General features: G+C 37.2%; 1 protein-coding gene across 2 annotated transcripts; it reads left to right on the forward strand.

The window, feature by feature from the left end:
* Nucleotides 1–632: 632 nt before the first annotated feature.
* Tsc22d2 (TSC22 domain family member 2) lies at nucleotides 633–46535 on the forward strand. Of its 2 annotated transcripts, XM_028763650.1 has the most exons (4): nucleotides 633–2770; nucleotides 13089–13160; nucleotides 44100–44151; nucleotides 44804–46535. In XM_028763650.1, the coding sequence occupies exons 1-4, from the start codon at nucleotides 849–851 to the stop codon at nucleotides 45062–45064; spliced, it is 2307 nt and encodes a 768-aa protein (XP_028619483.1). In that variant the 5' UTR covers nucleotides 633–848; the 3' UTR covers nucleotides 45065–46535. The 2 variants fall into 2 exon arrangements, with proteins under 2 accessions (XP_028619483.1, XP_028619484.1); XM_028763651.1 differs by lacking the exon at nucleotides 13089–13160.
* Nucleotides 46536–72089: the final 25554 nt, after the last annotated feature.

Genomic DNA, 72089 nt, shown 5'->3' on the forward strand with positions numbered 1-72089 from the left:
CTCCTCCCAGCATCCCTGGCGCGGCCATTTCAGCCCCATCTTGGCCGAGTGGAGGGAGCTGCAGCCGCTGCTTCAGCAGTTTGAATTTCAGTTTTTCCGGAGTCTCCGAGCCGGCCGCGCCGAGGACGAGCGGAAGACGCCGCCACCGGTCTCCTCACGCCGCCGAGCGCTTCTGCTCGCTTGCCGTTCCTTCAGCCGCCGCCGCCCCTCACGCGCCTCAGAGTCGCGAGGAGGCCGGGCCCGCCGCCGCGGGTGGCTCCCTGAGGGAGGCCAGACCGCCGGCCTTCCCCGCCCCCGAGCGGGCTTCCGCCGGCATGGCCCCCGGACTGCGCTCGGGCTAGAGCCCGGGACGGAGGGCTGCCTCACGCCGCGGACCTCCAGCCCCGTCAGGAAGCGCCGGTCCCGGCCTCGCCGCTCCGCCTTCTTCCTCCGCGTCGCCGCGCGGGAGCAGCCGCGGGACCCGGCCAGAAGAGCCCGAGCGGGGCAGAACCGCCCCTCACGCCGCCGCCGCCGCCGCCTCCTGCGCCCTGCGCTCCACCCCCAGCCGGGCCTGCTGACCGCGCCGAGCGCCGGGCTGGACTGACCGCGGCGGCTGAACTGTGCGAGCAGCCGGCCCGCCCCTGAACCACGCTCGGGCCGTCACTGACGGCTTGAATTGAGGCACCACTGCCGCGGGAGGTGAGGAGGATGTCGCGCCGAGACGCCGGCGCCCAGAGTAGCCCGTGACTTGCGGCGTGGGCCGTACACCCAGGCGCGAACTCGGACTTTGTCTTTGGGGGCCCGTGCTCGGCCCTCTTCGGTTTCCGGTGGGGTCCCAGAGGAGCCTCTGCCCTCCAGCCTTTTCCACCATGTCCAAGATGCCGGCCAAGAAGAAGAGCTGCTTCCAGATCACCAGTGTCACCACGGCCCAGGTGGCCACTAGCATCACCGAGGACACCGAGAGCCTGGACGACCCGGACGAATCGCGCACGGAGGACGTGTCCTCCGAGATCTTCGACGTTTCTCGGGCCACGGATTACGGCCCCGAGGAGGTGTGCGAGCGCAGCTCCTCGGAAGAGACGCTCAACAATGTCGGGGATGCGGAAACTCCCGGGACCGTGTCCCCGAACCTCATCCTAGATGGGCAGCTGGCAGCCGCCTCAGCTGCGCCCGCCAACGGAGGCGGCGGGGTGTCGGCCCGGAGCGTGGCGGGGGCACTCGCCCAGACCCTGGCGGCGGCCGCCACTTCGGTGCCCGCTCCTGGGCCGAGTAGTGCAACTCCATCTCAGCCCCCTGCCACTTGTAGTTCTCGTTTCCGCGTGATCAAACTAGACCACGGGAGCGGAGAGCCGTATCGGCGCGGCCGATGGACGTGTATGGAATACTACGAGCGGGATTCGGATAGCAGCGTCCTCACTAGGTCCGGGGATTGCATTAGACACAGCAGTACTTTGGAGCAGACTGCGGAGCGGGACAGCGGCTTGGGCGCCACTGGAGGGTCGGTGGTGGTGGTGGTGGCCTCCATGCAGGGGGCGCACGGGCTGGACTCGGGAACTGACAGCTCCTTGACTGCTGTGTCACAGCTACCCCCGTCGGAGAAAATGAGCCAGCCCACTCTCGCCCAGCCGCAGAGTTTCAGCGTCGGGCAGCCACAGCCTCCACCGCCCGTAGGTGGGGCTGTGGCTCCAAGTTCTGCGTCGCTACCGCCGTTCCCGGGAGCGCCGACCGGGCCGCAGCCAATGACGGCAGCCGCTCAGCCAACCCAGCTCCAGGGAGCCGTGGCCGGCGGTGCCTTCCCCGGGCCCATCGGCCAGGGGCTGCCGCCGCCGCCGAACGTCAACCTGGCGCAGCCTGTGGCCCTGGCAGCTCAGCCCGGCCCGGCGGTCGGCTCTTCGTTGTCGCAGCAGTTCGCCTATCCCCAGCCTCAGATACCACCCGGGCATTTGTTACCAGTCCAGCCATCGGGCCAGAGTGAGTACCTGCCGCCGCACGTGGGCCTGCAGCCGCCAAGCCCTGCGCAGCCCTTGTCGACCAGCGCTAGCGCGACCTCTGCTTCAGCGGCCAGCTTTCCTCTAGGGTCTGGCCAGAGCGTTTCCTCCTTGGGTGCCCAGATGATGGGCGCCTCTGCCCAGCCCAGTGAAGCTGTGGCCCCGGGTCCGGTTCCTGTGGGCCAGGTCGCTCCGTGTCAGCCGGCCGGAGTGGCCCCAGCTGCCATAGGAGGCGTGGTGCAGCCAGGCTCCGGGGTGACCGGGGTTGGGCAGCCCCAGCCCGTGCAGCCTACACAGCAGATGGGTGGCAGTGGTCAGCTGCCAGCCGTGCCTGGTGGTCCTCACACCGTGGTGCCCGGAGTTCCAAACGTGCCTGCAGCGGTACCCGTTCCAAGCGTGCCTAGTGTGCCCACCACTTCTGTTACTATGCCAAATGTACCCGCGCCCCTGGGCCAGTCTCAGCAGCTGAGCAGCCATACGCCAGTCAGCCGGAGCAGCAGCGTCATCCAGCAAGTTGGTCCACCCTTAGCGCAAGGCACACATAGTGCACCAACAAGTCTACCACAGTCTGACCTAAGCCAGTTTCAGACTCAGACCCAGCCTTTAGTCGGGCAAGTTGACGATACTAGAAGAAAATCAGAACCCCTACCTCAAGCACCACTTTCTCTCATTGCTGAAAATAAGCCTGTTGTGAAGCCTCCAGTTGCAGATGCCCTGGCAAACCCTCTTCAGTTAACACCTATGAACAGTCTGGCCACCTCTGTATTCAGCATAGCTATTCCTGTTGATGGTGATGAAGACAGGTATGTAAATTTTTATTTTGAATATCTGGTACAGTTGCTTGGTCCAAATAGCTTAGGATGCAGTTCTGGGAGTTTGTTACTACTTAAGGTCTTTATTTTTAAAAAATTGGTAAAAAATCAATTCAAAGTTTTGAAGTAAGGAGACAAAAGTTATGGGATTTTTGTTGTTGTTGTTTTGTTTTTGTTTTCTTTTTACGCAATTAAGTGGATAGTGATTCAACGCCGTTGATATATTTCAGCTTAACAGTTTAAAGATGAGAGCTGGTATTGCCCCCAACCTTAAGTAAGAAGGTTCCTTCCTAAGATTAATTACTTTTGAGTGCTTATGGCAGAATTTTGCCTGAGTTAGTTTTGAACTCTAAGACCCCAAACCAGAAAGCCTTTCCCTGGGGGCAGGGAAGTGATGGAATAGAAGCAATCTTCATCAGCGAAATGAGAAGACTGGAAAGAATGATAAAATGTGAAGTCTAGCTTTGACTATCCCTAAGTCAGTCTTTTAATAGAAGGGGGTCATCAGAATTTCCAGTAATTTCTCAAAGGTATTATTTCTGTTTAAGTAAAATAGGAAAAAAAAAATACTGGGAAAATGGATGTTCTCCTATCAGTCTTCAGTGTAGAGACGGGAGGTGTGAAATGCTTAAGCAGTAGTAAAAACTATAGTTTTGAAATGTCTGAAACCAACTCCCTCTACCTAGATTGTAAGGAATGCTTTTTTAATAGTTTAGGTAAAAATGAGTGTGTTGCTACACTATTCAATAGTAGTTATGTTTGGTTGTGGCCTACTTAGGAATTGTAGGGGTTTTTTTTTTTTTGTTTTTTTTTAGGAGCTGTCACATAGACATTTGACATTACATAATTCCAACCTTGTTAAAAACTTAATTACAATATTAACACTACATTAAAAATTACAGAGAAAGAGTTGAGTATCTTCTTACATTGTAGGTTTTTCAGAGAGGTTAATTTTAGGAGATAAAAGGATCAAAATTTGGTATGACCTAGAATCATTAGTTATGTAGAGGACTACCATGAAATAATTTTCTCTTCTATATTTTAGTCTCTCACAGCCTTAACTTTTGACTTCCAGTTATCCTTGTTTGTTTGTTTTTTTCTGCTAGTTTAAAAATTCCTTCTGGAATTCATTCATTCACTGTTTTTGTGATTCAGAATTCATGATGTTTATAGTCAAGTTGTGGGAAATCTGTTGCACTTCAGAATTCAGTGTTGATTAAGTGTGCTAGTCAACTAGTCAGTCACTGAAACATTTAATATAGGTGGGATTACAAAGTTAAAAAAAAAAAGAAAGAAAACTAAGCAACTCAAACAACAACAACAAAACCCCCTCAATTCTCTAGTTGCTTCTATTTTCAAGGGTAGGGCCACATATGACAGGCAGGTGGAGTTTACCTTTCACCTTATCTTTTCTAGCTACCAGCAACCTATATTTTCTAAGTTAGTAAATTATCTTTTACTTGCCCTCTCTGTTCTATACACTGTCCTGTCTGTATCTCTTCAGTTAATCTCTTTTTCCCAATCTCTTACACATAAAACCTATGAATGAAAAGTACATCTTTCCTCTTCACCCACTTTACAGTTTACAACATCTGCAGTTATAGTCTTCAGAACTTAAAAGGATAATATATTATTGAAACAGAAATCTATTGACAAATGGAAACTCTGAAACATATTCCTGTTGAGTATTTCTATACTGATGCGTATATTTTACCTCACTGTAGGAAAAGTTAGTAATCTCAGAAATCTTATTTCCAAATACAGTTAATGTTTTGACTACAGATAGTGCTATGTCATTGTTCTTGCATCAGTTGATCCTTTTAAGGGTTTGATTGTGTGTAGTCCCATATTAAATGTGCCACTTTACCCTAGTCTTAAATTCTTCATTACATATTATCAGTTTTTCCGTTGTTTTTTAACATGCTAGTTTCCAAGATGTAATCTTACACACTTGATGTTTTGTCACTAGACCAATACACCTGGTGAAGGAATGAATCCATTAATTAGAAATAGGGTTTGGTTTTGTTTGTCTGTTTAAAAGAAGATCTGTGTAAAAAGAGGGCATCCTAAAGTTTACACATGGGGATAATAGCTTTCCAGGCACATGTTTAAATTACCCAGATGAATAACTTAAACAATACTAACTAGAAACATTACTTTTAATATAATTTGAGGTTATTGCCTTAAAATCTGCTGTGTCATTTATAATACTTCAAATAAAATATAAATTGGAGAGTTCTTGAGGAATTAATGTCTTAAACTTTCTGAATAGGTTAACACACTTAGATACTAAGGAAATACTTGTAAATATTAATTTTTTTGTTTAAATTCCAAATTTAGTAAACAGGTTTTAGTTCTTTTGTTTTTAAACAAAAGGAAGGGAGGTAGTAGGTAAACAAAAGGTGGGTTTTAGGTTCCTTAATTGGAAGTCTATCATGGTTTGGTTCCATATAAAGGCCTATATTGAATCTATTTTGAGATTATTAAACAGCTGCTGATACAAAGAGTCCTTATCACTGTCACCCTACCCTACATTATTAAGTAATCAAGTTGTAAGATTTTTCTAGCCATTTTGATTAGAAAAATTTATGGTTACATATTAAGACTTCTCTTTTCTTTTTTTCTTTTTTTTTTGTTGTTGTTGTTGTTTTTTTGCTTTTTGGTTTTTTTTGTTTGTTTTTGGAGACTGAGTTTCTCTGTGTAGTCCTGGCTGTTCTGGAACTCACTCTGTACACCAGGCTGGCCTCTGAACTCAGAAATCCATCTGCCTCTGCCTCCCAAGTGCTGGGATTAAAGGCGTGGCCACCACTGCCCGGCTCATTAAGACTTCTCACATTGAATTTATATAAGCTGGTGGTTATAATGATGACTGATACAGAATTATGTAGCCACTTTTATAGTGAACATTACAAACTTTGCTTAAACTACCTGTACATTTAACAGACTTCTTTACTGTTAGTGAGTAAATTATCACTGGCCCTAAATGGAACACAGTTCAGATTGTTTTCCATAAATAACTGACCAGAAGGTAGCATTTCAGGAACTCATAAATGGCTATAATTGTGAACTGTCAACTGTCTAACTGACATTTGAAAACCTGATTTTTGTAAGGCTCCCTTAGTGGCATGTTACTTGTTAGTCTTGTTAGTTTAATTTGAATAGTTTGCTAATGTCTAGTAATGTTAACTGGCATGTGTTGGTATGTGCTAAACAAATTTGGCCATATATATTTATTTAATGGATTTCACATACATTTGATGGACTTTTCTCTTTTTTAACTTAATAAGTGAGAATTTATTTAAATATATACGAGGATCAACACTGACCTCTTGTTTTGGTGTAAAATGTATTGCCCCCCCCCCCTTTTTATGTTACAGACAGGTCTCCTTGATCTTCCTGCATATAAATTTAAAAATATGAACATTCCTTATTTGAATCTGTTTCTTTGGACCTTAACTTTTTTTTATAAATCTACTGCATCATGGAGGTAATCTTCCTTTTCCAGCTTTACAATTAAAAGAGTAAATCAACAGCAAGATACTGTCTTATGCCAAGCTAAGACTTTGGGAATGTATTCCTACCCAGGAGTTGGTTGGTAGTCAAAGTATAAAATTAGATGTATACATAACATCATATTTAGTATAAAAACTGATAATAGTACAGTCATTAGGAATATATATTGATCAAATATACATTAGTTGTAAACATGGATGTAAATAAAATAAATCTGAATTCACAGATTTTTCCAAAGAAGCTGAAATTCCTGCGGCTTTATCAGTAGGATCTTTTATATTCATATTGAGAAATAGTTACTATAGGCCAAATGTTTATTATTTTAAAGAAAATACGCGCTTATGTGTATATGGATGGAACATATTCCAAGTAACTATTTAGTATGGGTTCTTTTCAGGTAGGTGAAAGAAGGTTATGTTATCATAAATATACTAAATCACCTTTGTGAGAAGTCATTTTACATAGTATTAGAAACAAAGATAATATGTACCCCTGAGAATAAATTGACCATCAGTCTATTCTTTAAGGCTATGACAGCATTCATTTGGAACTGGTATGATACTGGGATGCATTTGGTATGTGACACTTTGGAGTGAAATATCTTTTTTTGCACAAGGAGAGGTTAGGTGCAAATGTCCTCTGATCCATTAAACAAATGCTCTCACCCTCAGTCTTCTTAATAGAGGAAATGGATGTGAGGAAAGTAAAAAAGAGGCTTTAATTTTTCATTCCCCATGATGGCCTTAACTTAGGGTTAGGAAAGTATTCTTTTGAGTGATGGCAAATAACTAAGATGAAAGAAAATATAATAGAGTAACATCCAATTTGGTCTTAGAAGAAGTGAACTTGTCAATAATGAGGATGAACTAATAGTCTGCAGAGTTTTTATAACTTTTTACTTTTGGATAATTGTCTTAGGTCGTTTAGATACTATTTACTAATTACTCCTTAATATAAGGAGAAGGGGCTGTCTTGTTAAATGTAGCCTAAATGTTGATTTCTTAGTAGATTCTTATGCAAAAGAATACCAGATTTTTGTTTGTTTGTTTGTTTTTGTTTTTCCAGACAGGGTTTCTCTGTGTAGCCCTGGCTGTCCTGGAACTCAACTCTGTAGACCAGGCTGGCCTCAGAAATCCACCTGCCTCTGCCCCACAAGTGCTGGGATTAAAGGAAGGCATGTGCCACCACTGCCTGGCCAGATTTTTTTTTTTTAAATGAGAAATTTTAATTATTAGTATTGCTTGTGGGATGTTATACAGCAAAACTCATGTATTAGAAAAACCTTTAAGCTTGTAGTTTTTTTTTTTTTTAATACTCAACCAGTAGTTTAAATTATTATTTTAGATAGCACAATACTGATGGGTATATCTACAAAGAAGATACATAAAATCATTCATATCATTTATATAGCAAATCAAAGATGCTCATTATTCAATATTTGTATGAATATTCTTAGTCTGGCATTGCTTAAAAAAAAAAAGTTGACTTTTTGGGAGACAGAGGCAGACTCTGTAATTTCAAGGCCAGCCTGGTTTACTTAGTGAGTTCCAGGCTAGCCAGGGCTATGTAATGAGACACCATCTCAAAAATCAAAATTATATGCCTCCCATAAAGATTTACCAGCTTGCCTTATCATACTATGGCATTAATAAAATACACTTTAATGTGTATAGTTCAAACTTGAATGATAATATTGAAGATAGGTAAATTGGCTTCATATGTTGCTCTGAATTTTTCAAATTAAAAAAATAATAACTTCGTTTTATTTTATATGTATGAGTGTTTTGACTGCATGTGTGTCTTATGTGTTTGATACCAGTGGAGAACAGAAGATATCAAGTCCCCTGGAACTAGAGTAACAGATGGTGTGAGCTGCCTTGTGGGTGCTGTGAGTCAAACTCACTGCTCTATAAGAGCAACATTTGCTCTAAACCACTGAGCCATTTCTCCAGTCTCCTCCCCTTTCAAATTCAAGTTTCAAATTCAAAACTCCAGACAAACTGTGTGTGTGTCTCTCTCTATGTGTGTATGTTTGTGTGTATGTATGAATCAATACATACATATTGGTAAAGTAAAAATTTTGCAGATAATTAAGTTACTAATTTTATTGCTATCCACTTAGGATATTTACTATTTGTTAGACTAGGCAAAGCAAGCAAGTGAAATCTGATTGTTAGTTTAAATTAGCTCAGTCTTTTTTCATAAGCATTCAGTAAAATTTGGCTGGAGTTTTACTCTATAGAAGATAAGCTTTTTCTGGCAAATATATCAATTATAAAGAACATTTTGAATGTTTTAGGTTGTTACTTTTTATTAACAGTCTATATAAAAAGTAAAAGGTTCAATATGTAATAAAGGATTTTAAAAGCAAATTTTCAGGCCCATTAGTTTCTAAAATAGAGTAACAGTTCTACCATTTGGGAGGTTATGTGTATTACACCAAATAAATCCTTTGTATAGTTTACATCTGCCATGGACACAGGCAAAAATGAAAAGGGTGTCCTTTTGATTAAATACAATCAATAATATGTTTGTGTATTAACATGAATGACTATGACACCAGACAGTTGAATTAAAATCTGTTACTGTATATTTGGGATATTAGACTTTAAGCCAGTTATTTAGCCTTGAAAAATTTCTGCTTTATGTGAAAAATGAGGATATCTGCCTTGGAGATCTCAGACTTAATGCTGGGACTCCTTAATACAGTTCCTCATGTTATGGTGACCTCCAACCATGAAATTATTTTGCTACTTCATAGCTGTAATTTTGATACTGTTATGAATGGTAATATAAATATTTAATATGCAGGATATCTGATACGTGACCCAGTAAAAGGGTCATTTGGCAGCCCATAGGTTGAGAATTGCTGGTCTAACATTAAATTTTATTTGTGTAATCTGTAACATAAGAAATTGGAGTAAATATTTTTATCTCCACTACAGATTAGCCCTTGAAGTGGTATAAATTTTTCAGTCTTCAGTTTTGATATACAAGTCTTAAGACTGATATGGAAAGATGTCTTACCTGCATGTGTGTATGCCTGCTGGTGCCCATGGAAAAGGAGAATACTGCTTTAGTCATGACATAGGAAGAGTTAGAGCAAATTGTGTTCTAATCTTGATTCATCAACTACTTTGCTGATTTAATTGATCAAGTCATTTAATTCCCCTCAGCTTTTATCCCCCTCCATTTGTAACGTTTAAAATTTGGGGCTTAGTCATATTTTAAAGTTCTATCTAGTCCTATTATTCTCATAAAAGATGAGATTGGGAAGAACCTTTTGTCTAAATCCTCCAACACATTTTTTGCTATTACCATTTTATGATTGATTGATTGATTGATTGATTGGAAGAAAATGAAGCTTCTTTACCCAAATACTCCAGAAGTAAATTGAATGCAAATAAATAGTTAAAGGAACAATATACCAGTTATTCAGTTTTTGTAGTATTCTCCAAGTTGTAAACATTAGGGTTCAGAAATGAGATTCTATTTCTTTTAAGATGGCATCCTATATGATTAGATTATCTGTGATACAATTGTTAGGTGTTGATGGAGAAAATAGTAAGTGCTAATGGGAAACAGTTTAAGAAATGTGATTTCTTTTTAGTTTTTCGAGACAGGGTTTCTCTGTGTAGTCCTGGCTGTCCTGGAGCTCACTCTGTAGACCAGGCTGCCCTCGAACTCAGAAATCCGCCTGTTTCTGCCTCCCAAGTGCTGGGATTAAAGGCATGTACCACCACTGCCCAGCAGAAATGTGATTTCTTAATATAGACTGACTTCTGTTTTGACATTGTTTTTGCTTATGTATGTATGTACATACGTATGTATGTTTGTAGTTCAGAACTTAAAAGATCTAAACCAGGATAAATTGAAAACTTAGTATGTCTGTTCTCCAGCCACCCAGTTTTCTATCTTCAGAATCAACCCAATATTTGTACATTCTCTGAGGCTAGCTCTTGAACTGAGTTTTAATATAAAAGGCCATTCACATTAGATCACTGATAAAAGGTGATTTGCTAAGCTCAGAGAAGTAGTAACTTGTGAAACAAAATTGAAAAGTGAAACTGTCATACTTGTCTTTCCAGTTGCTATTCAAAAGTATTTTTTGAAGCTTTTATTGCTAAATTAGTGTTTATCTTACAGTTTACTTCAATATTTATTTCAATGATTATTGTATTATATGTTAAAATGTGATAAACTTGTGGGGGTTTGGGGTGGGGTCGTTGCACTGATGCCCAGAAGTCAGAGCTGTTACTTGACAAGTATACTAAGTAGTTTTCATGTACCTAACTCTAAATTTTAAATTATTCTCTTTTCTTCAATATTACCTTGATGGTGATGAAACACTTGATGCATATTAAGATTCTCTACCAAAAGTTGCATTTTGTACAACATAAAATTAAGCTCAATTGTGTCAAACTCTAATCTCATTTGGTCTCTTCAACAACCTGTAAACAAGTGTTTATTCTCTTTTATGGATTAAAAAAACATAAACACTTAGGTCTAACACTCAGAACCCAGTATTCCTTTGCTTTATTACTTAGCAAACAATGAATGAGAAGAAGGAAAATTACAGTAACCACTAATAAATGGTTATGTTTGACCTGAAGGATACTTACAAGTGCTTAATCCACATGTAAGATTGGAATCTGGTTTCTAAAATATCTTGAAAGTTGAGTTCTGACATACTTTAAGCTTCACCAACTTTATGGCTTTGAGATGTGGGACATATGTGTGTTTCTTTTCCCTAGTATACCTACAAATATCATTTGCTTTCTATCTTACTTAGCTCACTTGATTTTGAAGCACAGTGCGGGGGAAAGTAGCTTAACAAAGGTTAGAAAACGTTGGAATCCTCTTAAATTTTGTTGTTGGTAGATCTAATCTGTGCTTCAAATTAAAGGGTTCAAAGAATAAAAAGGATATAATAGAGTAGCGAAAGCAGTAAGAACTACATTGTTTAAGAGTCCTAATGAATCCAACAACTACTTTGGTTATTCTCTGTTAGACAGTGTCAGCGTGTCGTTTTCGAAAAGGGGTACTTGTTGGTTAAAATCTAAAGTGTTTATACACGTAATTATGTATACAGCATACGGTTTGACACAATTCTGGTTTGAAGTCATGATTCTGTTGTTTTTGGTTTGATGATCATTGATATTTGATTGCTATTGCAGACAACTTTGTAAATAGTTGTAAGGTTTTTTTTTTTAAATTTCCATTTATGTGGATGTGTGTGTGTGTGTGTGTGTGTGTGTGTAAGTGTGAATCCATACTATGTGCCTGCCAGTGCCCATGTAGGCCACAAGAGGGTGTTGAATCTCCTAGAACTGGAGTTAGAGTAAATTGTGACCCAACTGATATCTGTGATAGGAACTGAAAGCCAGATCTATTGCCACCTACTCTGATGTTTGGGGAGTAATCCATTTCTGATCAGTGAGATAGAAATAGTAAATCTTAGCCCTGTTAGGTAGGGTTGTTGTGGAAATTGAATCAATAAGTGTAAAGTAGTATGAATAACGTCTGATATTATAGCAAGCATGTTTTAGCTGCTATTATACTAAAGCATGGATCAAAGATTTGTTTTTTGTCTTTCCTTGTGGACTCAGAGAAGAAAGATTGATTGTTTGAGTGACTGAGTGGGTGGGTGATTGATTCAGTATAAGATTCCATGGAGTTGGAGTCCCATGCAGTTATGAGAGGATCCTGGTAGCTAAACTTGGGCCCTCAACAACAGCACTTAATGTGCTTTCAACCAGAGTGGCCATTTTTAGCTCCAAGTCATGGATTTTTAAAGTGATGTAACAAACAGGTGCCTGTTAACTCCTATAAAGTACACATAGATGGTGAAGAAGACATTAGAATTAAGCTTAATGACTGAAAACTGTTAAGAACCAAGTTTAGCTCTTTGAAATTATTCCTGACATAGTCAGTTGTACATATTGGAGTTTGCCTACATTATTAGCTCATCAGTTACTTACAGTTCTGTGATGTTGGCCCTAAGGATAGTAGAAATAATAGTTGATAGGTATTTTACCCTTTAAAGGGGCAGTAAACTAATGCTAGAAATTAGAATGCTCCCCTACAATTGCCCCCCATTCACATACTAGCCCAGAGAAACTGCACACACATAAACTTAAAGTGGAAATGTATCATAAACAAACCAGGAAGGATTTTACATTATTTATCATTAACTGTTCTTACTTTTAACAAATCATAGGCCGGGCGGTGGTGGTGCACGCCTTTAATCCCAGCACTTGGGAGGCAGAGGCAGGCGGATTTCTGAGTTCCAAGCCAGCCTGGTCTACAGAGTGAGTTCCAGGACAGCCAGGGCTATACAGAGAAACCCTGTCACGAAAAACCAAATAAAAAACAAATCATAGGAAAGTATAGCTTAGTGTTGTACGTGTATGCTCTACTGGAGAACAACTTAACAGCTAAAACCATAGATGATTCTTAAGGCATCTGCTACAACTTGGTGTTGATAGGCTCTGAATTGGTCATATCTATGTATATATGCACACAATTGAATATTAGTATTAATTTATCTGTTGCTCTTTCTTTTAGAACTTTGATCCTGAATTACTGTGGGTTCTGGAAAGTGTGTGTGTGTGTGTGTGTGTGTGTGTGTGTGTGTGTCTCCAAAGTATTGTTTTAGACAGTATCATTTTCCTTTTCCTTTTTCAAGTTTTTAAGTGGTTACACTGTGTAGGAATCTAAAATCTTCCATTTTTGTAAGTTCTGATTATACTGTACATTCTCAACTTCATTTCCATTTGATTCTTGGATCTCACAGGAATCCTTCAACTGCTTTCTACCAAGCGTTCCATTTGAACACGTTTCAGGAATCAAAGAGCCTCTGGGATAGGTATGATTACTTGATATGGAATGCATACATGCAAAAGTGTATGCATGGATTGCTTTGCATAAAACTGATCTTTGCTATTTTAAAGGGGGGTGGATTACATGATATCTAGCATGGGACAAAGCAGCAAAATAAACCAAAAGACTGTTTTTATAGAATGTAAATGTGCTTTATATTGTACTGCATTCTGTCCATATTATATCTTTCTTTTTTAAGGATTTACATATTTGTCTTGAAATAGTCATTTCATATAACTTAATACAAAACATTTTTTTTGTTAAATCAATCTTAATTTTTGTGCTTTTATAGGATTTATAACACACACCACACACACACACACACACTACTGCTACTACTACTACTACTTCAAACTTAAAAATTGGAGGAAGGACAAGACCTGGATAACAAAATTGCCATTAATTTTGACAAGAAATTGTCACCAAGTTTACATATTAGAATTTCATAGATGTGTACAATTTGTAAGCCCTCAAAACAGGTTGTTTTTTTGGTTTTTGGGTTTTTGTTTTTATGTTGTTGTTGTTTTGTTTTTAACACATAGATACTGTTTAGGTCTTATTTTTCACTTAACAAAACAAACAAAAAACTTGATTTCACTTTTGGCAAAAGATACTTTGGTTTATCTTTCTGCTTAACACACATTTTTAAATAGTTTATGCTTTGTTCATTTCTTTGGCCGAATATTTATTAGCTATCCATCATTCAGTGTTTAATTAATAGGAGTTGAGCACAGTGGTTTTGTTTTTTTTTTTATTCCCACAAAGCTTGTTAGATTCTTTTAACTCTGCCTGGCAACGCATTTGTGTCTTCTGGCATATTTTTGGATAACATTCATGAACTCAACTCTATCTCTTTCATTAGAAAAGAGAGTTGCTAAATGCATGTACGTGTCATATTAAGACATGGTCTGCATTGGCTTAATGGGAAATGGGAAACCTTTCTTTTAATTTTCAGACTTGATTTCTTTGTGTGTATACCTCTAAAGCTATTTTCTAAACAAAGTATCTTGTGGATGGTTTGTTCCTTACTTAACCAAAGATCATTTTAAATACGTTTGAGGAGGAAGTTATAAAATTTGTAGTACTGTGTTTATATATAATCGGGTTTTAATTAGGTTTGCTCTAACAGTATAAAGTATTCTAAATAGATACATAAGTAGATTATAGTATAAAATACTTGATGTTTTAGTCGCTCAAGTAGTACTTGAGTTGAACCTTAATACTTTTCCTGATTACAAAGGAAATATAGTATGCTGTTTGAATATAATAAAAGTAGCTTTAAATGCAATTTAATTATTTGTAATATCTATCTCTATAAGCTGTCATGTCGGTATGAATGCTGTATTATTTTGGGGAAAAGTTTGACCTTTATTTTCTATAATTTGGATCAAATATCAGAATGGTTCTTTAGGTTTCATTATAAGACAACCATAGAAGTTATTTGCTCATAATTTGTTGTTACAATGAAGTACTTATTCTCTTTAATAGACACCAAATCCTTTTAACATATCAGAAATAAGACAAGTTGCTGCATCTGTATCATTTCTTACCAGTTAAAAATTATTTCTGAGCTGGGGAAAAGGCAGTGGACCCTATCACCAATGTTAAGAAAAAATGTAGCAGTCCAGACACTAGAATTGTGACAACAGAACATTCCCAGGTTCTTATTGGTTTGCTAGTCTACCCAGGATAGCCAGTTAGTAAGGTGCAGATTCAGTGAGAGGCCTTGCCTTGAAATATAAGATGGGATAGAGTAAGACACTTGATGTTGACCACTGGTCTACACACACACACACACACACACACACACACACACACAATCAATATGTATTTTCTTTTTGGAGCCTATTATCTAGAACTAAAGACATTTAGTGGATATTTGTACTGTTGCCAATATAATCAGCTTAATATTGTAGATATTTTCTGTAAGCTGGCCTGATTGGTACCAAGGTAACAAACCAAACACAGTGGAAAACTGGAGAATAGTTCCTTTTAAGTTTTTGTAAGAAAAAGGAAATGTGATATGGCTCAGTAATAGAGTAATTATACACATGCATGCACACATACACACACACAAGCCAAAGTAGAAAATGACTAGCTTTATTAGTTCTAAACAAAAATAGAGAACAGTTTATGCAATTTTATTTGGCACATCCCTACAGACTTGTTAAGGGATGTCGAAAAAGCATTGTGATTCTATTTATTCATAACAGATGGGTTAAAGATTTTTGTAATACTAGGCTTAAAATGGTAATTATAACTTTTGACTTTGTTTTGGATCTCACCAAAAAGCCTAGTTTTGGACTACTGTAAATTAGGGAGTCTGTATTTTTTTTCTTTTTTACAATTTGCCAGTTAAATGTTTTACAAAGGTAATTAATTCTGTTGTTAAGTAGAACCATTCAAAGATTTAGGACAGTTGTTCTTAACCTTCCTAATGCTGTGACCCTTTAATACAATTCATACTATTATGGAGAACCCCCTCCCCCACCATAAAACTATTTTGTTGCTTAAACCATAACTAATTTTACCATACTGTTCTGAATCATAACTGTAAATATCTGATATGCAGGATATCTGATATATGCCCCCCCAAAGGGATCACACTTACAGATTTAGGGGGCCATAAGTTCTTTATATGATCTATCTATGTTATTTACATATTTTAAAGCATAAATTGTCATATCAATGTTGCCTGATACCATATTTCAAGCTTCTGTTTCTGAAATCTTGGATATCTTGGGATGATATCAAGTAGAGATAACCTTTTTAAGATTTATTTTTATTGGGGCGAGGTATGCTACTTGTGTGTAGATACCTATGGAGGCCAGAAAAGGACATCAGATTTGGATTTGGAGTAAAGGTGGTTGTGAGCTATCATAGATCCTAGTAAACAAACTTGAGTCCTCTGGAATTGCTGGAAGAGCTCTTAACCATTGAGCCATCTCTCTAGTCCTGGGGATAGCTTTTATTCAATCATAGATTTTTTGTTTTTGTTTTTTCGAGACAGGGTTTCTCTGTGTAGTCCTGGCTGTCCTGGAACTCACTCTGTAGACCAGGCTGGCCTGGAACTCAGAAATCTGCCTGCCTCTGCCTCCCAAGTGCTGGAATTAAAGGTGTGTGCCACCACTGCCTGACCCAAAGAGTTATTTATTTTATATATGTAAGTACACTATAGCTATCTTCAGACACACCAGAAGAGGGCATCGGATCTCTTTAAGGATGGTTGTGAGCCACCATGTGGTTGCTAGGAATTGAACTCCGGACCTTTGGAAGACCAGTCAGTGCTCTTAACTGCTGAGTCATCTCTCCAGCCCTTGGGGATAGCTTTTAAAGCCATCTTTCAGGCCAGTTTTCAATAATCATCCCAGAATATCTGAAGGTCCATGCTTGCACCCAATTTTAAGGACTGAAACTTTTTTCTCCTGCCAGGATACTTTGAATTTATCAAGTCTTTATAATCAAAATAGGAATAACTAAAATGCTATTACATTTTAACTTGCTAGTTCTCCTTTGTTTCTTCCTGTATTTAAGTTAGAATTAACAATTTGAGAGACTTTAAAAATAGTCAGATTACCTTTGTCTATATTCATTTCAGATCATCTTTTCTGAGGTGTCTAGTGTTTTTCTTGCTTATATACTGAAACTGAAGCCTACCTTTTCATCATTTTGTAGGTACCATCATAGTTTGTGTTCTTCATATTGTCAGTTTTGCAGAGTCCTCAGGGCCAGTTGTTGAAAGTATCTACAAGAGAGTGATACTATAGCCACAAAATAATCCAGCCCTTTTTAAAGCTCTGTTCATTAAAACAATTAGTGTTGCTTATATAATTAGCTTTCTAGGAGGTTATATCCTTGTGAAGTCAATTTTCTGTGATATCCTTACATACTAGCATTTTAGTGATGCTAAATTTTGATTACCTTTTAAAACTTGTGCTCATTCTTAGATTTTTTTTTTGTTGTTGTTTTTGTTTTGTTTTTCGAGACAGGGTTTCTCTGTATAGCCCTGGCTGTCCTGGAACTCACTCTGTAGACCAGGCTGGCCTCGAACTCAGAAATCCGCCTGCCTCTGCCTCCCAAGTGCTGGGATTAAAGGCATGCGCCACCACCGCCTGGCTTCATTCTTAGATTTCTTAAATCTGTTGTTTTGTTATGTTTTCAGAAATAGTTTAGAAACCTGTCTCAATAATTATTGGGAATCAAGCATCATTAAGAGGTTTTATCTATGAAAGTTTAGTGTAAGAATTATAGCCGACAGTTTTACCATCTATTAATGGCATATTAGGAAGATAAAGGAATACTAGAGAAAAAAAAACATTTAGAGTAAAGGGAGGAAATAAGACTGTTTGTAAACATTTGCCTTAGGAATAAGCACTTGGAATGTTTTGTCTTCATGAAGAAGTTTCTAAAACTCTGGGAGAAAATAACCAGATATATAACCCACATAATTGAAAACGATAGCTCCTTTGTAATATGCAAGCAGTTTTAACTTCATAAGGAGAGTTGGAGTCATTGGTCAAAGCTACTTCAGAAAGTAGCTTTCTTAGTTGAAAAGTAGATATATTTTGGGATTACCGAGTTAGAGAACTAAGAAAAAGGAACATTCCAGTTAGAGAAACAATGCTGTGGATCATTGTGAAGATATATATGTGGGTTAGTATAATAAGAATGGTTAAATTTGCCGGGCGGTGGTGGTGCACGCCTTTAATCCCAGCACTTGGGAGGCAGAGGCAGGCAGATTTCTGAGTTGGAGGCCAGCCTGGTCTACAGAGTGAGTTCCAGGACAGCCAGGACTACACAGAGAAACCCTGTCTCGAAAAACAAAACAAAAAACAAACAAACAAACAAAAAGAATGGTTAAATTTGACTTACATATATAAAAGCAACAGAGAAGAGCTTGATCAAACAGGAAAAAATGATTGTCTGAAAGTAGGAATCAATCAGTAAGATCTTACAGCTCATGGATTTTAAGCACCCAAAGGACTGTCAAAAACCCAGTTGACTAAGGAAATGCTCATATTATAGGTTGCAGTAGCAAAATAATTAGTTTAAAAAGGCTTACATATATAGATGAGTTTTATGGTTTTAGCTGTTTTATGGATTAGTTGACAGACCATTAGAAATGATCCAGGTATATAAGTTTCTTTTCTTTTCTTTTTTCTTTCTTTTTTTTTTTTTTAGACAGGTAGCTCTGGCTGTCCTGGAACTCACTCTGTAGACCAGGCTAGCCTCGAACTCTTAGAAATCCGCCTGCCTCTGCCTCCCAAGTGCTGGGATTAAAGGCATGCGCCACCATTGCCCGGCCTTAATCTTAAGCTTACTCTTTCAGTGCTGTTTCGTTGGTTACTAGATATTTCTTCCTTTAGCTTTTCTATACTTCATTTAAAACACTTGATACACTGATACCTGTTTTCTGCATAGACTTCAGAATTGACAATCAGAAATTGTTTAGCAACTTACCAGGCTAAATAGTTTTGTTTCTTCCTTTACCACCTGTCTTTGTGTAAATTACTCCACCTAAATCATCCATCTTCCTTACAGAGATTGTGGTAATTATGTTCAGGGTGAAATTTTAAATTAATTAAGATTATATATATGTTTTAAGAGAACCAGAGCTTTAAATAGCAGAAAACTGTAAATTAAATCACTATCCTATTCTGCAAAATCTAGAACTTTGTAGCAAAGATTTGTTAGGAGAAACGTCTTATAAAAATATAAAAGAAAATTTAAATGCACCCTAAAATTACTAAAGTAGTACAAACAGGGTGTCTTTCTTTTGTTATTCCATTGTATTCATCAGCAGTTTAAGATTTAGGTTCATACTTCAATATATTTATGCATGATTTGTAAGCCTTTTGAGAATATCAGATGAAATTGTAATTTTTTTTAAGATTTGGAGCATTGGGAGAGATTTAAACTGTAGCTGATGTTCTTTATGTGCCTACACACACATGCTCATACTAATATTGCAAATAAATCAATGAAAATTTTGGTTTTGGTGATCGATAAAGAAAACTTTTAAATAGATGCTGTGGGTTACCAAAAATTAGCTTCTATGTTTAGACTTTTAGTTGGCTACTTCTAAAATATTTATTTAGAAGAAATACATTTTAATAGAAGAAAAGAATTTTAGTGTTTTGCTAAATATCCTTAAAAATAATATTTTTGTTATGACAGTTCATGACATACTTGTAAGTGTATATTGTATCAGGCATGGTGACATGAACCTTTAATAAACAGCATTCAGGAGGCAAAGGCTGATGGTTCTCTCTGAGTCTTTGGCCAGTAAATTCCAGGACCACCAGAGCTACACAAAGGAACCCTGCTTCAAAGAAAATGCAGCTCAGAGTTAAATATATAGTTTCCCATTAAGAAAGTATGTAGATTTCTTTACATATTCTTGAGTAGTATATAACTGGCCTCTGTTTATTTTGTTATTCCATTTTATCCAATTTCAATTTTTTATCTTGTTATTATACCCTTTGTAAATTTATAAATGTATATAGGGCTGGGGAATGTGACTTAAGTTTTAATGATGAGTTTGTGTCTAGTATATGTTAGGCTCTGGACACAAGCCTTATCACTGAAAAAGAAATAAAAGGAGGATGGGCAAGGGACATGACTCAGTGGGTAATGCTTGCCACACAAGCTTGAGGATCTTAGTTTGATTCTCGGCACACATTTTGAAAGGGGTGGGGAAAAAACCCAGGAACAGCAACACATACCTATTCAATTTCAACACTGGAGAGGATCCATGGCGCTTAAAGGTCAGCAATGAGAAAGCCCTAGTTCAGAATCTTAAGGTGAAGAACTGATTGAGGAAGACACTTGATGTCAGCTTCTGGTCTCCATATCTATTCCTTGATACATACGACACATATATACATGTTGACACAAAAATTAAAAAAATATATGTGTCAGCATGTAGAGGCTTTTTTCACTGTGTCATTAATAATAGATCAGTTCTAATATTTGTTGTAGTTTCTGTGTTAATTTATGGGGACATGTCTTCTCATGCTTATTCTATCAGGACTATTTAGATTAATTGCTCATCTTAGATATTTAAGTTCATCTTCGTAATACATAATCTATGGAAAAGCTATGTGTAAAAGTATAGGGAACTTTGAACAGTGATGAAATTGTATCTACATATTTATGGGTAGTCATAGAATTTTTAGAATACTTTAAAAGAAATATGGTTTATACTTGAACATGGAATTGTGTATGACTCTAAAGATACTCATTCAAGTGATAAACAAAAGGTTAGGGATTTGGCTATCAGTGGTAGAGCATTCACCTACTCAATGTCCTGGCTTGAGCATTCACCTACTCACTGTTCCACCTAGTATGTCAAGTGATTTTTCACAAAAAGTTATTTGGGAAATTTAAAAAGCTTATTCTTCAGTGTCTATCATTTTTCAAATTAATATTTGGAAATTTTAAGCCATTCATCTGTGCCCTCCTGCTTGTTATTTTGTCCTGGATTTTTTTCCCTATTTTGTTTGTTTTTCATAAAGTGAGCTAAGCAATGGTAAACATAAATTTAGTTCTTAACTTGAAACTTTCAAAAGCACATTGTCAGTTAAGCGGAATTTCTCTTCCTAACAATAGAAATATTGTTAGATCATGGTTGATAAAGTCTTGTAGACTATGAGCACACGTAAATGGAATTCTAATGTTAAAATTCAAAGATCATCTGATTAATCTTCGTCTATAAGTACTTCAGCTAATTTATTCTAGAATAAGACTTTTCTACCATTTGGAACTTTATGATTTGAAGTAACTCTTCAAATATGACCCTGTTTTATATAATAACTAATTCTTTAAAATGTGCTAAAGGAAAAAAATGAAATGGAAGTTTTGTATTTCTTAAACATAGTTTTTAAACTCTGAGATTATATTTGCATAATATGTATGGGTTTTTTTCTCTAAACTTATCAGTAAAATAACAGAATTTGCTTTATATATGGCTAGTTTAATTCAGTCTTCCAAAGCCTTCTTAGGCACTTACTGTAATACTGTGTGTTAGTTAGCAGGCCCTTTAACAAAAAGTCAAGCAGATTGCTCATTAAATGACCAATTCATTCAGGCCTTCTAGACAAGCAAATTACCAATGCCATCAGTACACATTTCAAAAAGCATTTAGTTTATTAAATAGGACTGTATATTTTATCTTGTAAGATTTTTCCCATAGCAGAGTAAATCATCAAAATTAGACACTTAAAATATTGAATGTTTTGATTGCTAGGACTATAAGAATTTTCAGAGACATTTGGTGATAGTTGATAAAGCAATCACAGCTTTGGATAAATATGGATTTTTGCCTTCACCAGGTGATTTCTTTATAAGCTTATGCATTCGGGGGAAAAAATCCAATTCACATAATTTTAATGAAGTCAAATGTGTTGTGAGATTACATTTGGAAAGATTGTATTTGTAAATAGCCATGTATGATAGAAAAGTTTCATTCAAAGGTAAAATCTGTGACAGCATAATGCACCTCATACGTTTAGGTCAGATATCTTAGATAGCTGCAGAGTTTCCTTTCCAAGACTGTCTGGAGTTTTGAACACACTGATCTTCCTCAATAATGGGTCTCTTTCTTTCTCCCTCCTCTTTGCCCCCCCCCATCCACCCATTAAATAATTCTATTTAGAGTAGGTAAAATTGTATCCACAACTTTTGCCTTTGCTGTGGATCACTGACAACAAAAAATAAAAATACGTATTTATATAACACAGGAAAAGTTTTTAATGATGTCATTCTTAAGGGATTGAAGTAGATGCCCCATTAGGAAACTTTCTGGCAAATAATAATAATAACTTAAGAAGATACTCTTACCAAAGTAGTTTTGGCCATTTTTAAATATTTCCCCAGTTTTCTTTGCCTCCTCTACCCAGATATTTCCAGGACCACTGTTGAATAATTCAGGATATACTATTTTTGCACATAAAGCACGTGCACATGATGGTTGTTCTTACCAACATGTCCACTTTAAAAATTGGAAATATAGACAGACAGATGTCGGGATAAACATGGAATGCTATCTTAAGTGATCCATGCAGATTGTTATGCTCTTGCCAGCTCTACTGGATTAGAAACATCCATGGATTTGGGCCAGAGAGTAGTGCTCCAGTGCATTCTATAGTGTTAAAAACTGTCTATATCAGGTTGTATGGTGTTAAATCAGAATTTCTGGATCATGATCTTAAACTTTTAATTGGTTCCATTTCTATTTGACTCTTCACTGACAAGTATTCTGGTGGCCTGGAACTCCATGTTGGAATTTTAAGTTTTAATCAAATCAAGTATTTCAAATTATTTTACATCTAAAAATATCAGTTGTGTAATCATGGTAAAACATGAACCTTTGCTATAAACGATTTTAAAGGCTATTTGATTACAGCACTTATTTACTTAAACTCTTTGCTAGAATTTTTTTTAGAATTCAGCATCGGAGGAGGAATGTGACATAATAATGATCGAAAGCCGAAAGTTTAAAAGTTGTGATGCCCTCACATGGTTGGAGGGTTATTCTAGCTTCTAAGGACTGAATGTTGTCCACAAGAGTGTCTCATCAGGTCATAAATTGGTAAGACTTAATGGATTAGATTTTATGTATTATACCTGATGTTATTGTATTGAGATGACTATATGAACAAAATGAGCACGTTGTGTAATTAATAGTATAAAATATAAGTTAAACTTAGAATTTTAAATACTTGGATTATGTAATCATTTCAAAGTCTCACAAAGCACAAGCCCCTGCCTATGTAGTATTTATAATAAATAAAGCAGTTGAAAAAAGAAAGTGAAATCCTGTATGATAGTGACATTAAATACTACTATTGCATCTGTTATAGATGCTTACAGTGTAGTGAAAGCCCAAAATACTTCACAGCTATTTTTCCAGGAATTATTTGAGAAGTAATTTTTTTAAAAGAATATGCCCATTTTCTTCATAAAATACTGTATAAATTAATTTTATTTCTTTGGAGGATTTTACTTTCTTCATAAAGGCCATCTTTGTTTCTAAACACAGCCAGTTTTTTTCCAGTTTTAACGTTGAGAATACTTAAATTGCCAGTGTTGTATGAAAGCAGTATATTAGATATCAGTATACTTTTTTAATATCCTGAAAATTAATTTCTCTCAGAATACTCTGCTTAGAAAACAGCTTGTTTTATGTACCTTCCTTGTTTTCTAAAGCTGTGTTTTAATGAAGTGGACTCTTACTAGGCTTTAGGTCAGGATAAATAAGATCTTTATTTTTTTAAATCTGAAGTTTATAGTTTGAAAATGAAGGAAAAAAAGTATGGGCTAAGTTGTATGTCCATAATTATATAGCTATGGTACTAATGTTGTTATTAAGGTATGGTACACAAATACTACAAAGCTATCAAGAACTATTTGGAGTTTCTAAGAAAGCTAAAATGTGTGGATTGATACTAAGCAAGCCACTGTAGCTGTTTCACCTTTATACTCTAGCAGACATAGGTCTTTGTCCACTATCCCCTTAGCCCACATTCATGCCTACACTGTCTTCTCAATAATATCCTCAGTTGTTTCTAGTGTGGTTTTTATAACTACTCCGTAAACTTAAATACCTTCAAGTAGTAATTGTGAGTAATATGGAAAGAAATAAGACAAACCAGTAAATTCTTTATTATTCTATATACTTCTTGTTTCTTCATTTTTCAATAATAAATCTGCATAACTCAATCAAGAGAATGTCTAATTTGTCTAGTATATGTTTAATAGTTAAAGGCTTCAGAAAGTTGTAAATTTTAGGAATTTAAGATAGAATTGTGCACAGTCATATATAAAAAGTTTAGAAAATTCATCAGATCTTCAAGAATAGTTAATACTAATACTGAATGTTTGGCTTTGCTTGGTGGCATGTGCCTTTAATCCTAGCACTCCAGAGTAAGGTAGGAGGATCTCTGGAGTTCATCCTGGTCTCCGTAGCAAGTTCCAGGACAGCTGGGACTATGTAGTGAGATCTTCTCTGAAAAATAACAAGCAAACAAAGTGAGTGGATTTTGTTTTAAAAGGCAAGCCTTGTTAGTCACCCAAGTGTATGATTTACAAGAGGAATTTTTAACAAGTGCATTGATCCTACTGATTTTCACTAATAATTGACCTCCAAAGACAAATCAGAGCCTAGCTGCTCTAGTTTTAAATTTTCATACTGCTAGAGTGGTAGCACATGCCTTTAATCCCAACACTTGGGAGTCAGAGGCAGATCTCTTGAGTTCAAGACCAGCCTACTCCAAGGATCAAGCTCCAGGAAAGCCAGGATGACACAGAGAAATTCTATCTTTTTGTTTGGTGTGGGGGTGGGGGGTAGGGGTGTAGGAATTCTTATACTGTCAATCCTTGTTTAAGTTTTGATTCAGCTTCTCTACAAACTAGTGGTGTTACTGTTAGACATATTTCACTTAGTTTTTCTAAATCAGAATTATATAGATATCATCTATCAGTATCCCTGATGGGTTTTTTTGTTGGTTGTTTTTTTTTTTTTTTTTTAAGTTTGGTTTGTGGCAGGGTTCCTGGAACTTGTGTAGACAGAGTAGCCTTGAACTCATTCTTTCTGCCTCCAGAATGCTATTCTTAAAAATATGTACCACCATTTCTATTAAATTTTCTTGTTTTGCAGAGAAAGAAATTAAAGCATAGAGAGATTAAATAATTTATTATTTAGCCATTAAATGGTGGCACTAGGAGTCACATTTAGTTTTCATTGGAATATATATATGCTCTCAGTATGCTGGCATGGAGAGTAACCCTAGATAACTTGGTAAATAAGTATATTATACAAAAACATGATTATATGATTTTAATTTACATTGAACTTGAGTTTAATGTGTCATTCTCTATTAGAAAATCATTCTTTAATCCATAAGGTATTTCCAAAATATATATCATGAGTTGTATAGTGTCCAAAATTAATTTTTGCATTGTTGAAATTTAATGTTTACGATTATAAGCAAATAAATGACTATTGTAATTCTTTCTTTCAAAAAAAAAAAAAGTCTTCAGCCCGAAAGATAGAAGTTGAAGGTGTTTGACACCAAACCCAATGACCCAAATTCAGTCATCATGATTTATGTAAGGGTGAAAAGGAGAAAACCAACTCCCACAAGTTATCCTCTGATCTCCATGTTCATGTCATGGTATGTGCATGTGTGTGCACATACACAAACACACACTAAATAAATAATGCAAAACATTAAAGTCTTAGTACATATTAGAATAGTATTAAATGAAATTATTACAAAACTTAAACCTTTAGCAAGCAAGTTTTATAAATAACAAACAATATGGAGGCCATTTTAAAAGCTCTAATTGCATATATTTTCTAGAATAATGCAAAATATATGTAGAACTACTAAATTTGTTGTAAGAATTTCTTTGTGAATTTTTACTTTGTTGTAAATAATTCCGTGGAGAAATTTGTTATTTGTACTTTTGAAACATTTATTAAGCAAAGTTTCTTTTAGGTACAGAAGCCTTTAATCATTATATGTGATTTGCATATATTTTTTATTTTAATTTTCCATATCATTGAGCTCCAAGCCTTATAATATTTTGTTTATATTTTAAATATAGAGAACTATTAAACATTTTAAAATTCTATGTTCTGAATATGATTTAAAACCAGGCATGGTGATACACACCTCTAATCCTAGCATTTACAAATCAGAGGCAGGAGAATGTTTGAAGATAATGTTTGAAGAGTTTGGAGATAATCAAATTTGATGAGTCCCTATCTCAAAACAGTAGAGCTATTAATATAGCTTCATGATATATTGATTGCCTTAAATTTACAAAGTTCAGTCTACATCACCACATAATAAATGGGAGACACAGGGAAGGTAAAGTTTAATCCTAAATAATATATTTAAAAGAAGTTTAAGTTAAAAATCATATAAGAGTTTGCAGTTACGTTGACATTGTTTACAGAAAAAGAAACTATTCAATGCCATGATATACAAACAACTTGATATCTAATCAGAATATGAAAACCTTTAAAGTATTATTTTTGAGAATACATTTATGCCTCATCTTCTTTAGTAGTAATACTTTTATGTTTTCAAAAATAAAACTATGGAAAATTTAGACAAAAGAAGAAAAAAGTTACACCTAATGTAACTTTCTAACACAATTACTCTCTCAGTCATTATACATTCCCTTTTAGACTTTTGAGTTACATGCATAAATACACACACACATGCACACACACACACACACACACATACATACATACACACATATATACATACATGAACACACACACACATAAACAGGTATTGAATGTGTGTACTAATAGTGGTCATTGTGTAACTTTTCAGTACGTTTTAAGCTAATATAAAGTAAAACTTCTATATGATAGTAAATTTCATTTTGCTACTGTGACAAAATACTTGAGAAAGTAATTTAAGGAAGAGTTTGTTTTGGTTCACAAGTTTTGGTTTTGGATATAGAGAGAGGTAGAATATCATAGTGGAAAGTACATAGTGGAGAAAAGTAGTTTATCTTGTTGGAGGAAAGTAGTTTATCTTGTGTCATCAAGGAAGCGGTGAGCCTATAAGAAAAGTATGAAAGGAAGGGTCTTGCACACAAACCATACTCATCAAAAGCATATCCCTTTGACCTACTTCTTCCGGCTAGGGCTCTACCTCCTAAGAGCCCATTAGTCACCTCTCATCAGGGGCCAAGCCTTTGGGAGACACTTCATATCCAAACTGCTTTACTCTGCTTCAGCCTCTCAAAACTTAAGGCTGTCTTTAATGAAAAATTCATTCAATAAATATCAAAGTTCCAACATTGTTTCACAGGGAAAGTCTCTCTAAGACTCCTGGCAAATTCATACTTATTAGCCTGCATTAAAAACAAAAACAGGCTGGGCCAGCGGTGGTGGCGCACGCCTTTGATCCCAGCACTTGGGAGGCAGAGGCAGGCGGATTTCTGAGTTCTTGAGTTCGAGGCTAGAGCCTGGTCTACAGAGTGAGTTCCAGGACAGCCAGGGCTACACAGAGAAACCCTGTCTTCGAAAAAAACAAAAAACAAACAAACAAAAAAAAACAGGTTATATATTTCCAGTTTACCCACAGTATAAACATTGCCATTCCAATGGTGAAGGAGACATAGACATGAAGAATTGAACCAAAACAAGAGCAAGCCGCAGGAGAATAGACATTAAATCCTCTAGCTCTTTGTGTGGCATCTGCTACATTCAGTGGTATGATGTGTACTCCTATACACTTAGCCAGCCCTACCCCTCTGACCTTGCTGGTTGCAGTACACATGACCTCCCTACTAGGCTAGCTCTGTTCATTGCCTATGGCTTTCCTTGGTAAATTTCCATGTTTTTGTCATTTCTGACTTTGTGGAATATTCATGTCAGCTTGAGAATAACTTTTACAACTTCACATAATTGACCTTTCCAGGGCTTCTCACAGGGATTCTAATCTTGCTACACATTGCCTGGCTTTCAAGACTTCTTGGACATCAGTGGAAGTTTCTATGACCTCTCACTGTTTAAGTTCTGCATGGCTAGAAAGCCAACATAACTTATATGATACCAAAAAGATGATTCCTACCATATAACACATGTAAAATACTAAAGAAGGTACATGGTCTAGATAGCTGTTCTTATAGCTATCCTAATTATGTAGGCTTCCATTTGTGGTCATATAAGGTATAGTACTAATATAACCGTAGTCCCAAAATAGTAAGGAGATATTGCTTAAAAGAAATCACAATTTTAATTTTAGAAATCACAAGGATGTCTTCTCTTTGTAGTTGTTGATCGTACAGGGACTTCTTAGGATTATTTGTGCTCAGGTCTACTAATAAAAGAGTAAAGTGTCTTGGAATTTCTTCATGCTTCAAAATCTCACTCACTAAGACCGCCTACTTGTTATAAGGCATTTTTTAAAAGCATTATGAATCATCTTTATCTCATATAACTAAATCTTCAAATCTTTGTCCTCCTTTGCTCACCTTCAGAATAACTTGGTTTCTTTTACTTCCTCTTAGACTCATTCCTGATCAAATTGTCAAAGGGATTGGCCAGTTGAGAGGAATTCATAGATAGGTATTTCTGAAATATGATTATGAAATTCATACTTTCACTAGATTGACCTCTGAACCCATGTAATCGTAACGTGAAAAGTCTTCATTATCTGAAAGATTAGGAGTTCAGAAAATCCACCATGTTTTTTGTGAAATCTTCCATTCCTTTACCACCATGCTCAGGATAGAGCTGCTGTGTTTCACTGGTGTGTAGATCATACAGTAGCCAGTAACATATAGAAATTGCTATAATCTTTTCTCAATAAATAAAACCAAATGTAAAGAACATTTTAGAAGGCGTACACATTAAGGACTAGGCTCACAACCAAAAAAAGAATAGAAAGAACTGTACTTACTGACTTGACTTCCACTAACAGTAGGGAGAGCTGCCCGTTTTTAACTGTTCTTGTGAGACTCTATAGTCATTTTTAATCTTTTAAATACCTGCTTCATTTCTTATATCTTTGTCCTGGCAAGCTCAACATAGCACCAATTTCAAACTGATCTTTATAAGTATAATTAGATAATATATTAAATATTATAAGCTGTTTCATAGTTTTCTTTGGAAATATGCTGAATATTAGCCATATTTAGAGTATATAATAAGAAAGACCCCTGAGTTCCTGCTGTCAAGATTTACACTAAGGCAACATTTGATAAAGAGAACAAACAAAATTGAACGGTGAAGAATCAGAAGACTATTAAAAAGAATGAGGCAGCTAATGAAGGCCTGAAAGGAAAGGTCCCATCGCAGATGACTTATCTCTTTTATCTAAATTAATATAACAAATATCAGGCCATGATAGAAATTCAGAATTCATCATAAAGACTTTATACAAAACTGAGGCCCAGGCCTATAGGATGATAAATAAAGGCACCTGCCACCATACTTGAAAAGCCAAGTTTAATTCCTAGGGCCCACATGGTAGAAAGAAAACTAATCAACTCCAAATCTCACAAGTTGTCATCTGACTTCCATACAGACACACCCACACAATACATTAATTAATTAAATGTAATTTTTAGAAAAGTTTTAAAGATTTTACATAAGCTGATGTAAACAGCTATTGACATTCTACCATGTGACACATCTAAATTTCACTGTTACCTACAGTATACCTCACTATCATTTCAGAAATATGATTTAGCTTTAAACTAGATAGTTGTTAGTAGTTGACCATGTGCCACTCTCTGTACCATTCTTCTTTAATGAAAAAACAAAATTTGAAACCCTTGTATATTTTCCTAGTGTTATTTTCTTAGTGCCTTTATTGTTCTGTACCAGACTCTTTACTGCTTTATATCTAAAGCAGTAAAAGACTAGAGATAATAAGCAAAGAAGCATTGTATCCCAATGTTGCTGGGTTGTTTTGTTATTATTGTCATTTTGTAATATTTATTGTTGCAGTTTCACATAACACTAAAAAAAGGCCTGGGGTATTTTGAGTTATACTTTTTGCAAATTTTGTTAAATTGATTTTGTTACATTCCAGTAACCATTGGTGGTGATTTTTTTCCACAGTAACTGTATGTTATTGTATACTGTTAAATTCTGACAATCTAAGGATTAGATATATTTATTACTGTGTAGTCTACATAAATGCTGTATCTTAAGCCTTAATATAAATTTCAATCTCAAGTTAATTTTATTGTATCTATTTTGGGATTGTATGAAGTCTTAAAATTTGACTAATAAAATACAAAAAAAATCAAAGTAAATCTAGTAGGTTATAATTAGGATTGTTTAAAATTCTTTGGAATAACAGTAAACATGTTTTTAATAACTAAGCATAATTTCTTAATATTTCATGGGCTCAGGACCTTAATTCTTAATTTGTAGTTTAAGATAATTTTTAAAAGCTGGCCTTACAGGGTCCGAAGACAAGATAACTGTTTCAAACAGTAGAATGAACTAATTTAATCTTGTATTTCCATAAGACCTTTGGACAGTCTTCCATTAGCATACTACAACTGTGATCCCCACTTTACAGACGAGGCTAGTTAACTCTCTAGGATACACTCCTCTAGTAAATGGATAGAATTCAGATGTAAAAACAACTGGAGACTGAAACAGGAAATTTCCATGTTTGAAGCTAACCTGGGTTATGTAGCAAGGTCCTGTCTCTTTTGGTTTTTGTTGTTTTGTTTGTTTGTTTGTTTGTTTTTGTTTTTGTTTTTGTTTTTCGAGACAGGGTTTCTCTGTATAGCCCTGGCTGTCCTGGAACTCACTCTGTAGACTAGGCTGGCCTGGAACTCAGAAATCCGCCTGCCTCTGCCTCCCAAGTGCTGGGATTAAAGGTGTGTGCCACCACCGCCCGGCTGCAAGGTCCTGTCTTGAACAAACAAAAAAAGAGACAACTTTTCTAATTCAAAAGCCTATGCTCTTAAAAATGTAATACTTTGAGAATCCAATTTTTGACTCAGACAACAGATGAGAGATAAGATGTTTTACCTCCCAGAATGGCTACCCCAACCATGAGACAGAGAGCAAAGGGGACTTTAGTAGTAGTGAAATGATGGCCTAAACAGCATTATGCTTAATCTGTGCTGTCTTTTATTTGTTGAAAATGTTCGTTTATTCAGAGTTAAGACTGTAATTTTCACACATCTCAACTGTAAAACATTGATTAGTTTATTAAAAGCCAAATTGGTTTATTAAAACCCAAAGAGAAACAATATATTGGTACACACCAGCAATCACACCACTCCAGAGGAAGAAGGGGTAGGATTGCAAGTTTTAGACCAGCCTGTGCTACATGAAGAAATCCTAAGCAAAATAAAGCAAGCAGATATTTCCCTCAGTAAAGAATATTATTCATTTTCTTAAAGAATAATGACTGTTTGGTGTTACTATTTTAGTCCAAAAAAGAAGCAAGCAATTACATATTCAGAAACCTCAAGATAATCTCTTATGCTTCTGGGTTTGATCCAGTTTTGAAATAATCCCTTAACAACCTTTATTTTATTACTATGCTGGACTTTGGATGGGGGTAGGTTATGAAGGAAATAAAGAAGCAAAGAAAAAAATTAGTAACCTTTGAATGTGATTTAGTTTTGGGATCTTAGTGGCTAATCTTAAAACTAATTTTTTTTCATTTGTATTGTCCATAGAGTTAGAGTTTTTCTAGAACACAGGTTTAAATATCTTTTCTGTCAAGAAGTGAACATAACTGAAAATAATAGCTATAAAATGGGGAAAGAACTATATATTCGTTCCTATTATAGTTTCACTTTAGTTTACTAAGTAACAGTTTTGATTTTCTTTTTGGTCAAGTCTCCTGTAGAAATGGCCTTGCAAGAATCTGTTCAAAAATGGCTGTTAAGTTGGAAGAAACAGTATTTTTGATAAAGGAGATAGTTTGAGGCTATTGAATAAATAGTATTTCTAAAAACTATACAGTTCGCAGTGTGCTTCCCATTTTATCTTAACTTTAAGCATGCTCATTTTCTTCCACAGGTTGAGCTAGCTACCCATTCTTATAACTCTCAGATCTAGAGCTCTTGGCCTGAGAACTCCTCTGTAATTCTAGATACCTACTCCCTATGTCAACTTCCTGTATTTCTCTGCCAGGGTTCACATTCTACATGGTAATACTATTTTATAAAATTCTAAAACCAATTGATAAAGGAATGTATATCTAATAAGAATAATTTGCCAAAGTACAAATGACTCAAGGTAAAGCCAGCCTACACTGTGTATTTACTAATTCGATATCTAGTGATCCTACCACCCCGGATGCTGGCAAATTTTTCTAATAACCATTGTTCTTTGGCTGGCATCCTTGGTATAGGAAAGGCAGAATATGTATTATCCCAAAAGTTATCTTCTCACTTTAACCATTGTGTTCTCCTCACAGGCAGAAAATAAACAAATCAATATAATTAAAGATTTTAAAAATATTTTTACTTGTTATATGTATGGATGTTTTTGCATTCTTGTCTGTATGTGTACCATATGCATGCCAGATGACCAAGGAGGTCAGAAGATAGCAAATCCCTGGGACTGGAGTTACAGACAGTTGTGAGCTGCCGTGTGGGTACTGGGAATCAAACCTGGGTTCTCTGCAAGAGCAGGAAGTGCTCTTAACTACTGAACCATCTCTCCAGTCCCTTTTTAAGATTTACTTATTTTATTTTGTTTGTATGAGTGTTAGTATGCATGCTTATATGAAATCAGTGTAAAATTTTAAAACGGCAAGTATTTAGCTTCAAACTAAAAATGAGGAATGAGATTCAGAGCTATTTCTATATTCATTTATTCTGAGTGTAAAATGATAACATTGTCAATGTCCACTCTCTAGGAAGAATTACCATAAAAAAGTTACAGGGTAAATGCAGGAAACAGTTTTGGGGAAGTGATAATGAAATTGTGTATATAAGGAAAGGGGCCTCAGAATTGAAGCACAGCAAATGACACAGGATTCAAGTATACAGGTTTTTTGTTTTTGTTTTTTTTTTTTAATTAAACCTTTATAGACAAAACTTGAGCTGAAGGAAAAAAACAATAATTATCCCAGAAATACTTGGGGAGAAAGAAATAAGCAAAGAGTAGGAGTTCTGGAGAAAAAAGCTCAGCAGTATTGGAGCACTTTCCAGGCATGCAGAAGACACTGGGCCCCAGCTTCAGCATCAGGGAAAAAAAAAATAGTAGTAAAGGAACCTTGGAGGGTTTAATGACATGAAGTTCCAATTTAAAATATGAAATGGGTTTAGGAAAGAACATAAGAACTGCATATGGTAGTTCATTCTTGTGATTCTACCACTCTAGATATGGAAGCAGGAGGATCAAGAGAATCAATCAAGCCTGGAGGCTGAGCAGTGAGCACACTGGTAAAGAGCAGTGATTGCTCTTCAGGCTTCAATTGCCAGCCCCCACATGGTAATTCAAAACCATTCTCTAACTCTGGCTGGGGGTCGGGAGTGGGGGTACCTGGCACTCTCCTGTTCTTGGGCATTGCATGCATGTGATGCATAAACATACATGCAGGCAAAACACCCATATGTATAAGATATAAAAAGTTCAAAGTTGAGATGATGAGACAGACAGCTCACCAGGTAAAGGCCAAGCCAGATGACCTGAGTTCTATATCCTGCAATTACATAGTAGGAGAGAATCAGCACCAGCAAGTTGTCCTTTGACCTCAGCATGAACAAAAAAGAGGCCAAAGCTAGCCTAGACTAATGAGCTACTACTTCAAAAGAAAAAAAAAATTTAAAGTTACCTTTTGAAATAAATCTAAGGAGTTTCCATTAATAGCCTAGTTCCTTTTGCAGGGAGAGGAGGCATCTTTTTGTTATTGCTGAGAATTTCCAAGCTAATGTTAAATGAATATGGCTATTTGCAGAAGATTATTTTTATGTCCCACTACTGTTTGAAATTTTATTCTGTTCATGGTTTCTAAAATGGAACAGGAATCTGAATGAACTTTTACATTTGTATGTTTTTATTTCTACACTCTCTTTTGCCATAGGTTTTCTCAGGTTGTATTTGTTTTCACGGATGTATACCATGAAACTTGCCCATGAACATTAGATGATGAAAAAATACTATCATTTCCTCTTAGTTAAGGGGGAGAAAAACCTATGAAAAGAGTAGGATTGATCTACTATAAAATGCCTGGCTCTTAATGTTTATTCCTTTCCCAGCTGAACTCTTTTAACTCCTTAGGTGTCTCTGATAATAAGAATTTTTGCTGTTGGGCTTATGCCATTTTTAATTAAAATTAGCATCTTTGAGGAAATGGAAAACCTTTTAAAATAAGTATTAAACTATGTAGGTTTTGCTTGTTTTTTTGTTTTTTTGTTTTGTTTTGTTTTGTTTTTTGCTTTTAAGATTTACCGATATTCTTAGATCACCAACTTTTCTACCCCAGTAAACTAAAGGATGGTGTTAAAATATAGAAGTACTCATCAATCACTATAGTGTCAATTTTTAAAATTTGGATGTAAGCCCCTTGGTGTGTAGCATTCACTTCTTAGTAGTATATCATCAGATTACCTGATTGCTGCTGTGCAAACAGTAAAATTAAGTCAAGAAAGCCTTTTTTAAATGTAAGCACCCCAGAGTTAGTGAAAAATGCCACCCTTCCTTGTTTTAGTCTGACTCAGAAGAAATAATCTTTAAGTCTTCTCACATCTTGCCTGATGTTAGTGGGACAAGCAGCAAGTAGAGGATTCAGTTGGTAGAGTGCTTGCCAGAGTTCTAAGATTATCCCCTGGAACAGAATAAAACAGGCATCATAGTACATGCCATGTCATGGTGCATACCGTGTAGCCTAGCCCTTTGAGGTGGAAGCAGGAGGATTGGGAATTCAAGGCCATCCTCAACAACATGTAGAAAGAAAGGAAGGGGGTTTGGGGAGTATGGTAGTAGATAACATCATTCATCTTGAGTAGATATCCCATGTTCTTATAACATTAAATTATTTAACTTTAAGTAATAAGATACTAACCCTTTTCACTCATTTGAAATATTTGGATACAGTTACTCAAGTATCACTTTATATCATTTTCAGTTTTTCCATGCAAAATTCATACATACTCTGTTTTTAATTTTTAAAAAATGTAGTTCCACTAGTTTGTTTACATTTATTTGTGTGTGGATGCACATGTGCCATGGTATACCTGTGGAGGTCCGAAAACTTGTAGTTGGTCCGGCCCTTCCACCCACTGGGACAAAGCAACACCACAGAAGAACTATATCAGAATTTTACTGACAGATACAAGGATGACTCCACCACCCCCAAATATGGAATTGGAGAGAGAAACCAAAAAAGATACTATTAATCTTGGTTTTATCTTCTTTACAATCAGCTATTTTTGTTGTGTAAATAGACTGGACAGACAGTGCTAACAGTAATGAGCTATATTCTTAAATATGTTCAACTCTTCTATACTAAGGGCCTAAGTTTTGCCAATCATAGATGTCACAGTAACTTCTATTTTATATATTTAATAAAGTACCTTATTCTGGACTAGTGAGATGCTCATTGGGTACAGATGTTTGCCTTGTAAACCTAAACCTTCAGTTCCATCCCTATAACCTACACAGGAAGAGGAGATTCTCAGTTGTCTTGTCTCCACATGTGTGCTGTATAACATGTGTGTGCCTGCCCTCACACATACAGCAATAATAATAAATGAAGTTTTAAGTGCTTAATGGTAGTGGCTCAGTGGATATGGGTGCTGCTACCAAACTGAAGAACCTGAGTTTGTTCTCTGGGAACTACATAGAAGGAGGGAGCGTACTCTCTCAAGTTGTCCTCTGACTGGCATACAAATACCGTGGTATATGCACATATACACAACATTTTTTAATGGAAAAGTAAAAAAGAAAAGCCCTATTTTACAGGATGAAGTAATCCCTAGAGACAACATAATCAATAGCTCCTTCTTTCCTTCTTTCATTCCCCCTTTTCCCATCTTTTTTTCTGCAGCCATTTTTTTTTCTTAAGTTTGCGCTGCACAGGGTAAATAAGTCCATTTTTTTTTGTTTTTTGTTTTTTGTTTTTTCGAGACAGGGTTTCTCTGTGTAGCCCTGGCTGTCCTGGAACTCACTCTGTAGACCAGGCTGGCCTCAAACTCAGAAATCTGCCTGCCTCTGCCTCCCAAGTGCTGGGATTAAAGGCGTGCGCCACTACCGCTGGGCTGACAAGTCATTTTTTTTAATGTTTTTCCTATATTCTTCCAACATATAGTGAAACTAGTCATCTATCTCTGTTCTCCATTTGCCTACTTTTCCAAACATGCACCTTCTAAGTTTGTGTGTGTATATGTTTATTTGGTTTCTTTGTACATTTGCACAGCATATACAAGATATATTACTCCTTGGTGTATGTGATAATATATTGTGCACACAATAATTTTAAAGATGTTCTGTACCTTGTCCCTTTCTCAGTAAATTAAAACAGCACCCCTGACCCAGAGATATATGCTGTTCACTGTGTTCTTTTTTAGAGATGCATACCAGTCAGCTGTTATTTACCACTTTTCCACTGATAGAACTCTTGCTGTTAAAACAGTACTCTAGTGGCTGGAGAAATGGCACGCCATTAAGAGCACTGGCTGCTCTTCCTGAGGACCCTAGTTTGATTCCCAGAACCTACATGGTAGCTCACAGCATCTGTAACTCCAATCCGAGGGATCTAACACCCTCTTTGGGCCTCCATAGGCACTGTACACACACAATGCACAGACATACATTCAGGCAAAATACTCATACACATAAAATAAACGTAAAACCTCAGACAAATAAAATAGTGCTGTAATGAGTGGTTTTGTAAATAAGATATGCTGTATGTATACCTAAGAGATAAATTCTTAGATTCAGGATTAATAGTTCAAAGAGTGAATCAATAAAGAAAAAAATAAAGGAGAAAATTGGGTTGAGTGAACTGAAAAATGTTATGTTATAGTTTTAATTTATATGATTTTTCATATATTTTGCTGTGTGTGTGTTTTGTTTTTTATTCTGTTTTGTTTGGGGAGACAGTCTCATGTAGACCAGTAAGCTGTCTGTGTGAATTCTTCTATTAGGCTTAGAGTCTTTTAGATACCTATAAGTACTTTTTTTCCTTTATGTTTCAGACATAGACTGTTCTTAATAAGTTTTCTTTGAATCCCTTAATATAAATTACATAGTTGACTTTAGACAAAGGGAGACTAAATTAGGAAGAGAGCATGGTGGTGGTGGGGTGTGTGTGTGTAATTTATTTTCTTACCATGTGAATGTCTTTAATTTTTTTTTTTTAAGTATGTGAGTGCACTGTAGCTGTCTTCAGACACACCAGAAGAGGGCATCAGACCCCATTACAGATGGTTGTGAGCCACTATGTAGTTGCTGGGAATTGAACTCAGGACCTCTGGAAGAGCAGTCAGTGCTCTTAACCACTAAGCCATCTCTCCAGCCCTAATTTTTTTAATATAAGAAATTTCACATAAACACACACATATAGAGAGAGGACTTGTGAATTTACCAATGTCTTCCATGAATAATCTTCTGTGACTGTCCTTAATAATATCTAAACTAGGAACCTGACATAGGTACATAAAATCCAGATGTTTGCTTTTCTTCTTTTAAACATTTGCTTTTCTGATCAGGAATTTGACCTAAAATTAGCTGATGAATTTTCTAAAAATCATAGTGATGGATTAGTGTACAAAATTTTTATAGAAAATGCTAACAGTGAATATCAGTTTTTGCATAAATATTTATCTCAGTTTTTAAAGGTTCCTTGTGAAAAGCTTTTACATCTTTGTTAACTCTGGTTACTTGAGAAAATAATAATACCTAAATCTTGCAGTAGCCTTAATATCTGCTTGCTCAAGATAAATAATAGCTATAAAAAAGAAATCACTGTGATCCAGGCATGGGAGCTCATGTTTGTAATTCCAGTGTTTCTAAGGCTGAGAGATAAGGATCATAAGTTTGAAGTCAGTTTGGGATGCATAGTGAGACCATATTAAAGCCCCTACCACATTTCTTACTGTAGGTTCCTACTAATGAAAGTTTCAGAGGTTTTTTTCTGGGAGATTTAATCATTAAATTAAGCACATTCTTTTATATTAGAATTTATGATTACTTGTCAGTACAAAATACATAGAAATTTGAATGCTTAGCTTAATTTACCTCAACCTACCTCCCCGCCCCCCTCTTTGAGAGAGTGTGTGTGTGTGTGTGTATGCACATGCATGCTCTGTCTTGTTTTACTAGGGATAAACCAAGAACTTCACATAGGTTAGACAAGCACAGTAATCACTTAGCCATATTTTCTTCTTAAAGACAGGAGATTAAGATTTGTGTTTGCCTAGAGATTAGTTCTATATGAATTTTATCTCTTTGAACTCCTTTCGGGGAGGGGAGAATTAATTGCTCTTAAGTATTTTAGGCCCCTGTGAGTTTAGAGAAATAGTCTTCCCCAGGGAAGAGCACAGGATTAATTAACCCACTACCAAATAACCTTGAAAACATGCATCCAAGCAAAACTATATGGACTACAAAGGTTGTACTTAGAATTATGTTTGTGTGTCTGTATCTTTGTATGTAACATTAATTTTTTTTAAAGGCCGTGATTAAGCTGCCTGTGGTGGCTCATGCCTTTAATCCCAGCACTCAAGAGGCAAGAGTCAGGTGGAGGACAGCCAGGGCTAAATAGAGAAACTCTGTCTTGAAAAACAACAGCAACAACAACAAAAATAAAATAAAGAAAAAGAGGCCATGAATTTGAAAGGGAGGCTTCAGAGGGAGGAAAAGGAAGGAGGAAACGGTATAATTATAACCTTAAGAAATAAATAATTTTTAAGTATTTTAGTATTATTTAACCTTCAGTTTTGTAGAATTTTATGTTAGATTTAGTCTTCAATCAGCAACTTACAGTTGTATTATCTATCTTAAATAACTGCGTTTCTTAAAAGACAGGCAAAATGCTACCTGTGTTTCAATTAATGTTTTAGTAATAATGCTATTATTATAGCTCTTCTATTGAGAAATGGTAGGAATAAAATTGGTAAATAATTTACTGTAAGCAGCATATGATTTCTGAGGGCTGTAGATCTTAGCTGCTATCATGATTGCTACTTGGTTTGCAGAAGGGAGCTTAGGGATAAAGAATCAGAATTGCCTACTCAAACTAATTGACTCTTATTACAGAAAATTTAATTCTGTAATTTAAGAAATTCCTTTACTGTTGTGTCAGTGTGAATGTGACTTGACAGAAAATTTGAAGGATCTTTGAATAAAAACAAGGTAACTTTTCTATAGTTTTCGATTTATAGACATAGAATTTTAATATATTAACTCTGACAGACAAGAACATTTTAGTTTCTAGCAAATAGACAGACTATGATGGCTGTCCAAAGATCATTGAACAAATAAATAGATGCCTTTTCTAAGAAGTTGCCTCCCTTATTCTGAGAGTGGAACTGCTTCTGGGAATGTGCTAGATAAGATAAATAACATGAACATGTTATGAAAACTGTTTAATCTTTGGATCCATGCTGTTTCACAGCTAACATTTAGTGCTTATTTAAAGCATTCTTTAACATACACAGCTCAAGATTTATTTAGGTCAATATAGATAGGTGCTTTCTTTCACAGTCTTTCTCAGGAAGAAAAGTCATAGATTTTAACATTGGATCTAGGTTTGGATTCTACCATAGCATGTTAGTTTTCTTACTAATACAGTGTGAATATTGCCCAGACTTATTGATAATTATAGGTCTGCCATAAAATGAATTGTCATAAACTTCCTCTGCTTTGTCATTTTGTTTATTAGCATTTAGATAGAGAAAAGACAGGAGACTGGAGGGGTTATCAACTGTCCTCATTCCAGGAGTGTCTTTAACTCAGTAGTTCTAGGGCAGATCCAGATATATCCACTTCTAGGAAGTTCCCAGGTAATGTTGCTGCATCTAGTTAAAAGGAATTTCACTTTGAAAACTAGTTTATCTGAATTCAGAGAATTTTCATGACTTCTCAATACAAGTCATTAGTGTTTGAAATCAAGTTACTGTTATCTCTATCCTCAGAATGCATTTGAGCTCTTACATATCAAAGCACTATGTCCACTTGGAGAAATATGCTTGCATTGTTCTTTTATTGTTTCTGTTCTTATTTTAGACAGGTAACTATTTCATGCCAGTCTACTTTATTATAGATTCAGCAAAGGTTACCTCTCATGTCATTTAAAAAGTGAAATCAAATTAGATGACCTTGTCTTCACTGATTTCACTTGTAAAGTCCAGGTTTCTTTCTGCCTTCTTATCTTCTCTGTAAAGCTGTGCACTTGATCATTACCAGTTGCTAAAGAATAAGAAAGACCTGGGAAGAAAAGCAGCTGGTAGGAGCCAGCTGGGATGAAAGAAATCGGCATGGAAAGGCACACTACCTAATGTAGCATGGTTACTTTTGACTTTTGTTCTTTCTGTGACTAGATCTGTAATTAGCTTTATTTAAACATTAAATTCAGGGTTAAGCATGTAGCCCAGTACTTCTTATCTTTCAACATCCTGTATTTTTGTTCATTGTCTCTGTTAGAACTTTTAACTTGTTAATAAATGCTAATCAGGATTTTGTTTTCCCTAAAAGTTGTTGCCCATAATTGAAAATTAACCTTTGGCTTCATTTTGTACTTCTGGTTTACAATAATAGCTTAAAGCAAGAACATCTGAGCTTGTCATTTTTCTCTGTATTTCTGGTAGTAATTATAGCACTTGATTTAAAATGGATTTACTTCAGTTTGGGAGAAATACGCACGAATGCATGCACGCACTTGAGTACCGTGCCCCCCTGATCTAAAACACATGGTTTATTCTTACATTACATTTATTCTAACACTACATTTAGGGGTACCTAATTGTATGATGGGTAGATAAACCATATGAACAGATTTCAAAAAAAGAAAGACAAAATATTTCCTTGAGGAGCTTAGATCTTGAAACTGTTCAAAATATGGTGAATATAGTAATAAAAAAGAAATCAAGGTATACATCAACATTAGATGAAGAAAAATCAAAGGGAAAAATATTTGGTTTTATTCATTAGTCTCATTTGAAAGGAAGCAGAATCTCTGGCCTGAGCACTACAGAAAACATTTACCTCATTTGAAACTGCACTTAAGACAACAGTATCTTTGTTATAAATCCGGCCATTAAATGGTGGTTCCCAAATCCTAAAATACATTAACTGTTCTTGTTCCAGGAGTGTCTGACTCAGCAGTTCTAGGGCAGATCCAGATATATCCATTTCTAGCAAGTTCCCAGGTAGTATTGATACAGTATTAACCAGTTAGTACTGGTTAAAATGAACTTCACTTTGAAAACTAATTTATTTGAATCCAAAGAATTTTCATGGCTTCCTAAGTGTTTGAAATCAAATTATTGTCATCTCTAGTTACCATCAGGATATATTTGAGCTCCTATGTGTCAAGGTACTGTTTACTTCTTCTCTAAAGATAATTGAACTTCCCTCAAGAACCTCAATCTAATAAAATCAACTGTAGTTCTATTAGTAGAGTAAAAACAATCACCTTGCATTGATCATTATTCCAGGAACTATGCAAAATAGTATTTTAAACTCATTTAATCCTCAGAGGATTAGGACATAAAATGCCTATTTGAGGTAGGGGAAAAAAATCTATAAACTAATTTCCCAGAATTCACAGTGAGTATATTAAGGAGTAAGAATTAAGTATGGTGCTATGGCATCTTCCTACACTATTTAAAATTAAAAGTATACGTATTGCTGAACTAGAAGAGGGATAGAATAATTCTAACTATACTTTAGGACAGCGAAAAGTATCTCAAAGAGATTGCCCTGAGCACGCACATTAAAGAATGAGTGAAAGCCACATAAATTAGAACTACAGTATCTCCAGAGAGCAGGTTTTTTGTTTTGTTTTGTTTGTTTGTTTGTTTGTTTTTTGTTTTTGTTTTGTTTTGGTTTTTGTTTTTTGTTTTTCCAAGACAGGGTTTCTCTGTATAGCCCTCTGCTTCCCAAGTGCTGAGATTGGGAGCACTGCCCGGCCAGAGAGCAGTTTCCGGAAAGTGAAGGAAACATGAGAAAACATATCAGATCATAAATATTATGTTAAGACCAGAATACATAAAAAGGATAAGAGACCATCTATAGCAATGGCCAAAGTCATGAAGAATTTCATAAACTAAGTCATTTTAAAAGTAGGATTGGTTGCTGTATGTGATGTTCTATACCTTTAATAACACTGGGGAGCCAGCGACAGATAAATCTCTTGAGTTTGAGGCCAGCCTGGTCCACATAGTTTCAGGTCAGCCAGGGTGATATAGTAAGACCCTGTTAACTGCTCCCCCCACCCCAAGTAGGATTGGGGTTTTTGTTTGTTTTTGCATATTCTTTCTCCTGTAACTTTTAATTCACTGTAAGCCAGTGGTTCTCAATACAGTCAGGCAACAGGATCAGCATTTTCTGGGAACTTGTTAAAAGTGAGGTTTAGAACTCAGCAATCTGTTTAGTATAGATGACTGGTGCGTACTAGTTTGATGAACTATAATTGATATAAATTGTTAAATATTATTAAAATAGTAATTGTATTTGTGATTTAATTTTATTAGAGTACAGTGCTCAACAAAAATGAAGTGTTGAGATCTAATAGACTACTTTTCTTTAACATGATCTTTCTATAGGTTGTAAATAGCTTCCTTGTTGCAATGAGATCAGAGTCAGGAAAAGAATTTGTTAGGTCAGTGGCATTCAAAGTATAGCGTGCTCATTACTATTCCTTAACTGTATGAGTTGGAAACTTATTGACTCGTTTTAGTTAACAAGAAAAGAAAATAATACTCTCCTTTTTTAAATTTTTAAACTGTTAATGTCTAGAAATGGTATTATAGTTAACATTTTAAAGTATTCTATTTAAGCTACATGTATCAAAGGAATAGGATGTTTTCACACCATGAAATGACTTAAAGTAACAGTCTGTCTTGGTAGAAGTAATAATACAGAAAAGATAAACTAGGATTCTCAAGCAAGTGCTAGTTTAAAATGCCTGTCACCATCTTTATTTGTGGTGATTTTAGTTTTACGCTAAAGCCTTATAGATTATATAGTTGGTCAGTAATTTAGTTACATGTAATCTTATTTTACTTTGCACATATTTCTCCAGTGACCGAAAGCCCAGCATATAACCAGTGCTGGTTAGTGAATATTCTTTTAAGATCTTAAGTATGCAGTACCCTTTCATCTTAGCAGCATCAAAAAGTTATTACAAAAAGACATAAAGCATTTTCTGTATGTTGGCTGAAAGTACCAAAGAGGAAAGTCCATTGAAGCTTAGGTACTGACCCCATTCATTTTATATAGATAGGGAAACTGAGGTCCAGAGACATTAAATAAATGAGTGAGTAGCCAAACCTGGCATGATAGCCAGGCCTACTTGGATTGTAATCTAAAAGGTACATGGAAAAGAATGGTTCTGAACCTCAACCTGGCATAATACTAATAGACCATAGCATTCAAAGTAAAGTAGGCTTGAAATATTTTAAATCCCAAATTCTTGTCAGCTATAGTATACTTTGTAAGTAGTACTTAATAATGGTTTATTCCAAAATTATATTTAAAGACCTTGTGTTTTAACTCAGAGTAGTATCAGATTTCTTTTATTCTTTTATAAGACCGTTTTAAAACAAAAAGTTTAAATTAATTCTGTCTTTCAAAAATCTATAAAAATACCAACAAGAGTGAGTATATGTATAGATTCTTGTTACTTTTACTACTTAAACAATGGGAGACTATAAACCATAGAGAACAATTATTTAATCTTCTGTGTCTCACAAATGTTCAGATAGTATTTGAACTTGGGATATCTACTTAGTAGCTAGACAGCTGAATTACTTTCAGGAAAAACACATGCTTTTCTTAGATGATATCTGCCAGCAAGTAACCTATAATCAAAGTACATAGGTCTACCAGAACATTGAATTCCATTTTAACCAGCTTACCCAAAATCCTCTTGAATTCTTTTTAGAAGCCCTTCCTACACACCTAAAAACCAGATGTTAAAATATAAAATTGATAGAAAGAAGTCATTATCTGAATTTTACTGTATTAAGACCACCAAATAGAAAACTCCTAATTAAAATTGGGAGTAAGTTTTAAAGTGGCATATGTATGTCATAGACAAATTACAAATATTGGGACTATAAATGATTTTTAGAAGACAGCCATGTACCAAGATCCTCATGTTAACAAGTTAATAAATTTAAAGTTACCACATTTGGTATTGGGTAAACACAAATATCTTTTTATATTAAGAGTTGGAAGGATGGTTAAAGTTTTAAGGATAATTTAATGAAATATTCTAATTTTTTCCAGTGCATCTGGGGGCGGTGTTGTAGCCATTGACAACAAAATAGAACAAGCAATGGTAAGTAGGTTCCCAGTTGTCCTTTCACTTTACTGTTTGTCAGACTGACTGGATCTCCCAGGTCCAGATAGCAAAAACCTAATTTCTTTAAGCCAAAAGTTACCTGTAATAGTATCAAAATTTAGAAAATGCTAGAACATGGAATGTTTCTAATCCACACATACTAGTCCTTCTGTCTGATCATGTCATATTTTGTGCAATACCATGGATCAGGACGGTAAGAGGGAAACACATAATTGAGTACATACAGTATGTGTTCATCTGAAAAGCTTCAGCCTTTTGTTCATTTAAAGTGGAGGCTATGTGACACTTCAGTCTTTAAAATACTCCTGTGACTAGTTTATTATCAGACAACGTTGCATTGGAATATTACTTCTCTGTTGTCTTTATCCTGCATCTTAAAATGTTCACTCTAAACTTTGGGAGCACTTTTTATACTAGCTGAGAAAGAGACCTTTTTCACCTCATCTCTCACAGACCCTGTTAAGATAATCACAGAAACATTAAAAAGCAAGAGGAGAAAACTGCTTTTAAAAAAACAAAAATATAGAGGCCACTTAGTGTTTATAAGGCACCCAAATAGTCTAGAACTAAGTAGCTCTTAACTCTTCTCAACTTTATTTTTTGACATTCCTAATTTTGTTCTTCACAGGATCTGGTGAAAAGCCATTTGATGTATGCAGTAAGAGAAGAAGTGGAAGTTCTAAAGGAGCAAATAAAAGAATTAGTGGAAAGAAACTCTTTACTTGAACGAGAAAATGCACTGTTAAAATCTCTTTCAAACAATGATCAGTTGTCCCAACTCCCAGCCCAACAGGCCAATCCTGGTAGCACTTCTCAACAACAAGCAATGATAGCACAGCCTCCTCAGCCAACGCAACCTCCACAGCAGCCGAATGTCTCCTCAGCATAAAGCTTTCTTAAGCCTCGTTAAGGAAAAAACTGAAAGCAATCTTTCCTTGTGTGCCACTGGTGTTCTTTCCACTTTATAGAAAGCAAGTAGCCATGCTTCGGCTGTGTGCTTGGCCTTTTCAGTATTAGACAATCGTTCTACAGGAGCTTTCCCTCTCTAAGATGTCATGCAGCACTGTTGATGTCCACTTGTGTGTCATCAGTACACAAGGAGAATACTAGATGAGGTTTATTAAAGCAAGCAGAGTCTGCATTCTACATGTGCGCATGAGTGGGATCTTTAAAAGTTTTGGTGGCTTTCCCACGTTTCTTACCACCCATGGATGTACCTTGAGCCTTCCTGTCACATTATAAATAACAGTTCATCTAAAGAGCCACTTTTCTTTCTATATCAGTAACATTTGCCTACATAAGTTTTCATTTATTTTGTGTTTTATTTATTACAGGGCTGCTATTTTCATATTGTACATGAACAATGTCACAGAACTTTTTTAATTTTCTTGAATAATTATAAGTATCAGTAAAGGAGTTGAACGACAGGATTACATTTAATAAATAAAAACGTTTAGGCAATAATTGAACAAAAGAATCCTGGCACATTTCTAACACTAATGGCAATTTACCGTTGGTATTTATTTTCAATAGTAAAGATCCAGCTTGAATGTAAATTTTGTATAGTTGTAAGTATGAAAAACACAGTGCACCTGTACAGGTAGTCACCAGTTATTGTGATATAATAAATAATTGGGCTATTTTCATGAAGAAAACTTTGTTCATTTGTTTCTATTTTCTAATAGAAATTGCCACAATTCCTCTGCTTTTCAACATTTCGTATGACCTTTTTTTTTTTTCTTTTTTCTTTTTTTGGGGGGTGGGAATAAAAAAGCTGTGAAATTGTTCAACCTACTTTGTAACCAAAGAAGCAAAGCTGTGTAATGGAGTTTTGTTTTGTTTTATAATGCACATTCTTTATGTATTTTTATTTAGTGTTTTCTTGGTCACAATTTTCTTTGCTGTCTAGCATGATCTGCATGGCCTGTAATCTTTGAACCACTTTCGTACCTCATGTTTTTATCCAGCACTCTTATTGTACTGTGTACTAGTCTGTGAACAATGTCAAATAAAAAAGAACGAACAGGTCGTTTGGTGGAGCTGAGCTAGTGTACAATGCACCAGTTGTACAGAAACAAAAATGAAGTGAGCCATCTTTTGTTCATTTAAAATGGTGTTTTGAATTTCATATGCAGAAAACGTTTTGTTACATTGCAGATTTTAATGTATTTAATAAATGCAACATGCAGATTAAGTGCAGTGTATACTGAGTATTTAAATTAAAATGTACATTTCATAAATACAGTTTCAAGAGAAAGCATCATTTTGTGTATACTAACACATTAAGTGTATGTCAGAAATTGATGTAAAAATATATATTTTAACACATTTTCTGAAATTAAACTACAGTTTTGTTCAAATATTTGGCTCTATATGTGTTCAGAATTTGACTAGATTTGTATTTTCACAGTTCAAATATTCCTTAAGTGAACACCCATTATGGTAATGACAATGATAGTTCTTAAATTTTCAAAGTGAAATAATTTAAAGAACACAAGAATGGTGAGCAATATTTGTACTCAATATTCATATTATGTTAACAATATAAATAGGAAATCCTCGTCTACCAAAACTTTTACTTGAATTCAGAAAGGTGCCTGTAGAAATTAACATGTCCTGTATGGGTATCCCACTAGCTAATTAAGTCTTAATGAGAAACAGTAGTTAGCTTTCCTTGTTAGAAGAAGTTGAATGTTCTTTATCTATTTGAATCGTTCTAGCTTCAAACAAAAGGCATAAAATTGAAATATACATGAGATTACCAAATATTTTATATTCTAGTTGTGTTACAAGAAATAATGTTCAGTAAACAAAATTTTCATGTTAATTAGTAGTGTTAGAAATACTTAAAAGAACTAGGTAAGTATGTAGCCTTGCTATGTAGTAACCCTAAGGATTCAGAGTGAGATTCTAGTAGAGCCACTGTGGGCAAGGTAGGATGTGAAACTGCTGTTGGAATATAAACCTGAAGATTCCTCTCTCTGCCTTTCATTGCTAATAGTGTGGTACTTCATACAAAGAATGTTAGAAAAGGGTTGCAGAAGGAGACAGTTAAATGGCAGATGGCTGCCCAAGAATGCACAAGGTCTTGTTTGATACTTGGCACTTTTTTTTTTTTAATGATTTTTTGTGAAAACACAAAATGAGTTTTTGTTCTAGGGATAGAAAAACAAGCAAAATATAGTATCCACCAAGGAAATCATTAATATCCTAAGGTTAAAAATGGTGACAGCAATTGCTACTACTCATATCTTTTTAAAAGGAGTAAAAATCCTATGGTTAGCCCCACCCAAAAAAATCAAAAGAATTGACTTCTGATAAAGAAATGCAAATCATTTTAAGCAGTTACATCTTTTAAATAGTAAGAATTAAGCCTACCTGTCTACATTTTTCTCCAGAATGAAATGTGGCAGTGAGTGTATAATAAACAAGCTCAGTGGTGTGAAGCTTAAGAAGCAGTGTTCAAAAAATGCAGTCGTGTGCCTATCCTATATTTATTCCCTAGGACACAAAAGTTTCGATTGCCTAACCTGTCCCCTACCTAAAGTTGTGTAATGAAGTTTACATCTAAATCTCTTTTCCCATTACCACGAGGCACACTGAACTCCAGAATCAGGAACAAAGGTATTGTGCTTTTATTTGGAAATATTTGAATTTGAATAATTTCTTCCTACTTGGTTTGTTAAGGATCTTCATTTAGATTAGGTCTTTGTTGGGGTTAGAGTCTTTGAATACCTAGACTATCAACTAACTGAAATTCCAATTTGTGAAGTAAGTCTTATGAGAATGTCATTTCGGTTTCAGCCTATAGACCAGGTGCTAATACATAAGCTTTATGTTGGTTTAATTTTCTAATACAGTACTGCGTGTACAGTTGAAAACTAACTTTGTCCAAAGGAAATTATTTTTAGGTAGTCCTAATGTAATCTTAAGATCTATCCAACAAAACAAAAAAAGTATAAGGAGTTGGGGAATTAAGCACTCTGCTGTTTTAACTGTTAGATGAAGCTACTCAGCCCTGATGACATGTTCTTCATGATGGATGTGTTTCATTTCTCTTCAATGATTCTGATGAAAAGTGAAAGGCCAGTCCCCAGGATTCACAATTGAATTGAGGCTACACAAACCAACCAATAGGGTGAGACAAATACAGTAAAGGTTGGCTTTCTCAGGGTTCCTGAACTGGTGACATCTAATTCTTGAAGGTCACAAGAGGAAAGGAGTGTTCCAAACATAAAGTCCTGCTCAAAGCTCTGAAAGCATGAACAGGGCTCCTTAAAGACCACAGAATTTTGTGGGAGGGAAACTAGAAATAACTGGCCCTGTCAGCGTTGTTAGTTTGGCATTATTAACAAAAGTGATTCATTGGATGACGTCTAGTGGGATAAGCTCAGTTCAGTTCATTGGTAGAGTGGTGGGTGGAAACTGGAGACAGTTTAGAAAAATCCAGAAAAGTGGTGAGACAGCATTTCCATGGGGCAAATTGAAATTTATTGAAGTTGAGAATTCCTCAACCCTTTCTCAGTGAATATTCCACTTCTAGAATTAGCACTTTGTTCTTTTGGTTCCTTGAGAAAAAAGCACCTCAGCCAATACTTGTAAGTTTAGTCAGCCTCATGCCAGGAGCCATGCATCTATAAAATTAAGGTCTTTGTTTCCTGTTGAAGGAATTGAAAGAATCAGACCGAAGAGTAGGGCAAACAGAAATTTGGTCACTCTATGCCTCTGTAGACTCACCCCAATGGTAAACAATTGAATCTTCCTCTGGTGACTGTGGTTACATAATTCCACAACCTTTCCAGTCCCTTGCTTCCTGAAGAGAGTATGGATTCTGACTCCAGTGCAAGTACTGATATCTAAGGTTTTCCTTTAACTTTGCCTTTCATTCTCTAACATAGGTCAGCCCTGCAGCCTTCTCTTCAATACTCTGCCAATGCAGTAACCTCTCCTGCCCCCTGCTTCAAGCCCCCTAATAATTCATGTTTTAATTTTCTAATACTAACCCCTGATGTTTGCACCAATTAGCCCACCATTTGATCTTACAGGGTACATCCCTGCCTCCTATTTCCATAACGTTACAATTTTCTGTATTTCAATCTTTTTTCGTGCTCATCTTTCCTATATGTGTGAATGGTTATTATACAAGAGTTCCCTTATCTATATTGGTCCGACATACTCAAATGGAGGAATTGCTAAGTGAGTACTATAGAAAGCAAGTTAAAGTTCACAGACATGCACTTTTTTCTCTCTATTTTAGTGGAATTAAAAAATGAGCAGTCTTCGAGGAATTGGTGATTAGTGATGGCAAGATAAGCTGTTACTTTGTAATGGCACAGTCTACTTGGAAACTAAATTTGTTCAACATGATTGGAGTTAGCTTTATGTTTCCTTTTCTTGCCAGGGAAACTGATAAATTAGGCAGTGTGGAGTGTTTCCTTACTGCCTTTCAGAGATCCAGAGTCCGTATGTTTACAGACTAGGGCCTGCCCACAGAAGCCATAATGTTCCTCTGAAAGAAGGAAGGAAAAGAGATTGCTAATTTAAAAAAAAAAAAAAAGATTGGAGATTAAGACGAGCCAAATGACACACTTCAGCTTTTCCATAATAAAAGTTAAGGTTACTTGTAGTGTCAACTGTTTGCATGCTTTCATTATTTCCATAAAATAACCGTAAAGTGCTCTTGCCCACTGCAATTTAAAATGTCTTCCAGATCATAGTTTTCGTCATCTTGCAATTAGTACATTGATAGAAAAACCCAAAGAAGACTGCAGACGAGGAAACATCTCCCACACATGGCATATATAATACTAGGGCAGTGTCTAGTTCTGGCTCACTGAAAAATAAAATATGTAAATCCCTTAATAAGGTAGTAGTCTTCACAGATAAATATGCTGATGTTTGGGGAAATCATTTGGGCTTTATTTGCATTTTTATTTCCTCGAAATGTTGAAAGGCAGTTTGATTCTATCTTAACTTAGGTGCTTAACCCTATACTGAATGTTTGAGGACAGAAAGTTGTTTAGGACATGATCAGTGCCCCACCCCCAACCCAGGATCTCATGATCCAATGTGAAAATAGAAGCTGAAGTACCATGTTGTTTATCCACAATAAATACAGTTTATAGACCTTGTTTGTTAGGTGGAAGGTTCTCGAAGTCAGTAATAATTTGCTGTGTCATGTCAAATCCTTTGCCATTGCCAGGAAATAACTTAAATAACCAAAAAGCTCTAGTATCAAATAATCCTTCTGGAAAGAGGAGACCAGACAAAAGAAGACTTTTCACACCTATACTGAGCCTGGGAGGTCACCCCCAAAAAGAACTAATCTGAGAAAGAAGTTTACACATTTTTAATACTCTCAGTTTATAGATAATTGATCTAATTTAACCTAACAACTAGAATTTACATGTCATGAATTACATTGTCTTGTCTCATAAGCAACATGCATTTTGGCTGTCCTAATGAGCTATCATTCAGTGAATGAAGTTAATAACTCAGGTACCTGATGCCAAAAATGAATCTCCACTAGGACTGCGAATTCTGAGATAAATACAAGGCTATATGCTAAGTAAGTGGTAAGCCTTATAAAACCTTGATAACGCATGAAAGTGAATAGTTTTACAAATAAATTATGAAGAGATGCTCAGCCTAGGCAAAGCGAAGTACACATGAAACACACACCATCTCAGATCCAGTTGACGAACATTAGACACACAAGGGTTAAGAGCTGACAAGTGTGGAAAAACAGGAATCTGATGTCATAAAGTTTGCACAGCCACTTTTAAAGGCAGCTGGGTAATGTCCAGTAAAATTGAAAATTTAGATGCCTTGTGACCCAATGGATCCAATTTTTAATATCTACCCTAAAGAAACATGTATATTCACAAGGCAGCTTCTAAGAATATAAAATTGGAAAAAATCAAAATCTACCAAGATAATGGAATATGCTAGATGCTATAAAATATTAGGTATCGGTGAAAAAGAGTGAAGGACTGTATGCTGACAGTAAATCAATCTCTAGGATACAATGTTAAATTTGTTAAAATTTGGGGGGGAAATACATGTAATACACATGATACTGTTGACGTTTAAAAAAAACCATGCCATACACAATACTGTATAGTGTACTTCTGCAAATAACTATGTACAATATAAATAGAGAGTTTGGAAGGATACTAACCAAGCTGTTTACAGTAGTTCAGTGGTGTGCGTTAGCTTAAAGTGTAATATTTGATGTTTGTGAATTTGCATTCATGTACTGTTTCTGTAGTGACATTAATAAATTAGAAATAAAATGAAATAGAAATTGTTTTCTTCTTTTCTACTGCTAATATCTCCTCCAGTGTCCTAGGTCTCTTCTTCAGCCTCCCCATTTGACTACTGTCCCAGGAATGTTTTCCATCCTCCCCTTGCACCCCCCACCCCCCACTTCTTGTATATCATCCCTCTCCTCTGGATTATTCATGTAAGTATATAATAAATAATAAAATGTGACAATCCTCTCCTAACAAAGTCTCATTCCTCCCTTCCCCTCACCCAGCTTTCTCCTTTGCTTTCCCTGCTTTCCTGGGCTATTACAGATGTGCCAGTTGGCCTTAGTCCACAGAGCCACTGGAGCTGTCCTTGTCAAGGCCACCAATGTTCCTTTGATGCTAATCAGCTACCATGTTCTTACTGGAGTGCTCTACCTAATTTTTGATTATTTTGTTGACATGAGATACCATTTTCCACTTCTTCACTTTCAGTTTTCCTTATCATCCTTAACTCTTTGTATTTAGGAGGGTCTCTTAAAGCCTACTCAATCCATCTTTTAACAAGTGAGTTAATCCATTCCCATGTATCATCATTGCTGGCATGTCTGGACTTTCTGCCATGTAATTTTGTGCTTTTTCTTTAAAATACTTTCTGGGAACTTCCTTGTTTCTCCCTCTCTTAGATTAATCAACTGATATTGTTATTGCTTATCCCTTTTATTGTTGGAAAATTATATATTCCCATGTCTACTCACCTTAGTAGTTATTTTACCACTATCTTTATCACTAAGTTGTGGCGATCCCCCAATCACGTGCAAAAGAAGTAGTCTAGTAAATGCCCATGTACTCACCAACCAATTTAAACTATATCTGTTCATGGCCAATCTTACTAACATTTCTATCTACTACTCCCGTGATCATCTAAACTATTTTGAAGAGAACCTAAGATGTCCTAGACTTCATATTCACAAACCATTGCACCACCTAGAAATGAGCAATCCCTTTGTCTCACAGGAAATCTAGTCAGCATTCACTGACAGTTACATCTCCCTTCTGTCACATTTATAGTTTGTTTGAATCTGGACCAAAGGAAGGACTGATAGCACATTTTAAATGGTTGTCATACCTCGAAACCACTTAAAGGGTCTGTGTGTGTCTCTCTTCCCATCCCTTGAAATACTCTAGTAATCTGTGCTATTATCCGGTGGCTAGTCCTGGAGCTTGAGTTTCCCTGGTTCCATTTTTGTAGAGTTCTCTATTTCTAAATCAGATCTTGAAGTTTCAAACTTATTTTGTCATTTTGACTCAAACACTGTGTTTGCTGACTGCTTCTGTCTGATTGCCATCTCTCTTGCGATATTGCCGTTACTGATCATTATTCTATATGCCTATGAGTCTATTACACTTTCTCTCACACTCATGGGACACTCCTCTAAAGAGAAACTTGTCCTTGCTGTTACCGTCATCTAAGGAAAGTGGGGGCTAAATTTCTTCCTTTTACTTCCAGTTTCAAACTAACACATTGAGTTATACAAGTGAATAAAAATAAATATGTAATGAACTAATATCTTGCTCTATGGGAAAATGAAGTGAGTTCATTTGGGATACCAAACCGCTGGTGCTCTGTAGGGAGAGCCAGGAAAGAACTAAAGAAAAGACAAAAGTTGGTGATCAAAAACAACTGGTCTCTATTGCTGAGTCACGGAGTGACTTCTGAGTCAAGAGCATTTTGAAACAAGAGGATTGCCAGAAGTTGAAGGCTAGCCCAGATTACAGAGTGGGACTCTCAAAAAAGAAAAAAATATATATATATTGAGGGGTAGGGCTGTATGGTGGTTTGAATGAGATGTCCACCGTAACCTCTGACATTTGGAATATTTGGCACTATTTTGGGAGGTTTAGGAAATATGGCCTTGCTGGGGGAAGTGCATCACTAAGGGCAGACTTTGAAGTTTTAAAAGTCTTGGATCATTCCCAGTTGGGGCTATCTTAGCTTGTTACTTGTGGCGCTGAGATGTGAGCTCTCTGCTATTCCTGCCATTATGCCTACCTGCTGCCAGATTTCCCTGCTGTCCTGGTGATGGGCTTTCCTCCCTCTGGAACCCTGATCTGAAAGTCAACCCACTTTTCCTTCTATGAGTTGCCTTGCCTTGATGTTTTGTCACACTAATAGAGAAGTAACTAAGACAGGATGGGAGCCCATATCCAGGCACAACTGATGCTACTTTGAAAGTAACAGTAGCAACTAGAAACAAAGCAGTGGAAGCTGTCCAGGGACCCAGGAAGTCACTACACAGACAAGTCTACTCACACAGGCTCAACTCGTACCATGTGGTTACTGAACATACTTCCATATAAGCTCATGAGCCAGAATGCTTACTAAGAAAGATGGCAGTGGGTGAATGGCCTTCAGCATATACAAATCATACTAATAGTTTGCTCAGCAACATCGGTATCCATGGGTTCTACTGTGTTAGTTCAGCATGCCTCCACAAAGACCAATTTATCATCTTTTTGGACTTTCTCCAGACACAAGGAAAGTGACTCAGGACAAGGACGTAGTGTTGAAGCATGAGCCTAATAATCTTGTGCAAGATTGTGCAAGAATGTAGGTCTGTGTGGTCCTCTTCTCATCCACCATTCTTAATTGTCATTGGTTTCCTTTTTCTCAACTCTCCCATCCTGCCCCTAATAGCCAACTGTTGCAAAAACAATCACTGAGAACATTTGTAAAGGAGTCCCTTTAGAGAATGAAAATGGGCCCCTTAAAGACCACCTTGTCGTATTCTCTAGAGAGAGCGAACAAGTGGAGTTCCAAGCCTGTGAGTCTTGCCTTTTTACTACTGACTTAACTTCCAGAATCTTCCCAGTTCAGTTTTCAGTAATGGCTCTGATGCCAGCTGACTCATCCAGAGATGCAGCTTCCTGGAAGCATTCTCTTCTCAGATAATCACACCCTCAAACAAGCTTCTACTCCTTGGGTCCTGACTGCCAGCCTGGGGTGGGGGTGACAGAGGAACAGGGGACTTGACGTCATGTCTGCAACTTACAGAAATTTAAAATGAACAGCTTAGACTCTGGGCAGGAGAGCATCAGTACTTAAAGACAGAAGCTGAACAGTATGACGTTAAATGAAAAGTCCCCTTTGCCCTTTGATAGCCCTCCGTATCCACCGGCCTCAGACCTACAGTCTCTGAGAGCAGGGATCCTACTTTCATAGTTAAACTTGTATGTTCTGCCACTAATTACTCAGATTAGTGAAGGAGTGAATGAAGATTCACATGAACCTTCTACATTTTTTTTTATTCTTAAGTTTTCTGATCATTAAGTATCGGGGTAATAACTTACTCATAAGCTTCTTGTAGGGCATGGTCCCTCATGCCAGCTTCTGCTTTTTTATTTTACCACTTTCTGGGCACCTAGTTAAAGCCATGACTTTTTTTTTTTTAATCATTTTTTGACCAGAAGCTCTGGAGAAAGACTGGGAAATTTACAACCCCTCTGACAAAAAAATTTTCCTCTTACCCTTTGAGAACAGCACAACTACCCCATGGCTTGGGACAGCAAGGATTTGCTCATTTGACAAGTATGGAGACATGTTTAAGAGCTTGTCATCTGTCCAAGATCTCAGATTTGACCAGAGGCACAGCTGGAGTCTAAGAGACCTGGTAGTCCATGTTTCTCCCACTGTGCTTACATGGGCTCAGGATCAAAAGGATAAAAGCATATTTTCTGGAACATGTTGAAGATGTATACCTGGCTTGTTCGGGTCATGACATCTATAAACCTTGGGCTCTGTATTTAGCAGCTGGCCAGTCAGGATGGACAGAATAGGGATAACACACAGCACACCCTCCCCTCAGGCAGCCTTCATTCAGCCCTCTGAAATCAGTGCCGATTGCTCCTTTGTCAGGAATGTGGATTTTCAAGCTAAGTGTGGTAACTCACACCTATGATCTCAGCATTTAGGATGCCGAGACAGGATTGCAAGTTGAGGCCAGGCTACTCTATCTAGTAAATCTATGCCAGCCTGGGCTACATAATGAGACCCTGTCTCAAAAAGAAAAGACTTATTATTTTTTAACAAGCAGTGCATACTCCTTTTTTTTTTTTTTAATGATAGTTTCACTACTTGTAAAGGATTCATCAGTACACCAAACAACACAGGGCAGGCTCTTGGGCCCTACCAGTCAGTGATTTGCGGTAGAATCAATGTAGTCATCCACACAGTGCTTGTGAATTGCCCTATTGCAAGGCTGGCTTCTGCTTCATGTAAGTTACAAATAACAATTTACTCCTTTTTTATACACAGCTTAATCTGACCTTTAAGAAAAGTATAAAGGGACAATTTTACTTAATATTTTTTCCCTCCAAGGAATTGTGTGCAATTTTATTCTAGATCTAAGAAAGAAAATTGGGTCATGCTGCTAAGCTAAAAGATGGAAAAGTAGACAAAATATACTCATTAAATTGCTAGGAAATCTTAGACAGAAAGATAACATCTTTGGATAAGACCAAGGCTGTGAAAAAAAAAAACACAAAAAGAGTTGCTATTCAACAAAGGGGAAGGGACTTACAGTACAGAGTCTCATGCCTTTCGTAAGGACAATTTGCCAAGCCTAGTGGCATAGGTCTGTAATCCAGCTACTGAAGAGCCTAGGACAAGACGGTCACAGCTTTAAGGTCTGCATGGGCTACAAAGCTACCTGAACATCTCAGCCAGACCCTATGTCAAGATAAAACACTTGGGATGTACAGCCAGCATGAGTAAGCAAGCTCCTGTCTTTATCCCTGATCGATCTCTCTCTCTCTCTCTCACACACACACACACACACTTGCTTAAATCACATGGTGACTTCTATAGTACTGATCTACCAAATATTCCCTTGCACTCTTCCTCCCTCTATAGGTAGTTCTGTTCTGTCTCAGCCCCCAGACTGTCTGGCCTCCACTTCAGGTTCTTTCGCTTGTGAGCCACCGATTGCTTATTAATGGCCTGCTTCTTGGCCTGAAGCAGCTGCTAGTCACACACATGCACACACACACACACACACACACACACAGACTGGCTGGGGGTAGAGTCTGTGTCCATGTATAATTCTGATGGCTCCTATGTGTCTAGTCTGGGAAAGGATTTCTATTCAGAAATTAGGGAGAATACATACACTATCAACTTATTTTACATCTTCATCCCTTATCTAGACGTATTTAGCTAATTAATTAATTAATTAATTTTTATGACGCAAACAGGAATCTTAGTAGACTGTAGATTGTAAGAGAAAGAGGACACCTCATTGTCTTATATGGTCTCTCACAATTAAGCATTGTGTTAGCTGTGGGCTTCCACTAAGGAAACCTTTATCACAGGAGGCAGCAGGGCGAGAGGCGTTAAGTAAGTTCCCCTCTATTTCTGGTCAAGAGCTATGGCACACCTAACTGGAAGCTAAAAGAAACAGATCAGTTTTGCTTCCAGTCTTGGAGGAGACACAGGTCTACAGATGTCTTTGGCTCTTAGAACGGGGATGGGTAATCTGTAGAAACTAATAGGTATTTGTTTTACTTCATTTATTTATTTACCCAATTATTGTCAAGTTTCTCAACTTGACAATCCCAGTTTCTCAACTCAAATATTATTTCTCCTAACCTTCTCTCTCTCTCTCTCTCTCTCTCTCTCTCTCTCTCTCTCTCTCTCTCTCTCTCTCTCTCCCTCTCTCCCTCTCTCCCTCTCTCCCTCTCTTCCTCTCCATCCCTCTTTCTTTCCTTCCATGTGTTGTATTGTTTTAGTTTGTTTATTTGTATAAGTTAAAGTCTTGCTATGTAACCAAGACTGACCTCAATTCTCTGCAAGCGTCCTCTCAGCCTCCCACATGTTAGGACTACAGGTATGACCACAGTACTCTGCTTTGTTTAAGCTTTTCTTCTCTCACTCATGCCTTATAACCTAGAAATAGGGGTTACTTCTAGAGACCTCCTTAAATGCAAAGTTCACCTACCAGAAGAGTCCAACACAGGGCTTGGAGCCTTGTTCTACCTCACAGCAGCAGGCATACAATATCAGACTGTTGTTTTTGTTTGTTTTGTTTTTGTTTTTCGAGGCAGGGTTTCTCTGTGTAGCCCTGACTGTCCTGGAACTCACTCTGTAGACCAGGCTGGCCTGGAACTCAGAAATCCGCCTGCCTCTGCCTCCCAAGTGCTGTGATTAAAGGCGTGGCCACCGCCGCCCAGCTCAGATTGTTGTTTAGCCATGTCTGATAAGACCTGATAAGGGGGGTATCTTGCTGTCACAGCAGTGTGTTCATGGAGGTCAGAGGTTCTGCCGAGCGAAAGGATTTTTTACCCACAGTGCAGCAGTGTGCTCATGGAGGTCAGAGGTTCTGCCGAGTGAAAGGATTTTTTTACCCACAGTTAACTTAAATTGGTGTGTCAATCATCCCTGTGCTTGAGCTCCAAACATTTTTATACCTCAGGGCAAGGCTACATGGTAAGCTGGGGAGTTGGGCTGGGGAGTTAGGAAGAACACACTCTGGTGCAGATGTGTGTCAAGGGACCTGAAGGCTGGTGTGTCAGAGGATACTTTCCTGGCCCCTTTGTAAAATCCTTGCACTTTATACCACAAATATACAATTAACTCTGAAAATATACTTATGTAAGACATACACAAAAAAAAAAAAAACAAAGATGAGTCTATTTTAAAAAGATATCTCGACTCCTGCCAAGGAAGTAGGTAGGCTGACTCCAGATATTCACCTCTCCTGCTCTTTCCAGCTCTATGGCAGAATACCTACTAAGGTCTCCCTTTCCTCTCTGACCTCATAACCAAAGAATCACAAAAACCTTCTCTAATCTTCCTTCTCCCAACTCATCCCAGGCTCCAATACCAGCAGATTTTCTCTGGGAACACACCAGCTGAGAAGGCCCGAATAACAGACAAGCTAACCTTCACCATTCCCTGCCCTCTTCTCTCCAAATCTTCCTTCGCCTCCAGTCTCATCACTAGCTCTACAACATCCCTAGCTGCTGCACCCTTCCTATCCCCTCTGCTGGTATCTCCTGTGGATTGAATACTTTCACCTCACAATCTCCCTCTACCTACTCATTGCTTTATTCCAGCCCACAACTCCAGGGGACACTCCCTGCTCATCCAAAGGCCACTCCTGCTAGGGAAGCAGGCGGAGTGACTGTAGATCTTCACGTTTGCTCCTCCAGATCTAATTCTTTAGGTTTGTCCCAAGCTCTATAGCAGAACTTCTGGGGTGACCTCTCTTCACAATCTGTCCCAATTCCAAGGAGACAAAGTAAGCAGATTCTGGTTGAATACTCTGCTCTCTTCCCTCCTGTGAATCCTCTCAGACCCACAGCCTATGCCCATTCCCAGGTGTCCGCTCCCAATAGCCAGAAGCACATTTTATCTGGAACTACAAGAGGACACACCTATCTGGTCCATAGAATAATTCCCTAGCAGGCAACCACATACCCATTGCACTCTTCTCAAAACCAGAAAGGAAACAGAAAACAAGGAACAAAACACCCAACCAACAAGGATAAAACCAGATTATTAGCACCTAGGACTATAATCTTCCTAATCCCAGCTGTCTAGACACAAGCATAAAAACACAATCAATAACAGCCAGGACAGCATGCCTTCTCTACTAGAGCCCAGAAAACCTTCCGAGCAGGATCTGAATATGATAACATAGCTGAAGCACAAGAAAAGACCTTAAAACAGGCTTTATGGGCGTGAGAGATGGCTCAGAGGTTAAGAGCACTGACTGCTCTTCCAAAGGTCCTGAGTTCAAATCCCAGCAACCACATGGTGGCTCACAACCATCTGTAATGGGATCTGCTGCCTTCTTCTGGTGTGTCTGAAGACAGCTACAATGTACTCATATAAATAAAATAAATAAATCTTTTTTTTAAAAAAAAAACAGGCTTATCCAGGCAGTGGTGGCACACGCCTTTAATCCCAGCACTTGGGAGGCAGAGACAGGCAGATTTCTGAGTTCAAGGCCAGCCTAGTCTACAGAGTAAGTTCCAGGACAGCCAGGGCTACACAGAGAAACCCTGTCTCGAAAAACAAAACAAAAAACAAAAAAAAAACCCAAACAAACAAAAAAACAGGCTTTATGAACATGATAGAAATCTTTAAAGAGGAAATGAATAAATTCCATAAAGAAATTGATGAAAACACAAACTATGGGAGGAAATGAAGAAAACTGCTAAAGAAATTCAGGAAAACACGAAAAATGGACAGAAGTGAATAAAACTGGTAAAGACCTGAAAACAGAAATAGAATCTATAAAGACAACACAAACTGAGGGAAGTCTGGAAATGAAAATTTTCACAATTCAAACAGGAACTACAGAGACAAGGTTCACCAAGAAAATACAAGATGGAAGAGAGAATCTCAGGCATTGAAGACACAACAGAAAAGATGGATATGTCAATGAAAGAAAATGTTAAAATTAAAAACTCCTGCTTCAAAAACATCCAGAAAATTCTAGCAACTATGAAAAGATAAAATCTCATAAATTAGAGAAAGGATGAGAAACACAGGCCAAAGGCATAGAAAATATTTTCAACAAAATCACAGACAATAATTCCCTAACTTCTACCAGAGATGTCTATAAAGGTACAAAAAGCATACAGAACATCAAATAGACTAGGCCAGGAAAGAAAGTCCCCTCAGAACATAATAATCAAAACACTTAGTGTACAGAATAAAGAAAGATCAAGATCAACAACAACAACAACAATGGCTCTGTTTCTCCAAACTGTGAATCAGCATAACAGCAGAAATAGCCACAATTTCATATGTATCAGAAAGAGTTGCCTCCATCCAAATGGTAGGCATGCCAGGAAATAGTACACAAAGAAGTTTTCTCTAAACTTCTAAACAGGCCTCCTTCCAAAGGCAGATCTCCTACAGCCCATTACACCTGCTATATATTTTCACACTTCTTTGTTTCTTGCAGCACACCAAATAAGTTGTCATCTTTCTTTTTAATATGTTTTTAAAAGATTTATTTTTATTTATGTGAGTACACTGTAGCTGTCTTCAAACACACACTAGGAAGGTACATCAGATCCCATTACAGATGGTTGTGAACCACCGTGTGGTTGCTGGGAATTGAACTCAGGACCTCTGGGAAAGCAGTCAGTGCTCTTAACCACTGAGCCATCTCTCCAGTCCCAGTTGTCATCTTTCTACTCTGGTCTAAAGAGCGAATTCTTTCACTGACCAAAGGCTTTCCATACTAATACTAAATTCCTAAACATCAACCAGTCCTTCAAACAGTCTTGGCTTCTTGCTATTTCTTTCATGACTCAACTTCCTCTTTAAAAAAAAAGAATAACTAATTTTTAAAAACTAACTAAACAACATCAGCAACAACAAAAATTCTAACCACCTAGATACTGTCATCTGCCTTAATTCCTCAGGTGCCCTCTGCCTATGTGCAACCAACGCCTGTCACTGCCTTCCAGCTAATTAATCCACACGTATGCCATTGCCTTTCTTGCTTCCAATATTCAAGTTGCCCTTGACAACCAACCCCTCCATGATACTGCTCTCAGTTGAACTAGACATCATGATGGACATGGATACCAGGGCTGAGATTGGATGCCTTTGCTTATTATAACACAATGGCGCTGGCATATCATAAGTTGAGTCAGCCTTCATGGGGGTCATCTCCTGGCCAGTGACTGACAGGTTCAGCTCCATTAAATCTTAAGGGATGAGACAACAGTCTGTAATGCTCTAATCTTTGGAACAGGTGTCAGGCAGAACTCAGGTTTTATTCTTTTCACCAGGGGGATGTAGCTTCTCCTTAATGGGCCTCAGCAAAATCCTGATATCTCCATCTTTTCCTCCAGTACTTTAAATTCTCAGGTCACGTTTCAAGTCTCTCTTTCCAGTGTCACCAGGAAAATAGGAGATGTTGCCATAGAGCTACTTCACTGAAAGCCCTCTGTAGGACTAGAAAGATGGCTCATGAGTTAAGAACCTATTCTGTACTTGTAGAGAACCAGAATTCTATCCCTCTTGGATGATCAATATACCAAAAGCCACATCCTTAAAAAAATTGACTCACCCTCCCACAGCCTTCAACTGTCCACTATGCCTCAGGTGGGGAATGAGGCTTCTGAACCTCTTCCCACTCTATGCTAGAACATTGATTGGCTTCACAAGGTACTTTTAAGGGGTCAGTTAAATAGTATATAGAAATGTGGTTCTGTAGACTATAAACACAGAACAGTTGTTGAAATGATGGGAAAGTGCTTTCTCTTTTTCCCTTAGTACTCACTGAATTAAGAGCAGACATCTCAGGGAAGAAGTATCTTCCCCCAAGCAAAACTTTTGGGAAGACTATCCTAGATTCATGAGTAGGAGTTAAAAGCCATTTGCATGCAAGCACAAATTAGATCCCCAGGGCCTGCAAGGTGTCAGGTAAGAACCCACATTGAGCTGTCCTCTGACCTCCAAAGATACATACTGAATTGTTCATGTGGGCCTAGCCATCTCACAGACAAAATATACATAAATTAATATTTAAGAACTTTGAGTTTGATGTCAAAACATCTAGCTCAAGAGTTAAATATATCTCATTGTATTAGTGTTCGCCATCTTGTTCTATAGATCAATTGTATATTAAACTATAAAGCTGGAGAACAGGAAGCTTGTCAAAGAATGCCAGAAAACTGAAGGAGACAAATTCCTCATGGGAAAATGTAGGACTGTAGAGAGAATCTCTTATAAGCATCACCTGCCAACAAAAAAATCCCAATGACCAATGAGCTGAGGAAATAGGAGGTGGGACACTGTCAGGAAGAGAGAAGATTCTGGGAAATAGAATAAAAGGAAAGGCAGATAAACCAGCAGGTATCTGAACCCAGGATAGAATAGAGAAAGATGCCAAGAAGATTTGAGTGAGGTACTGAAGAAGTCTCAAAGGAAGAAGTGATTCAGAACTGAAGGAGAGGTAACTAACCATGTGGGAAACATACACTAGGTTAAATAAGTTACAAGCTAGTAAGGGAAGTAGTCAAGGCTTATCGACTGGTCATTTAATAATAAATAATTAGCCTCAAGAGTCATCATTCTGGGAGCAGGGGCTGAACAGGAAAAAAAGTGTTTTGTTTTTGTTGCTTGGTTTTTGTTTTGTTTTGTTTTGTCTTGTCTTGTTTTATATAGGACTATGTAAGAAAATGCTCACACCTGGGAAAACAAATTTACATTCTTCCCAGGTATCCTATCTTAAAACTGCCACAGAGCAGATGTGACCATTAGATGCTTCTCGTATACTAAACACTCACACAGCCTGCTCCTCTGAGGATCTATAGCTGAAAGAAGTGTTTTAAATTAAAAACAATCTTGTAGTTCAAAATTGGTATCAGAATTTTAAAAACAATATGATTATACACATTTACACATTTAAAAATAAATGGTTGTGCCTTCTGGTCTGCTTCACCACCTGGGCCAGATCAGTAAAATTATAACCATACAGGAGGTCTGGAATAACCAAGGACACAGGTGAGAATCTCACCCAAATACCCATGCCATCTGGAACACCCCCAGAGCCCAGATGACCGGGGACCTACCCACTCTTCCAAGCTCCACCTTCCTTCTGATCTGCTTCCCCACCCAGGCCAGATCATCTGGCCGGATACCCTCTCATACCCTACAGCCTGTGTGCCTCCCAGGAGGTCTGTCACCAGAGATAGTGCCGCCTGCCTCCAATGAGACTGACTCTAATCAGAGAGACCCAGGCCAGTTAACACTAGAGATAATCATATGATCAGAGGCAAATGCAAGATCATATGTGACAGAACCCAGTGCAATTCAGCACCATCAAAACCCAGTTCTCCCATCATAGCAAGCCCTGGATACCCTAAAACATCTGAAAAACAAGATAATGACCTAAAATCCCATTTCATGAAGGCCTTTAAGAGAGTATAAATAACTCTATTAAAGAAATACAGGAAAAGACAGGCAAACAGTTATAAACCCTTAAAGAAAAAGAAAATCTCTTAAATAAATTCAGGAAAATACAATCAAGCAGGTGAAGGAATTGAACAAAATGGCCCAAGACCTAAAAATGGAAATAGAAACAATGAAGAAAATTCAAAAGGAGGCAACCCTGGGCATGGACAACTTAGGAAAGAGATCAGGAGCAACAGATGAAAGCATCACCACCAGAATGCAAGAGATAGAAGAGAGAATCTCAGATGTAGAAGATACCATAGAAGATATTGACACATCGGTCAAAGAAAATACAAAGTGTAAAAAGCTCCTAACCCGAAATATTCAGGAAATTCAGGACACAATGAAAAGCAAACCAAAGAATAATAGAAATAGAAAAATCCCAGCTCAAAGGGCCAGAAAACATCTTCAACAAAAATCATAGAAGAAAATGTTCCTAACCTAAAGAAAGAGATGGCCATAAATGTACAAGAAGCCTACAAAACACCAAGTTGATTGGACAAGAAAAGAAAATCTTCTCATTGTATAATCTAGACACTAAGTGCATAGAACAAAGAAAAAATATTAAAAGCTGTTAGGGAAAAGGCCAAGTAACATATGAAGGCAGACCTATCAGAATTACACCAGACTTTTCAACATAGATTCTAAAAGCCGGAAGATCCTGGTCAGTTGTCATCCAGAACCTAAGAAAACACAAATGCCAGCCCAGGACACTATACCCAACAAAATTCTCAATCACCATAGATGGAGAAACCAAAACATTCCATGACAAAACCAAACTTAAACAATATCTTTTTATTAACCCAACTCTACAGAGGATACTGGAAGGAAATCTGCAACACCCAAGAAAACACAATAAATTAGACATTTCACTACAAACCCAAAAGAAGAGAATCACACACACATAATGCCATCTCCATACAAAAATGAAAGTATCTAACAATATCTGTCTTTAATATCTCTCAACATCAATGAACTCAATTCCCCCAATAAAAAGACATAGGCTACCAGATTAGATATGTAAACAGGATCCAGCATTTTGGAGCATATAAGAAACACACCTCAGGGACAAAGTCAGATACTATTTCAGAGTAAAAGGCTGGAAAAAAATATTTCAAGCAAATGGGCCCAAGAAACAAGCTGGCATTGTCATTCTAATATCCAATAAAATAGACTTTCAACCAAAACTTATCAAATGAGATGGAGAAGAACACTTCATATTCATCAAAGGAAAAATCCACCTAGAGGAAGTCTCAATTCTGAACATCTATAAAAGAAACATTACTAAAGCTCAAAACATACATTGAACCTCACACAATAATAGTGAGCAATATCAATACCCCACTCTCATGGATGGCCAGGTTACTGAAACAGAAACTAAACAAAGACACAGTGAAACTAACAGACGTTATGACCCAAATGGATTTATCAGATCTCTACAGAACATCACCTCAAAACAAAAAAATATAGCTTCTTCTCAGCACCTCATGGAACCTTCCCCAAACTTGACCATATATACTCAGACACTGTAGAGAAATGGTATGAGGAGACAGCTCTCCTGGGCAACGAAGGACTCCTGTCAATCTTAGCATACTAAGATAATGAGGAGGCATGCTTTCTCAAGCAGAGAATCCTGGTGTTCTGCCAAGTAAGCTGAAAACCTGAGGAAGCGGCCTTCATGATCCTTTGCTCATGAGAAAGTAACTTTGTTTTTAGTTATAAGAAGCAACACATCTAAGATTTGGACAGCTGACAGATTTCTCAGTCTATAAGGAGGTTTGGGTCACTTTGAACCAAGATAAGCTATTGCTAGGGAAATAGAACCTGGTGTAAACTGAAAACTATGGGAAATCTTTATCCTGCTTTGCCTTTAAAAGAAGCTAAAACTTTGAATAAACTGTGCATTGGCTGACTTAGCTGTGTATCCCCTGTGTCCTGTTAATGTGGCTCTACCTTTGGGATCCTAACACACTAGATGTTGATAAGACACAAAACAAGCCTCAACATATACAAGAAGATTGAAATAATTCCATGCATTCTATCAGATCACCATAGACTAAGGCTAGACTTCAATAACAACAAATACAACAGAAAGCCCACATACTCATGGAAACCTAACAACTCTCTGCTGAATGATAATTTGGTCAGAGAAGAGATGAAGAAAGAAAACAAATAATTTATAGAATTCAAGTGAAATTCATCAGACCCAAACTTATGAGACACAATGAAAGCAGTGTTAAGAGGAAAATTCATAGCATCAAGTGGAAATTCATAGTATCGTAGTATCAAGAAACTGGAGAGATCTCATATGAGCTACTTAACAGCACACTAGAAAGCTCTAGAACAAAAAGAAGCAAACACACCCAAGAGGAGTAGAAGGCAGGAAATAGTCAAACTCAGGGCTGAAATCATCAAGTTAGGAACAAAGAGAATGATACAAAGAATAAACAAAACCAAGAGCTGGTTCTTTGAGAAAATCAACAAGATAGATAAACCCTTAGCCAAACTAAGGAAAGGGCACAGAGATAGTACCCAGATTAACAAAATCAGAAGTGAAAAGAGAGACATAACAACAGAAACTAAGGAAATTAAAAATCACCAGAACCTACTACAAAAGCCTATACTCTACAAAACTGGAAAATCTAGATTAAATGGATGATTTTCTAGACAGATACCACGTACTAAAGTTAAATCAAGATCAGGTAAACTATCTACAGAGTCCCATAACCCCTAAGGAAATAGAAATAGTCATTAAAAACCTCCCAACCAAAAAAAGCCCAGGGCCAGATGGTTTTTGTGTAGAATTCTACCAGACCTCCAAAGAAGAGCAAATACTAATACTCCTTAAACTATCCCATAAAATAGAAACAGAAGGAATATTACTTAATTCATTCTATGAAGCCACAGTTACTCTGACACTTAAACTACACAAAGACCCAACAAAGAAAGAAAACTTCAGGCTAATTTCACTTTATGAATATCGATGCAAAAATATTACATAAAATTCTCAAAAACTGAAGCCAAGAACACATCAAGACCATCATTCACCATGATCGAGTAAGCTTCATCCCAGCAATGCAGGGATGGTTCAAATATACGAAAATCCATCAGTATAATGCACTATATAAACAAACTCAAGCAAAAAGTCACATGATCATCATTAGATGCTGAAAAAGCTGTTGACAAAATACAACACCCTTTCATGTTAAAAGTCTTGGAGAGATCAGGAATTCGTGGCACATAACTAAACATAGCAAAAGTAATATGTAACAAACCAACAGCCAACATCAAGTTACATGGAGAGATACTAGAAGCAATGCCACTAAAATCAGGGACAAGACAAGGTTGCCCACTTTCTCCCTCTCTATTCATTATAGTAGTTGAAGTTCTAGCCAGAGCAATTAGACAACAAAGGACAACAAGGAGGTCAAGGGGATACAAATTGGAAAGAAAGAAGTCAAAGTATCACTATTTTCAGACAATATTATAGTGTACATAAGTGACCCAAAAAATTCCACCAGAGAACTAACTCCCACAGCTGATAAACAATTTCAGCAAAGTGGTAGGATATAAAATTAACTCAAACAAATCAGTAACCTTCCTTTATACAAATGGTAAACAGGCTGCAAAAGAGATTAGGAAAGCAACACTTTTCACAATAGCCACAAATAGTATAAAATATCTTGGTGTAACTCTTACCAATCAAGTGAAAGATATATATATATATAACAAGAACTTCAAATCCCTGAAAACAAGAAACTGAAGAAGGCCTCAGAAGATGAAAAGGTCTCCCATGCTCATGAATTGGTAGGATGAGCATAGTGAAAATAGCCATCGTAACAAAATCTATCTACAGATTCAATGCAATCCCCATCAAAATTCCAACACAATTATTCACAGACTTGGAAAGAGCAATTCTCAACTTCATATGGAAAAATAAAAACCCATGATAGCCAAAACAATTCTCAAAAATAAAAGATCTGGAGGAATCACCATCCCTGATCTCAAGCCTTTCTACAAAGCAATAGTGATTTAAAAAAAAAAAAAAACCACACATGGTATTGGTACAGAGACAGAAAGGTCAATCAATGGAATAGAATTGAAGACCCAGAAGTAAACCCACACACCTATGGATACTTGATCTTTGACAAAGAAGCCAAAAACATACAGTGGAAAAAAGGAAGCATCTTCAATAAATGGTGCTGCTCTAACTGGAGGTCTGTATGTAGAAGAATGAAAATAGATCCATATTTGTCACCTTGCACAAAGCTTAAGTCCAAGTAGATCAAGGACCTCAACATAAAAACAGATACACTGGCTGGGCAGTGGTGGCGCACGCCTTTAATCCCAGCACTTGGGAGGCAGAGGCAGACAGATCTCTGAGTTCGAGGCCAGCCTGGTCTACAGAGTGACGAGGACAGCCAGGACAGCCAGAGAAACCCTGTCTTTAAAAAAAAAAAAAAAAAAAAAAAAAGATACACTGAACCTAATAGAAGAGAAAGTAGGAAAGAGCCTCGAAGTCATTGGCTCAGGCTCTAAGATCAACAACTGATAAATGGGACCTCATGAAACTGAAAAGCTTCTATAAGGCAAAGGACACCATCAACAGGACAAGTCAGCAACCTACAGATTGGGAAAAAGTCTTCACTAAACCTACATCCAATAGAGGGCTAATATTCAAAATATATAAAGAACTTAAGAAGCTAATCTCATCCCCCCCCAATAACCCAATTTTTAAAATGGGGTATAAAGCTAAATAGACAATTCACAACAGAAGACTCTCTAATGGCCAAGAAGCACCTAAAGAAATGTTCAACATCCTTAGTCATCAGGGAAATGAAAATCAAATCAAAACGACTCTGAGACTCCACCTCACACCAATCAGAATGGCTAAGATCAAAAACTCAGGTGACAGCACATGTTGGCAAGGATATGGAGAAAGAGGAACACTCCTCCATTGCTGGTGGGATATCAAACTGGTACAACTGCTCTGGAAATCAATCTGAAGGTTCCTCGGAAAATTAGAAATAGATCTACCTGAAGATCCAGCTATATCACTTGTGGGCATATACCCAAAAGTTGCCCCACTATGCCACAGAGGTACTTGTTCCACTTTGTTCATAGCAGCCTTATTTGTGATAGCCAGAAGCTGGAAACAACCCAGATGTCCCTCAATGGAAGAATGGATACAGAAAATGTGGTCCATTTACACAATGGAGTACTATTCAGCTATGAAAAACAAGGACATCATGAATTTTGCAGGCAAATGGATAGAACTAGAAAATATCATCCTGAGTGAGGTAATTAAAAAAGGACATGCATAGACATATCACTAATAAGTGGATATTAGCCAAAAAGTACAGAATACCTAGGATACTACCCACAGACTGTAAGAAGTGTAACAAGCAGAAAGGCCCAAGTGAGGATGCTTCAATCCCACTTAGAAGGGGGAAGAAAACAATCATGGGAGGCAGAGGGAAAGTGGGACTTGGGTGGGAGAGGGGAAAGGGAGGCAAAAAGGGGAACATCAGGTATTGGGGGGGTGGATAGGAGAGAAGCCCAGAGGGCCAGGAGAATAAATGGAAATTAGCAGCCTTGGGGGTGGAAGGAGAAGGGGGCCTCTAGAAAGTACTTGAGATCTAGGAAGTGAGAGACTCTCAGGACTCAATGGGGTGACCTTAGCCAAAATGCCCAACATTGGGGAAAGGGAACTTAAAGAGCTTACTTCCAGTAGATAGACAGGGCCTCAAGTGGAGGGATGGGGTTACTAACCCACTGTCAACATTTCTGACCCAGAATTATTACTGTCTAAAAGAACTGCATGGACAAAAATGGAGACTAAGGAAAGGTAGTCCAATTTCCAGCCCAACTTGGGTACCATGTCATGAGGAGGCACCAAGGCCTGACACTATTACTGATGCTATGATGTGCTTACAGGTGGGAAGCCTGGTATGGCTGTCCTCTTAGAAGCCCTACCAGCAGCTGACTAAGACAGATGCAGATACTTACACACAACTATTGGACAGAAGTTTGGGACCCCTGTGGTTGAATTAGGTGAAGGATTGAAGAAGCTGAAGGGGAGGATGATCCCATAAGAAGACCAGCAATCTCAACTAACCTGGACCCCAGGGAGCTCTCAGAGACTGAGCTACCAACCAGGAGCATACATGGGTTAATCCGAGGCCTCTGGCATGTATATAGCAGAGGTCTCCCTGGTCAGGCCTCAGTGGGAGAAGATGGATGCACTTAATCCTAAAGAGACTTGAGGCCCCAGAGAAGCAGGAGGCCTGGTGGGGAAGAGCATCCTCTCGGAGGTCAGGAGGAGGAGGAATGGGATGAGGAACTGTGGAGGAATTAGGAAGGAGGCAACCACTGGAATGTAAATAAATAATTGTTTAAATGGGTGTGCTTTTGCTTTCTATAGGAAAAACATCAACCTGAGAGCTTTAAAAGCAAATACAATTACTGATTTTTGGAACTCTTAAGTCAGGAATGGATGAAGACCCTAAAATGCCTGTAGGCTTATCATGTTCTTCTGCCCTTGCTTACCATGGTCTTATAGTCATAAATATACAGAAGTTTTCTCTAGAGTGCTGTTATGTATAAGACAACATGTAACAAGTCTGATAAACTAACATATTTAACTTTCTTCTCCCCAAAGAAGATAGCAGCCATGAGGCAAAGCGATATCGTGACTGCAGAACATGGTTTGTGTGGGTGTGCTTCTATGTCACATTAATAGTCTTATGTAAAGTAAATATACTCTGCACTGAGGAAGACTGTGGAGGTTTCATTGTTTTCTTTCTTACCTTTCCTGTCAAAGATTTCAAACAAGCCAAACAGCTCCAAATTGACTCTGTTGGCAGCAAGTCATGGCTGAAGGCCTTAACGAGGACTGGTGTGACATCGTTTGGTTCTGTGAAATAACACCTTTATGAAAAGGCAAAGAAATGGAAAAATGAGAGGCTGGCTACAATTTCTCAGCAATGTTGGGATGGACTCTAAGGCAAATGAAAGTGGACAGATGCAGTAGAAATATTAATAAATGACAAAGACCTATCTTCTAACTTGAATGCTTTGTGGATGGATCATGCTGAAGACACAGAATTGCAATTAGCACTCCAAAGACAATAAAAGTCTACATTTTAACAAAAATAACGACTTTAAAGTATAAGTTAAACTGGGCGGTGGTGGCGGCGCACGCCTTTAATCCCAGCACTTGGGAGGCAGAGGCAGGCCGATTTCTGAGTTCGAGGCCAGCCTGGTCTACAGAGTGAGTTCCAGGACAGCCAGGGCTACACAGAGAAACCCTGTCTCGAAAAAAACAAAAAAACAACACACAAAAAAAAGTATAAGTTAAATCTACACATTTTCTGTTACCATATCTTAGTTGCCTCTTTTAAGCAAGTGTATATTACCTACCTTATAGATATATATGTATTATATATGTATAATTACATAAACATATATTCAAACAAAACATTTTAAATGTTCTAATACATTTTGAAAACATGAGGTTAAATACCTAAAACCTGAGAGTATTTAGAATTGGCTACATAGATAACACAGAAATGTATGGATTCACTGTTGTTCTGAAGAATTATGGAATGGCACCACGATTTTTATAAGCAGGCAAAGGACCTGAGATGGTATTTCTTCAGAGAAGATATACAGATGGCTCCACTTCACTAAACGTTAGGCAGTGGCTCTCAACTTCCTAATGCTGAGACCCTTTAATTCACGTCCTCATGTTGTGGTGACCATCCCCAAACATAAAATTATTTTTCTGCTACTTCATAATTGTAATTTTGTTAGTGCTATGAATTGTGTATCTGATGTGTGGGATGTGTGCTAAGCCACTCCCTGAGAAAGGGCCATTCTACCCACAATGGTATTGAGACTCACAGCTTGAGAACCACCTCCTTAGATGACTGAAAATTCAAGTCAAAATAAAGTGTCATTCACTTAGAGGGGACTAGACAGTTGGCTCAGCAGTTAAACATTGTGTAGTCTTGCAGAGGACCAGTCTGGTTGCCAGTGCTCAAGTTGAAGGCTCCCTTGGCCTGTAACCTCAACTGTAAGGGATTCATCGCCCTCTTCTGGTGCCTGCATGCAACTGTACTCATTTGCACAAAGCCACACCCAGTTATATACATAATTTAAAATAAAATTACTTTTAAGATAATAAATATTGGCAAGGATTCGAGAAATTAGGGCTCTTATACATTACCTATTGAGACTATTGATGGAACCTTTGTGATAAAATCAAAAAAGCAATGCCTCAAAAATTAAAAATAGAGAGACTATAGAGATGGCTCAGAGGTTAAGAGCACTGACTACTCTTCCAGGGGTCCTGAGTTCAATCCCCAGCAACCACATGGTGGCTTGTGACCATCTATGATGAGATCTAGTGTGCCCTCTTGTGGTGTACAGGCATACATATAGGCGGAACACTGTATACACAGTAAATAAATTTTTAAAAATTAAAAATAGAATTATTATATGAACCATAAATCTTAATGTCATGTATACATCAAAATTAATCAAGATCTCATAGAAATTTCAGTAATCCCATCTTTAGTGTAATATTATTTCTGTGTTTCACAATATGGAAACAAAATATTGATCAGCAATCTACAAATGCGTGAAGAAAAATTTATTTAGCCTTAAGCAAAAGGTGT

Source organism: Grammomys surdaster, unplaced genomic scaffold, assembly GCF_004785775.1.
Source record: "Grammomys surdaster isolate TR1022 unplaced genomic scaffold, NIH_TR_1.0 139, whole genome shotgun sequence".
In the NCBI taxonomy this organism is placed as follows: domain Eukaryota; kingdom Metazoa; phylum Chordata; class Mammalia; order Rodentia; family Muridae; genus Grammomys; species Grammomys surdaster.

Coding starts and splice junctions, on each gene's coding strand:
- Tsc22d2 (XM_028763650.1), top strand. CDS start 849: ATGTCCAAGATGCCGGCCAAGAAGAAGAGCTGCTTCCAGATCACCAGT. Junction 2,771..13,088: donor GTTGATGGTGATGAAGACAG/GTATGTAAATTT, acceptor TGGATCTCACAG/GAATCCTTCAACTGCTTTCT. Junction 44,152..44,803: donor ACAAAATAGAACAAGCAATG/GTAAGTAGGTTC, acceptor TGTTCTTCACAG/GATCTGGTGAAAAGCCATTT.